General features: G+C 40.1%; 1 protein-coding gene across 2 annotated transcripts; it reads left to right on the forward strand.

Moving 5' to 3' along the window:
- The first annotated feature begins 21,646 nt into the window (after positions 1-21,646).
- Positions 21,647-33,121, forward strand: PCDH18 (protocadherin 18). 2 transcript variants are annotated; one of them, XM_006270524.4, is made up of 4 exons: positions 21,647-24,570; positions 25,499-25,587; positions 25,695-25,858; positions 32,207-33,121. In XM_006270524.4, the coding sequence occupies exons 1-4, from the start codon at positions 22,087-22,089 to the stop codon at positions 32,878-32,880; spliced, it is 3,411 nt and encodes a 1,136-aa protein (XP_006270586.3). In that variant the 5' UTR covers positions 21,647-22,086; the 3' UTR covers positions 32,881-33,121. The 2 variants fall into 2 exon arrangements, with proteins under 2 accessions (XP_006270586.3, XP_006270587.3); XM_006270525.4 differs by having other exon boundaries at positions 21,648-24,570; positions 25,502-25,587.
- The last annotated feature ends 38,968 nt before the right edge of the window (positions 33,122-72,089 follow it).

Consider the following 72,089-nt stretch of genomic DNA (forward strand, 5'->3'; position numbering starts at 1 on the left):
GAGATTCTGGGTGTTGAATTTTGGGGCATTTTCTGGGATGCATGTCCTTTCTATGAAGCATGAGCTTTCCTAGAATCCTAAGAAAAATCCTTTATGTGATTATGAAAATAATGTTAAAATAGGATAGTAATAATATAGCTTGAGCCATACTAGGTAAGAATCACAAACGACAAAAAATCCTATCCAAGATGACCATTTTTAGCAGAGGGCTTGGAAATGCAAATTGCAACATATAAAGATTAATTTGAATTGCAAGAGTGAGAATTGGTATTATTTTAGGAACTTTTTTATTGCAAGGCCGACCAAAATAAGTGCATAGTATTTTTCTGTTAGCAAGCTCAGATTATGTTTATCCCTTACAAGGCTTGATGTGAAAGTGATTTGGGACCTTTATGTGACAACTGACCTTCTTGTTATTTTTTTACTTCTAGGATAGAAGTATGATTCTTATTTTAAATATGCAGTTCATGTATTTGATTTAAACTAAGTCAACATTTAATGGTTTTACAATTTTAGGAAAAAACATGTATATCATATATCAACATCTATAAATGATAAAATTATTGCATTTCACGAATAGATTTTACAGTAGGTTGGTTGCCCTACAAAATAATAATGCTAATGATGGGATGCCAGATATATATAAAAAAAATGGAAAAACTAATAATCTCCGGGGTGCTCAGCTTCCATGAAACTAATTTCCCATCTCATCCATTATGAAAGATCTATGAAAAATTGTTCATTGCTCCTCTGATGTGATATAGGGGCACTATAGACCAGACCCAGAAACATGAAAAGCAAAAAAGATCAGAACTAGTCATTTTCAAAGGCAAACGCCTGTGAAGTCTCCTTTTCATTTCACAAATGCGTGAATTATAAAAATTCTATGGCTATATCACAGTTGAGACCAAATTCAGTCATTTTTCTGAGATTTTCATATGGATAAAGGTTTTTTTCTTCCTTTCTGAAAAATAAAACTTCTTTTGGATGGGCTGTTGCTGCATACAGAGCCTGAATCTAATTCAGGTTATGCCAGTTTAAACAGAGAGACTGTATTTTAATAAATGGAGTTACTCCAGGCTTGTAACAGTTAATGGTAACAGATAAGAATGTGTTTACATTCTATCTAACTCATAGTATAGACCACACTCTTATCTGTTACCATTGACTCTAACAATATATGTTTCATTATTTTCTTCACTTGTGGGAATATATTTCATAGTAACTCACTGGGGAGAGCAAAGCCTGGTCCATTGGCAATACATTACCAAAGATGGATGCTGCATAGAGCAACCCACACAGTTAACAATATATACATTTTATGAATCACTGAAATTCACCCACATAACTCCTTCTTCAGTGATCCTTCATGGTCCAGTTAACCATGACTGAATATAGCAGTTAGTGATAAAATACCGACCATTCACCAGTGTCAGGGGGAATATGCTAAACTACCAGGGAATGTAGAAATCTCACAGGGCTGTTTTGACAGGTAAGATGCAGCTGTACAATCAAAATACATCAGGTTTTAGAATGATGCTGCCCTGAAGTGCTAGCAATGGGGTGTAGTCATGCTAAATTCCTAACTGCCTGACTGATTAAAAATGTACTCTTCATGGCTGAGTGGCATTTAACCTGAGTCAGTGTCAAGCAGAGTTTAGGATAGAAAGGGTATATAAATCTTACCTAATTAAAATTATTTAAAAAACAGTTTTTGGTTTCAAGTTTCCTTTCTGATATGTATGTAATATGGATGTTTTCCTTAAAGATTTATCTGAACAGCCATTCAGTAATACAAACCCAGACTGTACACAGTATAGATAAGTAAAACTTCCAGATTTCTTCCTACAATTAATTTTATAAGGAACGTTGAGCTGAATCTTCCAAAACTGTAAGCATAACATAACATATGTCCTTGTAGCGTGTGCCAGCTGAATACCCCATTTTAGTGCTACAAAAAACGAGTATGTGTACCTTCATGCCATTTTTAGCAACAAAAAATGGTGGATCTACCACAAAAATGTTCTTTTTTCCAAAAGAAATGTCTCTGTAGCACTGCGTTTTATAGCATCACGTTTCATGTGTCCAGTTACATGTAGCGTTACAGGGGGCTTCCTGGGCCCCTAGCATCCCACAGCTCTGCTCTCCCTTCCCTTCTGCAGGTAGCCTTCTCTATGGCAGAGAGTGCTACAAAAATACACTGAGACATCTTATCCATAGCCAGATGCTGTTCTCTACCATGGCTTTTGAGGACAAATGGCAAATTAAATATTACTTAATAATTATAAAGCTAAAGAACAGTTTTATCCAAAGTAAGCTTAAAAGAAAACTGAAGATACCATAAAAACAAACCATCAATGCCTGACTAACTTTCATTTACTGTAACATCCTTAAGTCATTTTACAACCTGGTTTTTGCAAAGTGAATGAGAAATCCTTAGGAAATTCTGTTGCTAACAGCTGAATCGCTTTTAATTGAGATATGCAAACCAAAAGAATATTACAAAATACAATATAACTACTATACACACACCAATGCCAGAGAGAGAGAAAGAGAGAGAATATGTGTGTATAAACATACACACATGCGCACACATGCTCACACACTCTAGCATTAGTGTGTATATAACGTTTATATTGTATTTTGTAATATTCTTTTGGTTTGCATACCTCTTCAGCTGCTAGCAATAGAATTTGCTGATCATTTCTCATTCTTATGTAAGTGTGTGTATGTATATATGTATATACTTCAGCATTAGTATTTAAAAGATGAGGTGGAGCTAAGAGAACAGTTCCTAGCAATAATATTAAGCATTCCCATGGAGTTTAACTTGTGAAACACTTAATCTCAATAACTATATACCATTCAGACTTTGACATTCCTTTTTTATCAAGTTTTACTTTTATCCATATATTGAACTTCTTTAATGGAAATTACCCATATGCCATACTGTGCATGCTTGACTTATTCTGCATTGCTTAATGGCTTCATATTGTGATTCAAGAAGACTTTGTAGGGGCAAGGCAGAAGAACAATATCTTCATAGCAAGGATGGCCTTAGAAAAGGCACTTAGCAACAAAAATGATAAATATTTTAACTTTGTGAAGGGAGTTGTTAGTGATTCAGTCCAGAAGTCATGTCTACTACATTCATTTTGCTTTCATCTAAATTTTTAAAAATCAGTTTATCAAACTGGAAGTCACATGCATCTATATAGTTCACTGCGTATTTGTCACTTGTGTGTCAGTTTTCAGGATCATGCTTTAAGTACCTGTCATCATACTATTAACATTTACTATGCAACTGTATTTATAAGGGAGGTGGTGCCAACAGTCTCATTACATCATACTAAAATTGTTCCAAGAGTTGGGTTACAAACATAGCATTTGGAAACATAGCATTTTAGAAAAGATTAGGGTGTTTTCAGATTTATAAACCCTGGAGGGAGAACACATTCCATTAAGTTAATGTTATTTTGGAATAGGCTCACAGTTGACACATTTGTTTTTTAAATTCTGAATTGATAATTAACTCCAACAAATCTCCCTTTCTAATGGATGAAAAATTATCAAAACATTAGAAAAAATGACAGCAAATGTTCTCCATACTTTATCTATGTTTATATTTTTCAAATAATCATACAAATAGTGCACATTTTTGTGGTAAAGCAACAGAAGTCTTCCATGACAAAAACTGGGGCTGTAATGAACACACAATTAGGATATGCAATGAAGTAGGTAAGACATTTAGACCATGTCCAGGCAAGCGTGCCCCTGTGGTATGTGCCCATGTACTGCACATTCAGCTGTTCTTTGTGCTAAAAGGGAGCAGCATGGGGATTTTTTGACCCCTGGATATCTGGGGGTCAAAAAAACCTTTGCAAAAAAAAGCAGAGTAGTGCATGTGGGGTTAGTGTATGCTGCTCAAAACCAGAGCCTGGACAGCCAGAGTTGCTGCAGCCCCAGGAGGCTCCCAGGACCTCAGATAAGGCTGCTGGGAGGTAGGGGCCAGCACTGGCCCCAACCTCCCCTACCCCACCCAGGGTAATTTGCCATGTGCCAGAGTGTGCGTGGCACAAGCATTCTCCAGGGACAACTAGCGGCAGCACAAGGCACGCCATCACTAGTTGTCCCTGGGGAACCAAACATCCACGCTCATCTGGACACAGCCTTAGAGTGTTAAGATAATAAAACATTTAGAATTTTCCATGTTAGGTACTGCAGTGTTAATTTTAGGTCCTTGTCTATAAAATAAAAACAGAAATCTAGAGTTGATCATCCAAGCTTCCCATGCATTGGAGAAGCCAGGCACCTGAGAAGGGTAATCCAAAGGTTGGGAGGAACCCTTAAAGAAAATAAAGCCAAAAGCATGCTGATCAAGGATCTGTCAAAAGGCAGCCTGTAAAACAAATTAAGCATAGGAGTGTGTCATAACCCACAAGCTTAATCTGCACTCCGTAGAAACATAGAAATCTAGAGTTTGAAGTGAATGAGAAATCATCAGTAAATTCTGTTTTTAACAGGTGAATCGCTTTTAATTGAGATATTCAAACCAAAAGAATATTACAAAATACAATATAAACTCTACAAAAAACTAGAACTCTTGGTCCCCAAATGATACCTTTTATTAGACCAACTGGAAAATGCCAAGAAAATTGTCCTTTTCTACAAGCTTTTGGGATCAAAGTCCCTTCATCAGGCTCTGAGAAAAGTATAGATGGTACAAGATGGTAAAAAGTCTCCATAGGTAGGAAATACCTTCCATCTACACTTTTCCCAGAGCCTGACGAAGGGACTTTGATCGTGAAAGCTTGTAGAAAAGGACAATTTTCTTGCCATTTTCCAGTTGGTCTAATAAAAGGTATCATTTTGGAGCCAAGAGTTCTAATTTTTTGTATGTCTTTTTGTCTCGGAGCAACATGGCTACCAAGTACACCCCTGAAACATGGAAGATGCTGAATTTTAGCCGATTTTGGATTTTAAACTTCATTGCAGAACAACAAAGACTTTTTTTTTTTTTTTTGCCTCCCTGCCTGCCATCTGACACCTCCAGGGAAGGAATTCTACCTGATCAACACATCAAAGAGCTACTCAACACAGCTCACAAAGACACTCTCATGGACCCAGAGGGACAGCCTTCCATCTTCAGCTCCCTCTGTGCAAAAATGAAGGTTATTTCCTACCTATGGGGACTTTTTACCATCTTGTACCATCTACACTTTTCCCAGAGCCTGACGAAGGGACTTTGATCCCGAAACCTTGCAGAAAAGGACAATTTTCTTGACATTTTCCAGTTGGTCTAATAAAAGGTATCATTTTGGAACCAAGAGTTCTAGTTTTTTGTATGTCTTTTTGTCTCAGACCCACACAGCTCCCAAGTACACCCCTGAATATAAACTCCATACACACACTAATGCTGAAGTGTGCATGTGTGTTTATATAGATGCACACACACTCAAGCATTAGTGTGTATATAGAGTTTATATTGTATTTTGTACTATTCTTTTGGTTTGCATGTCTGAATTAAAAGTGACTCTGTAAGTCAGCTAGTCCAACCACCTGTCTGAGGCAGGATCATCCTTATCTAAACCATCCTATACAAATCCATAGTCTAACTTCTTAGTAAAACTACACAACCAACACTGACACACACACAAAAAAAAAAACTTAACACCCTATCCTGCTCCAGGTGAGTAAGGGGACCGTGGTGGCCAATGTCCTGCTACTGTAAAGGTTGTTAATATATTCTCAAGAGATCCCAAGAAGAGGGCCATGCTCCCCACTACAAAGGTAGGCAACCCCCCCTACCCCAAATCTGTACCAATCTTACCAGGGGGTAAGATTCTTTCCTTACTCCAAATATGGCAATTGGTCCAACCCTCTAGCTAAGGAACAGTCATTCAGTCAGGTTTAACTCCCAGTAGGAGCATTGGCACACCCCAGTCAAAATCCCCAGCTTTGTCTGCAGCCAACACCAATCCCTGACATATATAGCAGCAAGGGGAGGCAAGAGGGAAATAGATGCCTGAAACAGAGCTGTAAACTGATGCCTCCATCCTTTTGCATGAGTGGATCAATGTTTCTTTGTGCCCATGGATGAGGTGGCATGGTCTGTGCTGCACATGAGCTCTCAGCAGGGGTCTGATTAGTACCCCTGCTCTTGGGCAGCTCTGGAGCCCAGGGGATGAGTGCTGCTGCTGCCACTCATCCCCTCCTTTCTCCTGCAGCCTCATTCACCAGGCAGAAGGAGGGAGGAGGAGAAAGGGAATGAGCAAAAAACAGTAGTGCTCACACCCTGGGCTATGGAGCTGTATGAGCTAAGTACAGACAGTCAAAAAGCCTGAGGTTGAATGGATTCAATCTTTGCAGGTTAGTCTAAGCTCCACAGATTGAACGGATCTGAACGGGCCAAAGCTAGGGTGAGTTCACAAGGGAGGTGCAAAACTCCTGGGATGCTGGGGGACTGTGAGTTAACTTGAATCTGGATGGAATCTGAGACAGAAATTCAATAAACTGCTTTAACCTAAATCAGTTAAGTCTGACGCTACATGCATCCAGGTTTATTTTAAACTGGTTTCAGCCATTCTGAAAGTGGTTTATGTGCACTGAATTTGTGTTGTATTACAGATTTGAACCAGTTTCTGATTGTTTATACCAGTTTATGTGTAATTTCTGCCCCTAGCCATGGAAGCAGGGGCTCTGGCCAGACTCTGTCCAGATTATCTGGTGATCACTGCTCACCCAAAACCTGCAGTGATCAGGCAGCGAATGGCACAGCCAAAACATGGGGAACACCCTCCTTGTCCCATTCCTAGATCCAGTACTGTCCATTTGAGATCCCAAATCCAGAATACTCTTCTGACAGTAGGCCCCTAAAGTTATTCTTTCAAAGAACTAAGCTATCCTTTTTTAAAATGATGGTGTGGGTGCCATTGCCAATATTTTATATCATAGCCTCCTAATTAGAGCACTTATCCAGGAAATGGGAGACCCATGTTCAATTCCTCCTCAGCAAAAAGGGATTTGCACTCACATTGGCAACTTCCCAGGAATAGGCCAAAACAACCAGGCTATTGGCTAGCATTATAAACACCCTATACTCCTGCTGTTGAAGCTGTTAAGAAAAGAAGGTAAGATTCATGGGGCAACAAGGAGAGACCAAAAAGGAAGCATGACTTTGTAGTCTAGTGTTTAAAGCACTCAGCAGAGGGTTAGGGAGAGTCTTGGTTTAGATTCAGATCAATGTTTATGTACTTTACATTAAACAGGCCTTGGAGTTGTGGATTTGAACCCTTTCAGGCTGAGAAGGCAATTGTATCCCACTGTGTGTGGTTTAACTAACAGGTTAATATATAAGAGAGGGTGGCACCAGTACTTCCTCCACCTTTGGTGGCAAAACTAAATCTTGTGCAGATGTGCTAGCATGTATTAAGTGTGCTCTAAGACTACCTACCAGATTGGTCCAAGAGGGGAAGTAAGTGTTACTTTGCCTAGTTTCTGGGGCTGATCTAGGAGCTAGGCATTTAATGGCTCAGGCATGGCAATGGTGTCTGTGTGCAGAACTGCAAATGTAGGTACCTAGGGAACCTTCATAACAAACAGACAGGGGTCTAGTAAGTTTGTGAAATGGTATGAGGGGAAAAAGTATGGAAATACATGGCTGAAGTTCTCCTGATTCCTATTTTAGGCACTTAAGTCTTCATCTTCCTTTTTGGGAGAACTTTATTTGAAATGCATTACTTTCAAGGGGATTCAGCAAATTAATTTTGATAGGTGCCTGTGCTTCTTTTCCACTTGAATTACATTACATAAATCTCCAAGAGTTAACCTCATCTGATTTGCTCTTACTTAGGTGTAGACTAATTGCTTTACTGTGGTGTAGACACTAATAAAGTGTCACCATCTACACAGGTGCTGGTATTAGGGTGCAGTAAACTAACTAACTCCACCCTAGGATAGTACTGTCCAAGATGGTACTATCTTACGGCAGAGTATTTTTCTGTGCTAAAACCCTTGTGTAGATAGTGACTGTGGGTATAAATTGTGCTCGGTCAGCCCAGCCAGCCAGGGGCCTGCTCTGCTCCTGCTCAAATTGCTGCTGTTCTGGGTGCAAGTGTAGACGGTCCGCCTGGGAACAGTTGACTTCAGTTTGAACTGCTCTGGAGTTTATTTCATCACATTAATTGAACATATAGTTGCACCCACAGTTCACAAAGCTTAAACACTGCCATAGTGCATGACATGCTTGGCACTGAATGGTAACAATCTCCATATTTGGAAGCACAATGTGTGTGTCTAAATGCATCACAGAGATCGGAGGAGGTTCACTTTAGATTTTCTTCAAAATAGAAAGTGGCAGGTTTCAAAAGAATAAATTAGTAGTCACAATTAACAGAGAGGATAAGATCTCTAAGTTTTTAAAACTTTAGGAAGTAAATTTCATACATGTATTTCATACTTACACCTAATGCAGTTCAAATATAATAATGCTAATACTACATGGAGGTCAATATATTGAAGTAAATGCATTACTCTCTACACTGAATATTCTTCAGTAAAAGCACAAATGATCATCTGCGTAGCATTCAAAATGTGCCTGGATTATCACAACTACTGGCCTGACTACCTAATGTTTTCTTTGTTGTGCCAAATAAAGCAGCCTTTCTCATACTAGGGAAAGATTGGTTTAAATCTCTTCTTTTTCTTAACTGAATGGTTCTGCTTTTAAAAAATGTGGCTTGATGCATTTTCCATTTACTGGCAAGGGGTTTATGTTCCACGTCTTGAGAGCTCTGGCTATCACTGAAAGCACATTAGGCCGGAAAGGAAGAATCACACAACACCTTATTGTGAGTAAAAATGAAATGGGAACAACTACAGTTTTATGAACATTTGTCAGGAGTTACAACACTTAAAAGAACGTATGGCATTTATTTTAGATATTTATGTAATTCAGTACAGGCTAATATGGGTCTTTCTAAGTTTCTCTATATGCTAGGCATGCCAGAAAAATAAATCAAGTTAAACTGCTTTCTTTTAAATTATTCATAGAAACAAAACCAAACCAAACAAACCAAACAGCCCCCCCCGCCCCATAAGACCCCCAAACTCAAATAACAACAAAGACTCTACTAAATATGTGGTCCAAATTACCTTAAATATTGAAAACACACTTTTATCTTGTATACAGTGCAAAGGAGGTTATTTTGAAGCAACAGTGGAAGTGCTTGGGAGTGGGGGAGAGCAGCAGAATGCTATACCTGCAATAATATTTTTAGTCAGTGTGGATAATGTTAAAAAGATGCTTATGAAAAGCATATAATAGCTTAAAATGTAGAATGCTTTTCTTAATGTGGAGTGTTTTATGCAGTAGTGATAAAATCCATTACCATGAAGAGTGATTTTTTTTTTACTTATAGCATTGTATTTGGATACGTTGATTTTAGGCTATTAGTAACTATCATGTCAATTTACTTTTTGGTTCTGGAGCTTTTCTCTGTGTGACCTGTTTTCACATAAAACTTTGCTCTGAGTTTAAAGCAGTGGAACTCTTAAGTTCAGATGAATGATAATAAGCATTGTCAAAGAGGCAGTAAAATTGAGTCCCTGGCTCTGGCTGCTGGACCAAGAGCTGCAGGAGTTAATTGTGTGAATGGTAATGAGACTGAGCAGGCGGCAGATGCTCGCGTGCCTTTACAATCCAAATCCCACCAACAAATTCCTCCCACAGAAAGTTTGAGGGACGTCTTGGCACCCTGGAGATGGTGATAGACCCAGGCTCAGCCACATGCCACCTGCTAGATCCATTGTTTAAAAAAAGAAGAAAAAAAGCCTATTACGATAACAAAGTTGTTTGCTGTCTCTCGAAATGACTTTATGGCACCATTTTTACCATACTGCAGCTATTGAAAAAAGAAGGAACATCTGATTCTTTAAAAAGAAACATTTGTATCAAGCACTGTTAACAACTTACTCGGAAAGCCGGATGTTCAGTATATGTTACATATTCTGTTGATAAACCATCCTGCCTTTTTCCCATTACAATCTCCCACTGTGACTGCTTCCTACAGCAGGTTTACATTTCCACATGTTTTCCCATGACATTGAAACAGAGGAACACATTTCTCTCCAGAAAAATTAAGATTAAAAAAGTGCAGATGACCTAAGTATAGTGCTGTCTAAATATTCATCACTAAATAAAAAAACAACATATTTGGTCCTTGTTTGCAAAATCTGGGGTCTGATTTTTGTTTGAAGGCTTAACAATATGGAGGCCATTAATGTACTGATTCCTTCGATGGGAATCTTTTGTAAAATCAGTTTGCTAAAAGCCCCAATGATAAGATGTTCAAATATTCTGCCATCAAGACTTTACCTATGCAAATCCATTTATCAATATATAGAGAATCAACATTAAGAGTCCTTTGGATCAGATCTTTGGCTCCAGGATAGTTTTGAAGTTCTCTGATGCTAATAAAATTGTGTGTAATTTAAAAGGATCCTAAGACTGTTCAAAGTCATTCCATACAGTGGCTTGATTCCAGAGATTCAGAGGCCTTTAAGCCACCTTTCTTCCCTATTTCCCCTCAGTTATGCTGAGCAGAGTTTTGGCACCACTGAAGATATCTGAGGTCTACATTTTATCCCTAATTCTCTGAAGCTGGAGACAACCTTGTTCCAGATGCATACAAGTAAGATTGTCTAAACTTAGATTGGATGATATACTAAATGGCATATTCCATCTGGTAAGAAGAAAGCAATGTTTGTTTTCTCCCATGGCAAAATTTACAGAAGAGTATTAAAAAGGAAAACTGTCCAATTATTAAATCAGGGTATAAAGAAGCAGTTTACATTTTCCTGAAAATCTCTGTGGAGCAGATGGATCAACAATGAATGTTTCTTTTGAATGGATTCCTACTCAAAGCTCACTGGCCTGCTGATGTCTTGCTCCTCCTTTTGCACAGATTCCAGGCCTCTGGAAAGGTCTTCACTTGATGTGGGATTGGACGTATCATAAAAGCAGATGTTCTATCCTTTTGATATAGGCCAAAAGAGATTTACATTTGGATCTTGAAGAAGGTAATTATTAGCTAGTTAGTGGAAAGGAAGATTTGAAGAGAATATGTTAATGTCAAACAAAAGGTTTAGGTTCAGGTAGCCATAATTGAAGCCTAGAAGAAATAATAAATAAAATATTTCACAAATATAAATGCTGGGAAGAGACCAAATGGGAGAAAGTTGATAGCTGGTATCTACCATACAGCAATGATAATATATACTACTACTTAAAAATGTTAAGGAAATCCATCATACATGCCACAGTGTCTCAAAATTATGATTCATTTTGTACGTGGTCACATGGGCCATATGTAGACAAAATGAGAGGCATATGTACACGACACTTTAAAGTGGGCTAAATGCTTTCGCATTGCTTTAATGGTGCCGGTGTTTGTACACCTCGGTGGCGTATTGTGCATTAATTCCAGCTGCTGTAGGAAATTTGGCAATGTAATGCACCTTACATGACTTGGGGTACAACAAACTAAAACTCCTCTGAGTTTTAGTTTGCTGCCCCTACAGCCATGGAGCAAAGCAGTGAGCTCCATGCAGCTCCACATCTTTGCAGGAAGCCCTGCATTCAGCCTGGCAGCAGTCCAGGAAGGCAGGCTCCACCCAAGAAAAACGGTGAGCCTGATCTCTCTCCCCCCCCCCAAGCCTGCCTGCCTGTCTGAGCTGTTCGAGAGACCCAGTGCTTCCCTCTGTGCCTGCGGTGCCCCTCAGGACCGACCGAGCCAGGTGGCTACAGGTAGGTGCCATCTGTGTGGGGGCCATTGCTGCCACGGAGGGAAGCAGCAGCCCTACCCTGCAGCCCAGGAACCACTCTGCCTGCCAGCAGCTCGCCAGAGAGGCACGTAAGCCAGCAGGGTGTGTGTGTGACATGGAGGGTTAATCAGCCCTAAATTAAAGCGGTGTTTTTTAAAACCCACTGCTTCAATTTGGGGCCCCTGTTTCATCTACACATGCCCATAAAGACTTTAAAATTTAGATAGAAACATGCAAACTTCAGCCAGCTTTTGAATTAATGAAAATATTTATGAATATTTCATGAAAATGTTCTTTATATTCATGTTAAAAAAGCATACAATGTAAATCCGTAAACCAGTGTAGCGTACTAGAACCTGGTGTAGAGTTACTCCAACAGAAATTGAACAGTGTAGGTATAGGTATAGTATATGTGTTATGTGTGTCCACTTTTCTTGGGGTAGCTGCTTGCTGAATACAAACAGGCTATTGTATACAACTTTGCTGCCTAATGGTGAGGACTCCAGTAGCAGTTAAAGTCATAGCTCCCATGGGAGAACTGGTTTGGATTACTCTTCTGCTCTGGATCCAAGTATAATTTGTACTGGTATAAAACACCAATGAAAGTTATACAGGTGTTAATCTGTTGTATGTCTAGGCCATACAAAGTACAATATCCAGGCAAAAGAATCAACCTTTTTCATGCATGATGCAAGGTGAGGCCCTCAATATCTGAGATGCAAGGTGAGGCCCCTGAAATCTTCATCGATTTATGGGAATCCTCAGATGACATTGGGGCTATTACATCATTGTCCCTCCTGCCCTACAACACAACACAAGAAGCTTTCTCCAGAAAAAGTTATATAACTAGATGTAACTAGATGTTCTTCCACACCACTGACCTCAATCCGATTGTAACAGTCCTTTAAGACTTGAGGTCCATAGGTATAAACTAGAACAGCCCAGGGACCCCTAGTTTATAATAGGAAACCAACCCACTGTTCAGCTATCTCTTATATTAGGGAAACAGAGAGAAGGTTATGAGCCATTTTTACTCCTGGCGTTCAGTCTTTTACTGAGCGAAGGGAGGAATATTATAATAGTGTGCATTTGCAAGGATGCAAAATAGACAGAAAGGAAGGTGTTGAGAAAAAGATGATGAGGTGAGAATAGAACACACACACCTTTCCTCAGGAGGCTCTGCTTCCCTGAGAATTGTGGAATAGAAATTTGTACCAGTCTTTTATTTTAACAATTTATGCTTTGAACATTTTTTTATTATTTTTAAACTCAGAAATGTATCGTGATAAAATACATGTACTGCTCTTAAAGATGACTGTGTATAAAAAGAGTTCAAATACAGATATTGTACTCTGTATGCTTTAGAAGGAAATAAGTAAATAAAATTACAGTTGGATTAGAGTGATCAAACAGTGCAGCTCCCAGCATATTTTGTGCCAGAAGAATTATTCCTATACACAATTAAAAAGCAGTCATAGTATAGGCATTTGTTTTTAATAAAGACTTGGTAAACCACAAGATCCATGCATTTCCTTCTTCAGCAATTTCAAAGAATTCTGAGAAATAAACATTTTATTTGTCCAGAAAGGCACTCAAAATCTAGGTATAATATTTATGTCATATGAAATATATAAAAGTTAAACTTTCTGTTTATGTACATAATGCTGCCTTGCAAAACTGCCATGAAAATTTACTCACACAGCAGAAAATCTGCTCACCTGCCCTTTACCATTATGATGAATGATAATAAAAAAACTAATATTTAACTCACTTGTCAAGAAAATTTCTCACCTATAAGCAGTTGGTGGTAGGATTTTGCAAGTCTGATATAATTTAATGTTTGACTAGATCTCCTTTTTCTAAAGTGACTTTAGAGATAGTAAAATGTGTGGATTGATAGCAAGAAGGTGGGGATATGAATGACTCTGCTTATCTATAGAAATACTACCCCCTATATCTCAAATCCCATGCTTTACAGTGTCAACCTGTTGGCTGAAGAGAAAGAAATATATATTTTTCTAGGTATACAATTTGGCTCCTGTATTTTATTATTTTTCCCACTTGTCTCTGAAGCAGCAGAAAATAGGTTTTTAGAAGATACTGCAATGGATAAACTAGTGTTCTAAGGTGGCACAATTGGCTGGCTGGTATCTTGTGATTATGAGTACAGACAGACATTTAGGCTTTCCCTCTAACTCATGGAACTTTATATAAAGTGCCATGAATTAGAGCCCAACCCAACAGATGTTTGTCTGTTGGGTTAGGAGGAGAATTGAACCTGCCTTCACTAGCCCTCCTGGCTGTCATAACCCAATGATTTTTAGTGCCTCGGCACATTGGAATTTTCCCGCCACATGGAGCTTTCTTTGCACGGTGGATTTCTCAGCTGCAGGGAGAAATCCCCGGTGCAAAAGAGTTCCCGCCACACACATGCAAATTTGTGTCCCACTATTGGTCAATTCTAAATTATTCCTACGTGGCGGCTGGCAATTGGCTCGCTTGCCACATAAAAGGTTAGAGCAGTTTCCGCCCAAGTTGGAGGACCCCTCAACCATCTCGTGGGGAACTGTAAGCACGCTGTGGAGCCTAGCAAACTCTGCGTGTGTCTTAGATGAGGACTTAGGGACCTGATCAAACTCTAACCACTCCCCGTCATCGTGGAATTATTGACGTACCCCTGTATGAAGCACTCGTGGAGTCGTACATCGACGACTCATCTTGGTTCGGTTCGGGAAGAGATCTCACTTTTGTTTGTGTGCAACTGTAACTCAAGCAAGTTTCCTTCCTTCACTGTGACCATCGGCAGTGTAAGTAAAGCTTTCTTTGTACAACCAATACGCTTCCGTGCCTAACTCTACTCCATCATGGAAAAATCCCACCTGACAGTCCGGGCTACTGGCCATAGCCTTAGACCGCCCTCGGTCCCGACACTGGCCAGCAGGGGAAGCACTGCAGCAGCCTCCACAAAGGCTGCCTAACTGCCTGTGTCCACAGCCCTGCCCCCCCAGGTCCAGGGCTGTCAGCAGGGAGAGAGATGGGAAGTGGGAGAGTTTAAGCAAATAGAAGCATGCTGCTAGCTGGGCTTTTCCTGGCCTAAGATGGAGGTGGGGGAGGGGGGTGGATCTGAACCCCCCCCAACTCATGGACTTGTCCAGGACTGCTCCCCCTCACCCCCAGCTGAGATACTGGGGAGTCAGGCTGGGCCCATGTGGTGATGAAGGGGATCTGATCCACCCTTCCCTTCTCCCCCAGCTTAGGCAGGGCAAAGCAGAGAGCAGGAAAGGCGCATTGTGGGCCCCTTCCCACCAAAAAATGCAGAAATGGTAAAATCAATGCAGAAGAATGACCCCTTCACTGATGGCTCCTGCCTAATACACATCTGCTGTGTTCTAGAGTAAAACTGTATATTGTTCCATAGCGGGGAAGGGGTAATTGGATTCTCCTCTCCTTATACACACCAAAGCATTTGAGACTTCACTGATATTTCCATCCCATAGCAATTTGCAGACTGTTACGGTCCTGTGAACCTGCTGTACCAAATATTCATCCTGTTCCACCAGAACTCTTTTTATTTTAACAGTGTTATTGCAGATTTATAATAGTGAGAACAGAATGTGTATATTTGAGGCATATATGTATATGCACTTAGAAACATCATGCAATTTAACTTCTGATGTTAGCATCTTAGGACGTTAAACCCAGATCCACAAAAAGTCTTAGGCATCTACAGAAGAATGTGATCCTCAAAAGTCTTGCCTAACCTCTACAAGCCTGAAAAGCTTACCTTTTCACCAGTGATGTCACCTAGGTGCTGTTATCTATAAGTGCAAGGAGCTACCTCTCACACAGCAAGGGTGAGTAACATAGCATTTATCTCCAATGTAAATCCAGGATCCTCAGGCTGAGCCTTCCTTTGTCTTAGGATCCTAAAGGACCCAGCCCAGAAGATGTGGTGTGGCCATGCCTAACAAACCTCGGCAGCACTGAATCCAGCATAAAACAACTTTCTATCTGAGCGGGTTAGAATGTTGCCTACCTTTTATACAGTAGCCTAATGGCTAAAGCATTATCACAGGAAGGGAAAGACCCAGTTCTAAATCCCTTCCCCGCCTGATAGAATTCAAAACTACACCTCTCAAGAGAATGCCCTAAGCACCAAAATAGAGGTTGGTCTGGATGGGGATAGTTTTCATTCCAGTTGTTGAAACTGTGCCACTATACAGCAAGATTACTTGCACCAGAGAGGACGCATCTACACGTTTATTAATGTGCCTTTGCGACTGAGCATTTAGTACCTCTAATAGTACTAGATAAAGGCTCAGTAGCTGTGCTAATGTGCAGTAGCAAAGGTGAAGAGCTTTTTTGTGTCACTTAATGCTCAGTAGACTAATTCAATTGTGCACTAGAGCATTAGTATTGTTTTTGCTGTGATGTACTGCTTCCCAGTAGAACAGTCCACTGTGCCTTAAGGTTTCTCACGTAGATGCACCCAGACATACATAGTCAGATTGGGGTGAAAGGTCTAGTACGTAGCCACCACATCTATGCAAGACACTGACTGCATAAACAAATACTAAAGGACTGCACAGTAACCAGTGTTACTTCTCAGTAGCATCCCAGAATGGCAGCTTGTTACTACTGTGCAGCAGCATTGTGTCATGGTTAGTACCCAGTGATACTACAGTGCAATACTAACGAGCTACTGTGCAGTAAGCATCTCACGTAGACACGGCCAGTATTTAATACAATATTATTGTAGAAATACTTCCTTTATAATTAGTATGTGAAAAACAGGTCACAGTTCTTACATAATTATTTATACTTGTGCAAAAAGAGTTGTCACAGTAAGAAGAGCTGTGGATTAAAACAGGCATTTTCAGCTGATGTTTAAAGCTCTGGCTCCTGGTGTCATGCAATTAGATTACACCCCATCGTTTCATTTAAATACAATCAGAGGTAAATTTCTAACCTTTGTTGTAAAGAACCCTTGCAAACCGGAACCAAATATAACTGATGTCATGTCACCTCAGTCTGTGAATGACCTGAAACAATAATATCTGATAGTGTGATCTGTCTCATATCTCAAAGGCATCTTGACTCCAAGAACCATTGTACTGGGGAGACCACCAACACTGGTCAAGAAGATATCTCTGTGCCTGGCAGAGGGAAAGAGGACATGACATTTCAACCCTAAGTAGCTGCTGGAAAGAGCTAAGACGCTCTTCCCCCATCCTCTCCCCACTGTTTTCCTTACCTTTCTGAAAGGAAGAGGAGGTTTCTAGGGATTTCTCCTGCTGCTACAAGGGAAAAAGACCCAGTTCTGCTACTTGGGAGAGTTGCTGTGTGCCACTGTTGGAGGAGTATAGGAAGATCCTCTCTGCTATTGTCTCTCCAAGTAGCAGGGGAAACAGTGCTGGGCTGAAGCCCTTTGCCATGGGCTGAAGCCCTGGAGTATGTTCAGACAAGTGCACACATGCAATTTATAGCACCTCAAAGCACACACAGCACACATGCACCCATTCACCATGCTGCTAGTTTGACACCAAGAGATCCTACGAGGTCCCTTCCAGCCCTAATGGCTATTAAATCTATGAAATGTAAGAAAAAAAAAAAAACCTGCTGCTAAAAAAAGGTATGTAGCACATGCAGCAGCAGTGTGCACTGCCAGAAATGGAGCCAGGCCAGCCAGAGTCATGTTTTGGCTTCCAGCCAGGCTCTGAGTGGCTGTTTTGGCACAGCTGCTGCCCCAGGAGGCCCCCAGGATCCCAGGTAAGGCTACTGGGGCCAGCACAGGTGCTAGCCCCAGCCTCCTCTATCCCACCTGGGTCAATTTGCCGCATGCTAGAGTGCATGTGCAGGGGTATGCCCTGGGATAAAAAGCAACAGCACAAATATGTGCCGTTGGTATTTGTACCATGGGAAACGTGCAGTCCTGCAAGTTTGTGCCCATCTGGACATGTCCCTAGAGTACTTGAACCCAGACCAGAATGTAAGGAGCAAAGTCTGATTGAGAAAAATCTTCCACTTGCTTTGAAGACATGTAAATGGTAAGACATAATGCAAGGTGTGGAAGAATCAGTCCAACTTGTTGTATTCTTGGCAAGTACTGATCTGTTCTGTTTAGCAGAACAGAAGAAAAATATACCAATAGGCCAGTTCTCAATGCATACTCTATTCAGACATGCTCAAATTAATTTGGACTTTTTCTTAACTCAGCTGCATAACTTCCCTCTGCAGTTCACGCAAATCATTGCAACATGTGTCTTACTAATGTTGCACTTGCACCATTACTACATTCTGCTCTTTAAACCAATGCAGAATCACAGGTAGAATCATTTGTATCCACTTTAAATTCGCTTTTTCCAAATCTAAAAGCAGGGTACAAGACAGTGATAATACATCATTTTTGGGAAACATTTGTAAAAGATATAAAACAAAAAAGATAGAACGATACAAAGACTTCACATCCATTATGATGGAAATGATCTTTTAAAATGTACTTCTGATCTAGCAAGTTTTATCTTTCGCGTTTATTCTAAAATGTGTCAAATCACATTTTATCTTGTCAAGCCTTGTGTGCTGAAGTATACTATGTCATGATATGTAATATGGCACTATATAAGGGAAAAGATCAGGTTGAACATGATTACAACCCATTTTGGGGACAAGCATGATAATTTAATTGTTTATATATTATTGCTGCTGTTAAGGATAGGATGCTGTTTTTCTTTAAACAAAAGTTCTTCATGTCTAGTTAGGTTTAGGTGCCAAAATATGTTTTGTACCTAACGCTCAATACATTTTAAAACAGATCCTGCTTTATTGAATGCTCAACAAAACTCCTTTGAGAACTGAGACAGACTTTAAAATATATAGTCCAGAGAAACAAAGCTATATTTGGCTTAGCACAAAGTTAATTAAACCTCTAGCTAACTGTGTTTTCTGGTAATGTAGGTGATAGGAAGTCATGGTTGGAGTCAGTTTTTTTTTTCCAGCTATGATGCTTAGTTTTAAATGCACAGTCTTAATTTTTTATTGTAAATAGACATGTATGAGGGAAGAAGTAACTAAGATTACTCTCCAGGAGGTTTAGCAGCACTCCACTCACGTGCCTAACAACACACACAATACCACACTCTGTAAGACATGTCTGCTTGATGCACGTGGAAATCTCTCCCTTCTTTGTAAGAAAAGTCTGCCATGTCAAAGGTGGATTGGAGTTTAAGGGACATTCAAACAAAACTCTTTCACTGAATATGTGAAGAATAGGCCTAGAAAGAGCTGTGATTGTTCTTAACCACCTTAAAGCCAATGAAACTAAAGAAAGTATTATTCTAGAATGACTAACAGAAGTACTGTTGCATTAAATAAAATCATGTTTCCCTTCTCAGACATGGGGTCCAATGAATGTTGTTACAAAGTGTTTTTACCAGTTTATTCATCATTTTATTTCAGAATAGAAGATATAAACCAATTAGCTGCTAAGACACTTGTCTGTAATATAAACACAAATCATGAGTTGCAACACAATATGGATATTGCTGATCATTTTAGTAGTAACCCGGTTGATGAGGCCAAATTTTAAAGGAAAATCCAGCACTATTACAACTGTTGATAGGAACTTTTCTGTATAGCAGTATCTGCAGATTAATCTTTCACAGATATTGCTCTGATGAATATGGAGTGACTAATATGGGAAGCAATATAAAACAAGCGTAACTAAACTTGCCACAAAAGTACAGTATTTCTAAATTCCTTAAGCTATGGCTCATAAGCACACATTCCTATAGCTATATATTAATTTGCACCCTGTTTGAAATATTTTAATATGCACCGCTGAAAATGCATTTTACTATGAATTATTCATCTCTTGTACGCTTCTTGAAAAAGGGGCAGTGACCTTTTTTTTTTTAAAGAACAAAATACTGTTAATGGACATTAAGAAGGGAGTTTAATGGAGCCTAGTTCCCCAATTATGGCCAAAAAAGAAGTTGCACTTGGAATTTTGGAAAAATGTTTTAGAAAGATTTATCAAAGCTTCAAGAAAGCTGTCCATGAACTAAAGGAATTATATTATCTTTGAGTTCACTCCACCCCAACTTAGAATGGCCACTAATTCCTTTCTTTGCTCTTTTGGTGTTTGCAAAGGGGTTCACTAAAGCCTGAATTGATATAATTATTGGCTTGGATTGTTGGAGATTTAGGCCAGATGGCTATGGGTTTCTAAAGTCCCAGTTGCTTGTGTTAGCTTTTCTCATTTGCCTATAGGGTTTGGGGATCAGCAATTTGAAAGGGCTGCAAACTTGTAAAACAGTATTATTCATGGGGGCAGAATGTTCATCGGCGTGACCCAATACTAAATACATTCATTATAGGCATTTCTATTCTGTACAATTTGCCACACGGTCCTGGTTTCTGAAAAAAAGAGACAATGGCTTATAAAATGCTTTTGAATGCTTAAAAAGAAGGAGAGTTCACGCTGAGCCTCCTCTGCTTTCTTTTTTGACAAGAACCTTCTTAGTGACTTTGGCTGAGCTCTGTGGAGAGTAAGTAAATTGGAAAAATCAGAGATTTACTTTTTACATTTCCAGGTGGGGGGGGGGGGGGGGGAGAGGGGGCGCAGGGGAGGAGTGGAAGGAGGAGAAAAAGTACATGAGAAAGAAGTGATGGTAAGATTATGGGAAGGAGCAAATAAGCAAGTGGATAAAGTTAACAGAGGAATAATGTAAAGAAAAATGAAAGCTAAAAGATTGTGGATTGAATTATACATTTTAAAAGAAGAGCAGAGAAGGGGAGCAGAAAGTATATTCATAAATACTTGTATTTGAAATGAGAAAGAATGTATCAGTTTCTGTGACCTGGATACAGCATGAGGCTCACATAATAATCTATAGCATTTCTGATGTGCACAAAATACATCATCAACTCAGACATTGGATTTCTCTGTGCAAATGTGTTGCAGTATGTATGTGAAAACAGTTTTAGAAGAGATATGATGAAACTGTCTCTGTTTATGGGCCATTTACTCCTTCAGGTTGTCTCTCTGTTTTAGACACTTGGCATATAGATGGGGTGTGCTAGTAGAAATTGTTATGCAGAGGCATGAGCTGCTCTTTTTAACTAAAATGAAAAGGATTTTTTTAAGAACCTCAGGAACAACAAAATAAAAAGCACACACTAAAAGAACCCAGCTAAGAAAAAGACAAGTGAAGTGGCACATAGAACAAAACACTGCAATACCCTTTAACAAGGAGCCAGTTAAAGGACAAGGGTTTGCAAATATTGACTGTAAAAAAGAGAGAGAGAGGAAAATGGACTAAAAGAATGAAATAGGGGCTTGTGCTCCATTTAGCAACAAAGACATTAAGGAAAGCAGATTACACAAAAAGAAGCAGAAGTGGATAAATGTTAAAAAAAAGGAGCAAGAGGGGGTGGGGAATACTCTGGCATGTTTAGAGACATGTCACCTTACAGTCTTTTACTAAGCAAATGCCCTCCCAAAATGTGCTGTTTAGTTAAAAGGGGGACCTAAAAGTGCATAAATCAAGAGAATTATCACGTTTGGTAGAAGCAAGCCGACTAATTAAAATTACAAAAAACAATTCAATGTGTCATATAAATAAAGAGGACAAGTAGTTGATTTAAAGTTTTTCTTTAGTAATTTGTCTCCTCTTTGTTGTGGCACACTCACAGAAAGTGAATGCTGGGGGAGGAGCTGCTCCCCCCCACCTTCCTCCAGCTCTTTTTTTGTGACTTCACTGTCCTTTGATTTGGAAGCTAGCTGATTGGCTGGAAGGAATTCAACACATGCCGGGCAAAAGCTTTGTCTGAGTTGAAGTGAAGTTGCACAGATTTTAGACTGGAGTCAGCAATCAAGGGTGTTTAGTCTGCAGCTGAGCAGTGAGAGGGAAAGAGGATCTCTCAGAAAAGATACATTGCAGATTCAGCTAGCACCCTGCAGTAAATGGATTCTAACTGCAGAAGAAGAAAACACTGATGTGACAAATTTCATCCTGGAAGAGGAGCAGGCAAACAAATGAGAGAGATTGGATTGCATACAGATTGTATCTGGATGTCCTGACACGGTGTGTATACAAAAAAAAAAAAGTTTTCTGAGCTAGTAAGATATTAATACTTTACTGTATTATAAGAGACATTGTGAAGTTTAAAAGAACCAAATGTATTCTGGGTTTAACATACCAAAGGAAGTTGAAATATTTGCTTTTTAACTTGCTTGGAGAAATTAATTGCAAGAACTTACAAATGCACCAAATCATTAGTAAAATGCACTTTATATTCCTTTCTGCACTGATGATAATATCTTTCAACAAAGATGTCTTGGGCAGGAATTTGAAATACAGGATCTTTGAGGAGCAGAGAGTTGGATCAGTAATTGCAAGACTATCAGAGGATGTAGCTGATGTTTTATTTAAAATGCCAAACCCTTCTTCAGTTCGTTTTCGAGCCATGCAAAGGGGGAATTCTCCTTTACTTGTAGTCCGGGAGGATAATGGAGAGATCAGCATAGGAGCTAAAATTGACCGGGAACAACTCTGCCAAAAAAACTTAAACTGCTCCATAGAGTTTGATGTGATCACTCTGCCTACTGAACATCTGCAGCTTTTCCATGTTGAAGTTGAAGTGCTGGATATTAATGACAACTCCCCACAGTTTTCTAGAGCTCTCATACCTATTGAAATTTCAGAGAGTGCAGCTGTAGGAACCCGGATCCCTTTGGACAGTGCTTTTGATCCAGATGTTGGGGAAAATTCCCTTCACACTTACTCACTTGCTGCAAATGATTTTTTTAATATTGAAGTGCGATCAAGGACTGATGGTGCTAAGTATGCAGAGCTCATTGTGGTAAGAGAACTGGATCGGGAGTTGAAGTCAAGCTACGAACTCCAACTCACTGCTTCAGATAAGGGGGTGCCTCAGCGATCTGGATCATCCACCCTAAAAATAAGTATTTCTGACTCTAATGACAACAGTCCTGTGTTTGAACAACAGTCTTATATAATTCAACTCTTAGAAAATTCACCAGCTGGTACTTTGCTCATAGACCTCAATGCTACTGATCCAGATGAGGGCGCTAATGGTAAAGTTGTATATTCATTCAGTAGTCATGTGTCTTCCAAAATTATAGAGACTTTTAAAATAGATTCAGAAAAAGGATATCTGACCCTCCTCAAGCAAGTGGACTATGAAACCACCAAATCCTATGAAATAGATGCGCAGGCTCAAGATCTGGGTCCAAATTCTATCCCAGCTCACTGCAAAATTATAATAAAAATTGTGGATGTTAATGATAACAAACCTGAAATTAATTTAAACTTGATGTCTCCTGAGAAAGAGGAAATAGCTTACATATCAGAAGGGTCACCTCTGGATACTTTTGTTGCCCTAGTCAGGGTACAAGACAAGGACTCTGGAATGAATGGAGAGATAGTTTGCAAGCTCCATGGGCATGGCCACTTTAAACTTCAAAAGACATATGAAAATAACTATTTAATCTTGACTAATGCCACTCTAGATAGAGAAAAGAGATCTGAATACAGCTTGACTGTAATAGCAGAAGACAGGGGAATGCCAAGTCTCTCCACAGTAAAACACTTTACTGTCCAAATCAGTGATGAAAATGACAACCCACCCCGCTTCCAGACAAACAGATACGAAGTTGTTATCTTAGAAAATAATTCTCCAGGAGCATACATCACATCTGTCGTGGCCACAGATCCAGATCTAGGAGACAATGGACAGGTGACTTACACTATTTTGGAGAGCTATATTTTGGGAAGTTCCATAACCACCTATGTGACTATTGATCCATCTAATGGTGCAATTTATGCACTCAGAACTTTCGATCATGAAGAAGTAAATCAGATTGCCTTTGTGGTTCAAGCTAGAGATGGAGGAAGTCAGCAACTTGTTAGTAATACCACTGTTGTATTAACTATCATTGATGAAAATGATAATGCCCCTGAAATTGTGGGTCCTGCCTTGCGCAACAGTACTGCAGAAATCTCAATCCCTAAAGATGCTGGAAGTGGCTTCCTTGTCACCAGGATAAAGGCCATAGATAGAGACTCTGGTATGAACTCTGAACTAAGTTGTTCTATAGCAGCTGACAATGAAAATAGTATTTTTGTAATGGACCCCAAATCATGTGACATCCATATCAATGCCAGCATAGAATCTGTTCCATCTAAGGAATGGGAGTTTTCTGTGATTGTTCAGGATAAAGGCAGCCCTCAACTTAGCACCAAAGCACTTCTGAAATGTACTGTTTTTGAATATGTATATTCATTTTCAAGTACAGAAGCTCCTTTTGTTAGCCAACCTTCCCTGGATGTCTCTATGATAACAATTATATCCTTAGGATCAATATGTGCAGTGCTGTTGGTCATTATGGTTATCTTTGCTACAAGATGCAATAGAGAGAAAAAGGACACCAGATCCTACAACTGTCGTGTGGCAGAATCCACTTACCAGCACCACCCAAAAAGACCCTCAAGACAGATACACAAAGGGGACATTACCCTTGTGCCAACTGTGAATGGCACTTTACCCATCAGATCTCATCACAGAGCTTCTCCTTCATCCTCTCCAACATTAGAAAGAGGGCAACTGAGCAGTCGACAGAGCCACCATAGTCACCAATCACTAAACAGTCTGGTGACAATCTCATCAAATCATGTGCCAGAGAATTTCGCATTGGAACTCACCCATGCTACTCCTGCTGTTGAGGTAAGATTCTGTATTGTTGTGCATGCACACTCCCTTGTTCATACACACATTCTTCTATGAGTTGGCATATAGTCTATATGCTGTGTGTGAGACATGGATAGCTATATGCATCGTAAAAGTAGTATAGATTTTTCTTCAGGCATTGCAGCAGTGCAGTAACATTCCAATGTCAATTGATCTTAAAGGAATCCAATGTCACGAGGGAGAAGAGTAAACATATGATTAATTATTAATATTATTTTCCTTTCTTTTATCTTGTAGGTTGAAAGAACTGAGTGCAATATAGATACTATTGATTTAGGAAACATACGGTTTTCTCTTTTTCTCTCTCTCCTGTGCACAGACACACATAAAACACATGAAAAACTATTTACCTGTACAAAAGACAGGGAAAATCCTTAAAATATGGGATAACTCTGATACACTAACTCTTCCTATTCTACTATATGGTGTTGGGATGTGTATCATTGTAATTGGAGTGACTTTAAAACAGTCCATCTTGTTTTTTTAATCCATGGACTATAAACTGATTTCAATGCACATACCACATTTTTAATGGGATTTTCTTATAGGAAAAGATCACACAGTTCCAGGGATCACAAAACAAAAATAAAAATATAACCTGTCTGCAGCATGTATGCATTTTTATGCATATGTGTGTGTGTATAAATTAAGTATAAATTAGTATGAAAGCTAAGATTAATATGCTACACTCACTACTCTAACTGTGATATGCCTTCAGATGTTTTCTGCAGCATATATTGTGAACTGTAAATAACCAGCTGTAATGCATTATATATGCACATGAATGTGCTCTACTTAATTTTTTAAGAAAAAAAACCCCCTACAGAAAAAAGTTATTCCACCTTTTCTATACAGGCATTAGACTTTTGTTTCCGGGAATCAGGATTTTTTTTCTTTTTCTTAGCAGGTTTCTCAGCTTCTCTCAATGCTTCATCAAGGCCAGTATCAGCCAAGACCAAGTTTTAGAGGAAACAAATATTCCAGAAGCTACAGGTGAGGATTTTAACTAGATTTTGATCAACACATTTTTGTCAGAGAAAAACACAGTGAACAAGAAATAACAAAACATAATTCCATTCCCTTGTTATTTGTGTTTACAGATATGCCCTACAAGATATGGACAAATTTAGCTTAAAAGACAGTGGCCGTGGCGATAGTGAAGCAGGAGACAGTGATTATGATTTGGGAAGAGAGTCTCCAATTGACAGACTTCTTGGGGAAGGATTCAGTGACCTTTTCCTTACTGATGGGAGAATTCCTGCAGGTAAGAGCACAATGAAAGTTGAATAGTTTATTTACTGTGCTCCCTGACTGTCACATTGATATAGTTAGCATTAGAAGCAGTCATTCTTTAGCTTTCAAGGTTTTTATTTCCTTTTCTCTTCCTCTCTCTCCTCTGTTCTACAATATATTGACCCCAGCCATTACACAGCTGGTAAAAGCTTGCAAATCTGCCCAGTGGTGCCTAGCTGGTTTTTGCTATTATTTACACACCATGACCCAGCTCTACCTCCCCCTTCCCCAGAAAGCATCAACTCTTCTGTATCCCTAGCTTTTTAATGATTGGGTGGATGTTTATGTGCTGCCAGCCTTTTGTGGCATGCTAAAAATACATGGAACTGTAATTTGGCAGAAGAATTTTCCATCGTGGGATCTGATTCATAGAACCCAGGTTTTTAGAGCTTGAAATAGAATATATGATGGACTAAAAATTCTAGATAGGTAAACCTATGGCTTGCACTGAAGGTTAATTTTTATTGCTCAATTAATATAAATGGCATTGGTGCTGGAAATGAAATCCTGTAATTCTGATTGTTGGGAAAAAGTCACTCAAGGAGGAAGAAATCTTGCGGGGAGAAATCCAAAAGGGAGTTATAACATTTCTCCCTTAACATTTCTATATTCAAGTGGGGTCACAGGTAACAAAAGAAGAAAAAAAAAAAAGGGAAGAATCACTTTAGGCATGGGAGTAGGTGAGATCTTTAATAGAAGACCAATATTTATACAACCACTAGACGTACTCCGAAATTCTTAGAAACTGAATTTAAGGCCCAGTTAAAATTCAGATGTACATACCTAGATAGAAAAGTACCAGGAAAGGTTCTATTCTTGCATATCAAGACCATTTCCTACAGGGCTAGATTATTCCAGTATAGTTTAGGCACACACTGGGGTTGATGGGAAGCTCTAAATTGCAGTGTGGCTACTATGCTAGGCTGCTTCAGATGGTAGAGTAAGCTCCTTTTTATAGGCAGTTACTTTTATTGACTGGAGCTGGGTAAGCATTGGGCCATAAACTAGCCACTTCCTTTCCCCCTATAATATTACCCATGAGGGAAACAGGTGGGCCTGGCCCTTGTGCTAGGTTTAAAATGAGAAAGCTCCTAGAACTTTTTCCCTGAGCATAAACAGTGCTTATTCAAAATTTGGCTTCAGTGTCTTTTAAAAACATTAACATTTATTTTGTGAATTTTGCTAGGTTCATTTTCCCTTAGTCCATGTTGGGTACAGGAATCCCACTAGGGTGGCCATTATAAAGGACATTCCAGATTTTTGCTACTCCATCCTCTATTGATATGAAATGCGGCACCTTTATGTCCTCTATTTTCCCCTATTTTTCTCTTGAGGCGAAAAATAGAGGACAAAGGCATTGGGTTTCATATCAGTAGAGGACAGAGGACAACCAGGCTGTCTTCTATGGTGACCACCCTAAATCCCACTCACTTAGGTCCTGCTAGCTGAAGGCATGTAGGTTTCAGTGGTTACTGCACATTTCATTTAGTACTTGTATAACCAAGTACAGTAAAAGCTCAGTTATCCAGCATCCCCCGGGAATGGGGGATGCTGGATAACAAAGCATGCCAGTTAATTGAGTGGCCCGAACAGGTGTCCTTGCCTGTTTGGGCCGCCGCTTCTCCTGCTGCTTCTCCTGCCACATCCAGGGCATCACCACCCCTCCCGCGGCATTGCTGACCCTCCTGCGGGGTGTGGGCCCCGTGGGACAGGGAGGTGGGCCCTACACAGCCTGTCATGCCCCAGGCCATGTGGGCTTGGCAGTGCAGGCTGCTTTGCCCTGTGCCATGGGGGCTCGGCGCAACCGGAAATGCCACAGTGGCATGCTGGTTGCCGGTTAATAGAGTATGCCAGCTTGTAAGGTGCCGGTTAATGGAACTTTCACTTTACTAAATAAATGCACAGCAAACAATTACTGCTCAGTAGCACCAGCTAATGCCTTTTTTAGTGATGCTACTATGCCATAGCCTAATAACACTGCACAATAGCTTATTATCAGTGTCTGTGTTGTGCTACTGCACAGTGTTATTAGTCTACTGCACAGTTAGCATCTCTTGTAGATGCGCCCAGTGTCTCCGGTTGTTTTCTCCTTCAACTCTCCAACCCAGGAATATAATTGCTTCTCCCCCACTCTTTTTTTTCTTTCTGACAACTACTTCCTAAGTATATTTCAATATAATTCATTGTTAGGCACAATTCATTCAACAGTTTTTACATTGGAAGCCCTCACCATGGCTTCCAATGTAAAGGAGTAAAAGCTTACTTCCTGTTGGAATGGTTTGGGGTTGTCAGGGAAAAGGGAGTGGTTACATGCTTGATTAGCTGGAATGCCTGTTATTCATTTTGAGTTCTACAATTACATCTCCAAATATGAAACCAATGGGTGGCATTTTCAAAAGTTTTCAGCCTTAGCCTAACACTGATCTCACTGATGTGTAGTAAAACTTCCCCTGCTACAGAGATAATTGTGTGGTGACTACCAAAATACTTTTGAGAACCCTACATGATATATCCATTTGCTTATGGATGAACCACTTCAGATAAAACAAAAATCAATACAAGTTTATTCCAAAAAAAAAAAAAAAAAATTGAAAAGAAAACTCTTCAGGTTTCTAAACTTCAACTACCTCCTTTCCTGACTTCTATTTTAAAATGGATCCATATTTTTACCATCAACCACAAATCACAGAAAGAAAATATTGAGAGAGACAATTTTTGGAGTATTTACTGCCTAAATTGAACTAGAGTGTGATAAAACCATTTTCCACATGGGTTTATGGAAAAGCCCCAAGTCTGAGGGATTTTAAAGGACTTTTAACATCCCATGAAAGATTTATTTTTTTTCTCCCTTTCTCTCACTAGGTACCTGTCTCTAAATCTTCACCCATATTTTTAAGATTCTGTAAACATTTTTATATCTTTTTGTTACTAACTTAAAGACAGTCTATGGCACTAAGTGTATCTGTCTTATCTTAGAATCATAGAAAATTAGGGTTGGAAATCTTAGTGTTATAGATACGAACGTTAGAGCCAAAGATTTTTTCCAGGGGCACGTGGGGTAATAACTTTTATTGAACCAACTACATGTTTGGAATAAAGTTAGATAAGCTTTCCAGTGTAAGGCATGAGGCCATACCTGGTAAAGAATACTTTGCATTCAAAAGCTTTCCTAACTTTATGCCAGTCATATAGTTGGTCCAATAAAAGATATTGCCCAAAAAATCTTTGCCTCTTGCATAATTCCTAGACCATCATGGCTACAACATCACTCTAACATTACCATTGGTACTAATTACATTTTAAAAGAGCCTTCCGATCATTTGTTCAAAATGTCAGTATTGTTTTATACAGGCAAATCCTACTTCTACTAACATCAATGGGAAAACTACTATTAGTTTCAATGAGACAATTTTGGATGCTAGTGTTAAAGGTAATAAAGCAATGGAACCTAAAGTCCTCTAATAATTTACCCTTTTACAATACTTGGATTTTACAGGCATAATCACCTGACCAAGCATACCTGTATTACATGGTTTCCATGAACATAAGAACTAACATAGGTTGAGTTATAGATTGCAGATGGAGGTGTTTTCAAAACTTTACTAGAGCTGGTATAACCACACTGATTACTGACATTACCTGTGAGACACTAAGGACTTTCTGCATGTAGGAATTCAGCATTTTAAGGCTTTTCAGGCATCTGCACCAATATTTTTACCACCAATATTTTTTTCAATGCTCATCCTTTGGATGCTGCTCCATCAGTAATTCATTTGCAGCACCTAATGATGTATTTGACCTCCAACTATTTCTACTTCTGGTCAGCTTTATACTTGTAAAAGGCATTAAAAATAAAATTAAAAATATTAGAATCTCTATTAAACATACCAGAGAAATAAGAGTAACAGTAGTAGAGAACTGATACATATATCAGTGAAGCATTCTCACCTGGAATATTGTATTCCTCTCCAATCACCGCATTTCAGAAATGACATAGGAGAAATTGAAGGGATCCATAGGAAAATGTTTAAAGAAATGGGGAAACTTATGAGGTGAGATTGTGAAAACTGACTAGTTAGAGGCATATAAAATTGAAGGGAGATAAAACTTTATTCTTCAGGACATAAAGTATCAATTAACTGAAAAGGAATAGAGGGCACCTTCTCTTATGAACAAGAGATCATTGTGGTATCCTATGATGGTTCATTATGGAGATTTCGGGGACTGGCCTTTTTCGAGAGTGACTGTAGAACTCAATGAACTACAGTCATGATGATGACAATTCCAATATTCCTATTAGGCATTATATAGACATAGAATATGCCTATGCTGTTAGTCATTGCTGTGAGCACAGTGTAGTGCAGACATACTTTAACCATAAATTAGCTATCTGGATATCAGTAACAATTTAGTCACAGCAGTGTGGAGCTCAGAGCAGGTGTACTGCTTTAGTGTTTATCCAGATTCTGGGTAGGTTTCACAGCCCATGATGAGATTAATGCTGGCATGGTTAGACTGCTTACAGGACCCTAAGCTACCTAGTTAAAGCTGAGCTCCGTATGTCTGCACTGCTCTGTAGCTGCAGCAATGCCTGCAGTATAGTCAAAACTATAAAAGTCAAATCCTGAAAGATGTTAGCTAATTCCCATTACCTTCAAAATACTGAAAAGGACAGTTCATCTTCCTGCATTTAGAAGTGGTAGTTTGGTCTTTTTCCTGGCACCTCCTCTTTCCACAGGGCCTTATGTTCTTCTGTTACTGACTTCTAGGAAGGCCTTCACAGGCTTATACTCCCACGGGTCTTCTCTAGATTTTTTTATAGGATGGATACTGTCTGGTATAGTACCTCTTTGGGTAGGACTGCCAATTCAATCTAACTTGGCTCTAGTAGGAGTAGCTGGTCAATCATCTTTGTATGCTGCCTCTCTTTCCTACCCACCATCACAAAAATAGGGAAGGAAGAATGAGTGACAGTTCTTACTTCAGTATTCCTCACTGGTCCAGATCCATAAAATGTTGGCTACTATTATCTGTTGTCTGTAGAGGCCCTAGATGTCAACAGCTGGAGGTACTAGGCCTGTCAGCCCCACTTACTCCAGAATACCTCTGCTGAAGTTAGTAGAATTACACTAAGCATGAATTTGGCCTAAATGTCCCAAGTTGTATTAAATTCTAATTTACCCATTTGATAAAGTACTATATTACCAGCTGAGTCAAAAAGGTGTCAAAAGATGAAGAAAACTTCAACTTTCTCTATTTCCTCTTCCTCTCTCTTCTCCCTCCATTTTTTCCTTGTCACTTCCCTCTAATACTCTTGTCCCCTTTCACATTGCTTTCTTAGTAGAAATGTAACTAGGCACCAGGCATCCTTATATGAAAGGAATGAGCAGTGCCTTTTAGGGTGGAGACAGAAGTTCAGTTCCCCACTGTAACTAAGAACCCTTTGCAGGATGCCCTGGATCAAACAGCAGTTTAGTGTTGGTTCCAGGAGGGAGGGGAATATTGCTGCTGGCTTCCAACCTGCAGTGGGTTTCCCTTAGGGGCTTCTCTTCTCTCCCAGCCTGTCCCTGTTTTTGGAATGGGAGGGTGGGGAAAGGGAGTAGAGGGAGCTCTTCTAGGGGTTCCTCAACTGGTGCTGGCGGGTGAGGCAGGTGACTTGGAGTCTCGCCCCCCTCCCACCTCTGGGAGGCTCCAATACACCCACTCCACCCTGCAGCGGGGGCTGACAAAACCCCAGACGCAACTCCCTCTGCTCCCTTTCCCCCCTCTCCTTCTGAAAACAGCTCAAGGCTGGGAGGCAGTGCAGACAGAAGTTACAGAACACACTATGTTTTGAAACATCTTTATCTAATCCCTCATGCAATGAGGGTTCAGATTTTTATCCAATCAAACATTTTTTAAGTGCTCTGCATCTAAGCACTTGTGTTTGGTCACAGCTATAGACCACTTTCTGTGTCCAGATCAGGCGAAAATTGTCACTTCTGTCTGTGCCTTTAATTTATTCAGTCTGCTTTAAATTTGGGCTTCAAATGTTCATCATAAGCCCATTTTAAAAGATCACATAATTTTCATATTTATCAATTTATAAAACTGTTGCTTGTGGATTAAAAATAATATCACTAAAGACTTTGGATCTATATACATATCTGGATCCAGAATTTATAGTTGCCACTAAACTTCCTTAGTCTCTGGCAAAGTTCAGTCCCTGGATGGAACTTTGAATTTCAGCTCTTGTATTATGTACTATTACTAACCCCTGTAAATGTGAATAATATATTTGAATCTCAACATTAAACATAGAATTTGGTTTTGATTACAGCAATGAGGCTATGCACAGAGGAATGCCGAGTTCTGGGACACTCTGACCAGTGCTGGATGCCACCTTTGCCCTCTCCATCTTCTGATTACAGAAGTAACATGTTTATTCCAGGGGAGGAATTTCAATCACAGCAACAGCAGCAGCAGCAGCAGCAGCAGCAAGCACTAGAAGAAGATTCACAGGCTGCGGATGCTAGTGAGAAGAAAAAGAGCTTTTCAACCTTTGGTAAAGATTGTCAGGGTGAGGAAGATTCAGGGGACACATGTACCTCATCTCTCCTCTCTGAAATGAGCAGCGTCTTCCAGCGCTTGTTGCCTCCTTCACTGGACAACTATACAGAATGCAATGAAATGGATCGGTCAAACTCACTGGAGCGCAGGAAGGGACATTTGGCATCCAAAACTGTAAATTACCCACAAGGGGTAGCAGCATGGGCAGCCAGTACACATTTCCAAAACCCTGCAAACAACAATGGGCCTACTCTGGGGACTCACTCAAGTGCACAGCCTTCTTCTAAATGGCTTCCAGCCATGGAGGAAATTCCAGAAAACTACGAAGAAGATGATTTTGACAATGTGCTTAACCACCTCAATGATGGTAAACATGAACTAATGGATGCTAGTGAGCTGGTAGCAGAAATTAACAAGCTGCTGCAAGATGTCCGGCAGAACTAGAGGTTTTTAAAAGCATATTTTTCCATATTTATGGAAAACTGGAAAAATACCAGAATGAAAAGAACTGGCATTGCCAATTAGTTGCATTTATCATAAATGTGTCTGTGTATGTTGAATATTAAAAAAAAACCTGTATTTTCATATGTACACAATGCAAGTGTGATTATCTTTATCTGTATTTTAAAAATACATTTGTACCTTATATTTATGTGTAATTTAACAAATAAATTTTATTTTTGTACTCCCATGGCAAGCATGTTTTCCTAAGTGTATATAGCTGGCACTGTTGGTGTTTGACATTGCAGATTATTGCCACAGATGTGTGTAAACAAAATGAGGCAGGGACACTGTTTCCATAACTTTTTTAAAACACTCCAGATGTCACAATACAGGCTTGCACCCACTGACACATTATCCAGACGTTAGTATTAATAACTGATCCAACATCTTGTTGCAATGTTTCATACTTGTAATAAAGAGTTGTCTACTTCCATGAAGCCTAAAATGTTCTTTTTATTTTCATGCTTGCTCAAAGATTCATTCCCCATTTTCTTATTGCCTTAGAAGACCAATGAGGAAGGTAGGCAACATTCACCATTTTTCCAGGCAATAAGAAAATTCCCAAGTGGACAAATGATTCAACTTCCAACGTTGCCGACTAAACTGAACACAATATTGTGTTGTCATCATTATGTTATGTAGCAAGGTGAACTAGCTGTGCAGAATCTCTTCACTCATTTTAAAATAGAGGCATGAAGTTAGTTTAAGACCTTGGGTCCAATTCTGACTTCATGTGTACATATTTACCATTACGTTGCCCTAGTATAAATGACAGCAAAATTGCTCTAAGGCATTGCAGCTACATTACAGGCACCAGCTTATACCAGTTCTGTGTTAGGCCTCTATCTCAGATATGTTCAGACAGCAATGTAACTACATAGCCAGGCTAAATTAGCTCATGCTGAGCTCTATGTTGCTGTGGTTAGACTACTATCAATACCTGACCTACTTAATTTAAAACTAGCTTGGTATCACTATACTATAGTGCACGCACATCTGTCACGCTTACATTTACTTTGTTTAACCTTGCTCATGGCTCATTTTTGGCAGTCACAATAACAATGGGAGTACTTCAGAAGCAAATGAGTCCCCAGGAAGGATAGTACCCCTTGTGTTGTACTGCTACAACCTTCTTTAGTTGTGTAAAGGCAGTTTACACAAAGCAGTTACCATGAGGTACAGGTGGGAGGATCTAAAGTGAATCAGATGTTTTGTGATTACTGTCCACTTGCACATTCTTACCCAGTGTAAAAGAAAACTAATCCATTGTTAGCTGCTGTGGCACTGAAAGTTTCTGTCAGCAGTTTTCTCTCAGCTGGAATGCTGGAATAGTCAGGTTTAGGAAGTTTGCAGTGATGGTCATAGAAGAGTAAATGGGAGGGATCCTTCAAAAATAAGATTTACCTCTATGGTATTCAAATTACTACTCCTCTTATTTTCTGCTAAGTTCAAGCAACATTCCAGCATGCTCCACAGTGTTGGGCTTCAAAGCTCACTCCCTTATGTCCAAGGCCCTAAGACTATAAGAACAGATATGATACTAGGACTGAACATCACTCCATCTAGCCCCATATTCTATATCTCACATCCTCCAAATATTCCCCTTATCCTTATTCAACATACTTCATTGTATATTGAATTGTTATTCAATATCCTCTTCAACATGCTATGATTTTCAACAGTTCCTGGGTATATTACAGCAAAAAAGACCTATAGTCTACATTGTCTGTGAGGGCAAGGTAATTAAACTGCTCGTGCTCTTTAATATCTGTCCCATATGTGGAGGTACTCCCCAGGTTCCAGACTTCCAAGTTTAGCACAGGAGACGGAATGCACGGATACTGTAAATGGTACTAAAAGGAGTAGGGCTATTCAAAGAGTCAATGAAACCAAAACTAGAATTAAGAGCTCACAAACTGTTAAATCACGTCATACCACATTGATATGACAAGTCAAAGCCTTAGGTCACTAAAATAATTGTAGTTTCCCTCCAGCTTTTTTGAAACCTGCACTTTTCAATGAAAAACCCATCAATCTTCAAGGCAGCAATATCACACTATAATATCCTCAATAAGGGAAAAGAAGGGATACTCAGAATGTTGTCCCTCTATTTCAGCCTCTTTACACAGCATTACCTAAACCTAGTACCCAGCAATCTTCATGCAGTGCTTTATGTTCTTCTCATTATTCCAGTTCTGTCTGTCTCTTTGCTATTCTCATAGGAATATGGGAGCAATACACTTGGAAACTCCAAGATGTATAGTTCTGGCAACCACTTACTGACAGCAGTGTGCCCACATTATACACTACTAACTCATAGATGCTTTCACGTGTCTTCCTTTCTCTCACTCTCTACTGCACTTACCAAACAGAAAGAGCTATTGTTAAGCTGTTTCAGCTCTATATAATGGAAAACCCAAGAGCTTGAAATCTAAACTCTTTTCTGTTATTTTCACATGGTAAACAACTGAAAAACTATAATAAAAGTTCCTAATCAAGATCCCCACCCCACCCCCAATTAAGGACAAACTTCCTTCATATGAAGATTTATATAAAATTATTTTCTACATTTGGAGATGAGCCAATTTCACACTCAAGGAACAGAGCAGAGTTATAAGGTCTATCCCATGCCTGCCTCCTCAGAAGTCTTCCAGGAGCTGGGACAGAACACTGGTGTTTGAGACCCCTTTTCAGCCCTTTACAAGCATCTCCAATGTAAACCCATAGTAGCTAATTTTTGAAAAACTAAGCAAGTAAATAAACTGGAGCTCAGGGCCTAGTAAATGCATTTATTTTGGGGAATTGAACACATAGCCTAAAGAATTTCAAGGATTTCTTAGGGTAATATCTTTTATTGGACCACCTATGTAGTTGGGATAGAGCAGGGCCAGGCAAAATACAGCCCACAGGCTAGATCCAGCCCACCAGGCACTTTCATCTGGCTTGTGGGCACCAACCAATGAATTGTACCCTGCTCAGCCCTTCTGCCCATGAGGGTGGGAGTGAGATGCCCTCATATACATACACCCCCCAATATAGCTATTGTGCCTTGCTCCCACCCTCATAGGCAGAAGGGCCCAGCCTAGCCAGCAGCATCTTCCAGGTGGGAATGCTGCTGCCATTGCTATGGACACCCCAGGTGACCTGCTTGGCTTCCCCAGTGTCCTGCCTACTCTGGGCAACACATAGAAGCAGTGGGAGTTGTGGAGGGGGGCGCAGAGGCAGGGGGGGAGCTGCAGCTGGGTGGGGGTAGGGAGCATGGGGTTGGGGTTGGTGGCAGCATGGAGCCCGCACCCAGGGAAGCAGCGGAAGTGTGGCACTCGGTTGGGCAGGGTGTGGGTGTAAGGGAGGGTGGAGGGGTGTGGGGACCCTCCACACATAGTTCCACATGGCCTGCAGCCCCCATTGCCAGCAGCAGCAGCAGGCAATAGTGCCTAGTGGCACATGGCTGCAGCCAGTGCTGCACATGGGAGTGAGGAGTGCAGCCTTCTTGGCCCGCCTCTATTGTGGTGTTCTGCGTGGCACGTGTGCAGCTCCCATACTCACATGGCACTTGGGAAAGCCCTGTGCTAGAGCTGGCTGCCTTCCCCAGCTCTGCAATGCAGGTCCCAAGACTCCATGGGGAAGCACAGGGTAGGGCTCCCTCCACTCCCGATGGAGTCCCAGGACCTGTGTGGCAGGGAGCGACAAAGACATCTGGTTCCATTGTGGGACTTCCCCCACTGCCATGCAAGTGTGGGAGCTGCATGCCTGCCATGCCGAGCCCCTGCAATAGAGGTGGGCTAGATAGACTGTGCTTTTCACCCGCACATGCAGTACTGGCCAGAGCTGCACATGGCCAAGCACAAATGTCTACAAGGGTCCTGAGCACTCTGAGTGCCCCCACCTGCTGCTGGCAGTGGGGGCTGTGTAATGTCAGGGAGTATGTGGGGGGTCCCCACACCCCTTCATTCTCCCTCCACCCTCCCTCAATATTTTGTTTTCTCCTAATTATTTGATGGGTGGTTCCAGTCATATGTCACTCTAACAGTATAATAATTCATTTCCTCATGGTTTTTTCTAGGATGCTAATTACTATAGCATATGAGTATGTCAGAGATGTCAATGAATCCATTTTCAGGATACCTGTGTAAACTGTCAAGCTATTATCATCACCTTTTTACAGATGGGCAACTGAGAAACAGAAAAATTAAGATAGGTGAATTACAGCAGCAGTTTGCAGTCTTCTAGGTGGACTAGCACTAGAGAAAGGTGAAACATCATGGGTACTGATGACACTTGAGAAATAGATATGTCTACATTTGAAAACATGCATGGATATAGCTTGTGTTGGTTAGAATTGTGAAAAAAAATGTACCTCTATTCAGCATAGCCATGATGGCAAACTTAATGTTGATATAGTCCTACTGGTGCAAAAAAAAAAAAAAAAAAAAAAAAAAAAATCTTTACACCAGTATAGCTAATTCCCTCCAGGGAACTGGTTTAAGCTATACCAGAAAGAACACTTTTGCTTGTATAAGCTGTAACAACATTAGAAGGGGTCTATTAGTATCGCTTAGATAAAAACTCAAATATCTTGCATTCTGTTCTAGGTTTTAGAGGTCACAAACTCTTCTGCTCACACTCCTCCCCTTAATTTGACCTGTTTTGTCCTATCTCTCCATTCTCAGATTTCCCTTTCCCTCTCCCAGCCTCAGTCTTTCCTCCTTAGATTCTCATTTGATCTTTCTCACTCCCTACATTCAAGCCTCTAGGCATAGCCACTAAATTTCCTGCCCTGACTACAGCTCTGTTCTTGAGTGGAGAGCATCCAGTGATCTGCTAAGTCTTCAGGAAAAGAAGGGTCATTGTTCATTCTAGTGTCTATAGAGAAGATCTCTTCCTCTCTCTCCTCCTGCAAGACAGGAATGAGAGTTCTCCCCTGGATGCCTCTCTGATAACGGGGCTCTAAATTCTCCCCTTTCTGTATTTTCCACGAAAGGAAAGCATCTCATCCTTTTATCTCTTTTCTCTTTATCTTTCTTTCACCCTGCATTCCCTTTGTCCTCATTTGAACATTTTATGACCTTTTCATTTCTATCTATTGTTAATATTTATATAGAAGAAATCAGTCTATCATATCTAGGTGATACTCCTGATTTCTCCTGTTTCATTTCAGTACAGTTGGCCTGAATTCTGTAGGGTCCCACACTCTCCCTTTGCCTTCATCTGTCTAAGCTCCTATGTTCCCTTAATCTTTCATTTCAGTGCTTCATTCTGCATTCCACAGTCTCTCTGTCCTTTTTGTTTTTCCTATTGTGTCCCTTCTGGCTACCAAAAGCTTAGACTGGGAAGAGGTAAAGCTATTTCTGCTTGTTCTATGCCACTAAAATACCAGAAGTGGAACTAAGGAGAAAATGAAGCAGTCTCACTAGTCAACAGGCCATCTACTGCTGTTCAGAGCCATAGTCTCCAAAAACAAGAGATTAACATTGTGCCAATGTAGCAAGTATCTAATCAGGAGCTACCCATTGCCTAATAGTTTCATGGATTGTTCTAAAAATGCAGGAGGGGGTTATAAAATGTGGACGAGTGTCAGTCGAATTAGAAAGTATGGGAGAAATTCATCACACACCAGCTCTTGACAATAGTTAGTAGCTTTTTAAATTTGTAATATTCAGGTCAGTGAAAAAAACCTAAATTCCTCCCTGTCTGCCATGAAATAAGTGCCAGCAATACTAAACTAAATTTCAGGTTAAACTGTGTGGAAAGTATTCCCCCTTCATAAATAAATGTAGACACAGATAACTCCCTGTTTCTAGAGGAGGCAATATCAGGTCTTCAGGCTCAGACCTTACAAAGACACCATATACAACCTTCCAGGGCAGCTGGATAAACTCTTTTTTACTCACATTTCTGATCCTTTGGGGATTACCAGCCTATTTTAAATTTAAAATCCTTAAATCAGTTTATGCCCCTTAGCCATTTCACATGGGTAGTCTCAATGATTTAAAACTTGTAGTTTGCAAAGGGAGCTTTGAAGCAAAAATAGAACCAAGCAAATTTTCTTCAGCATTACTATGCATCCAAATGTCATAAAATACCTGAACTTGTCCTGGAAGGAAGGGTTGTACCAACAAAGGGTAATGATATTTGGTCTGTGCTTCAGCTCAAGACTCTTATCAAGTAATGAGACCAGTTATGTGACTTGTAAAGTCTCTAGGAGCAGAAATGTTTGTTTACTCAGATTATATCTGAATTGCAGTAAGGTCAGAACAGCTCCTCAAACTGCATTTCTTAGCCACAGAGTGCTTACTAAAAATACTTGGGTTCGTGGTAAACAGAAAAAAAATCTCTTTTAACCCCTGCCCAGCTTAGACTTCTTGGTGTTTATGATCTCTAGAAGGGAACACGGCCCTTTGGTACTAGGTAGATAAAAATCTAAATTTGACAAACCAGTGCTGTAACTCCTTTCCCCACAAATATTTTTCTAGCAGATTTGTCAACAATGGAACCAATTTAAACTTTTGATTCACATACTTGTATTGAACAATCCTGGTGTTTGGTAGCTAAAAAGCTGGTGTCATAAACATCCATTCTGTGCTAATGGCCATTGCTACTAGGGGCAGCATTAGTTGCAATTTTTTAATACAGAAGTTTTAGAGGAAATAGTCATTTCCTCAGGTCCTAGTTAGACTTCTAGGGCATTTTTACATGTGCTTTGGAACGCAGCCTCAGGCACTTTAATTAGCAGTCACGCTAACTAAAAGTGCCCATGCATTACGTGTATCAGTGGCCCCACACCACATGTATCGGTGTCCCCACATATTCCTGCACTGAAAAAATGGTGGCGGGGCACTTTGCACTAAAGCTCATTGAATGTGTTTTATTTCAAAGCACCCTACCACCATTTTTTCAGTGCAGGGACGCTGATACAAATGACGCAGAAGGCTGAGGGAGCACTTCAATTTCCATGCTGTGCTCCAACATGCTGGATTTCCAATGGGTCACAGCAGGCTGCCCACATGTACATAGGAGCCCCTATCACTTCTGGGAGGCATGCACTCAAACCAAAGTGCATACCATAAAGTGAGATCCAAGGGTAGCAGTGGTTTGAGTTGTATTATTGAACAGAGCTTATTTCTTTTTATTTAAATATTTTAGTTTTCACTGTAAAAAGTGTTACTCTTCAATGTAGGCATTAGCATAAACAAGTTTGGAAGATGCAGAGGATGTGGCTGTGAATAATGTTGTTCTAACCCGCAGCGTGCCTATATTTACAATACTGAGTTAGGAATAAAACCTACAAAAATAACAGGAACAAAACAAAATCCATCCTCAGAAGATTTACCCTTGTCGAAAATTCTCCAGGTTTTTATGAAAAGTTCAAAATCCACAGAAAATCACATTTCTTTCCCAGTGCTCAGAGAACCCTAGTTTTTTTTCAAATGTTTGAATGCTTGAAACCTTATGCTTTTCTCAATTATCTCAGCAGGACAAGTTCTGCTATGGGACATAATATGGAAAAAATATCTAAATTTTTTACTCAAGACTGTATTAAGGTTGGATTTGTGAAGAGAGGCTTGGATTTAAGCTTTGGCAATAATGATGAAATCTAAAGATTAAATAGAAGATCACTAAACAAAATGCATGCACACACCTCAGGAATGCAAGAGAAAAACCCCATACTGTATTTCATGGTTTAATTAAATTGAGTTAAAAGTTTAACAGATGGAGGGGTCACTATGGAAAGCATGGTGTCATGCCTTAGTGGGGCTGTAATATAATATGTACTCTTTCCCAGCACTGCAGGCTAACTAGAAAAGGCTTGGATTGTGCATTTAACTGTGTTCTTGGTGCAGGGCTCTGCCTTCATCTAAAATCTGATTCCCCTAAATTTTCTTCAAGTAGTCATGTAAATAAAAGAGGAAGTAAAAGTGTAGAAAACATGTTAGTATGGTAACTCCAATTAATAGTGAATAACAATAATGCATTTATGAATCCTTCAATAAATACAGGTATCTTTGGGATGAAACAGAAACAGTCTACAAAAACACAGGACTAGAGGATGCACAATAAAGAATACCTTATTTAACTGAAACTCAAAATAAAACCAAACCAAGGCATACTCCCTTCTTTAACCCACTTTTCAGATTAATTTAGCCTTGTTGCCAGCATAAGCCAGTGGTTGGGAGGTCCAACAATACAAATATTCAAATGAAAAGATGATTCCCTTCTGCTTCAGAAGTTTATACTGCACATTATTTCACTAGTATTTTACTGGAAGAGTTTAAGATTTTCAGCCAATCATAGGTTTTAAAAAGTTTTCTGCCAAATGTAATGTGCAAGTGGTACTCTATAATCATAACATTTACCTACTTTGCTGAGTTTATTTCAAGCATAGTAAGGGAATTATCTTAACCCTCAATCAGAGCACAGGAAAATCATGAGTTACCCTTGAACCAAGGAAGTTTTTTTTCTTGTGAAAAGTGAATATGGAACACAGCCTCCCAAAGGTGCTTTCATAATAACATGACAGAAACAGCAATATTCATACCCTACATCAAATCAAAGACTATTGCATTTAGTTGTCTGAAAGGAAATCCATGGCATTTTGTGACTATGGGTATAAAAGCCATTTAATATTTCTGGACCTGAACTTATTTTAGATTAGTGCAGACATCTTCAGAACAGGCAAACAGCAAGGTCTCCATGAAAAATTGCTCACTTTCCTCTTCACAAACAGAAGCATCTCCTGAAATAAACTGGTTGCCACTAGCACACATGTTTCAGCTTTGAAAAATAATACCCATAAAATAAAGGTGTCATAGACTTCATAGTAATACTAAAGGGAAAGAGTCATGCTTCTTGAACCAGTTAATCTATGTTTTACTTCAAGGCTACATGTTAGACCAAAACTATCAAAATCCCAGATGGAGAACTAAGAGGAAATGACTGCTGATGCAGTGGAAGGAGTTAGATTTAAGAATACCATCTTCTAGTTGGCTGAAGATAGTCTGCATGAAAAAAAAGAGAATATCAAACCACCAATCTTCAACTCAACCTAACACCATGAAGGACAGAAATGAACATGTATAATGTTCCTATGTTCCTCTTAAAACAGGTCCATGCTGCTTTAAATAATGTTATGGCATTTAAAATTCATAATCTCTGAAAACTGTCAGATATTCTAATTTATATTATCATATAAACGATGATAAATGGCCACAAGAGTTTAGCACGCCTCTAACAAACCCTGGTAGACACGTTTTACCTGTATAACATCAGAACATAAGCATGGAAATTGGTAGGATTAGGACTACCTGGGTTTATTCTGACCCATCAAGCTCACTTAAATTCCTAGATTAATTAGATTACATATCTCAGGAGCATCCTGTTAATACTTAGACTGGAGGGATAAAGGGACAGTTATGTCTACACGGTTCATTTATCATTTTTTTCACTGTATTCATGGGATGATAGTAAAACAAATATAATGCTTAACATTTGTCAGGTTAAGATTCCTAGCATTCATTCTGGGAACCTGAGATGAACCTCTGGTGGAGGTCCTCAATGGGTAAGCTTCCATGTATTGGTCTGAGCAGGAGGTCAGAGTAGATAGCTAGAATAGTGCCTTCTGGTCTTAAAATCTATTAATTTGTGAATATCTTGTAGAATAAAAAAAAATAGGAACAGATTGTGAGGCCTACTTGCTCAAATGGGAAGAGGACACAAGGAGTATTTGTGCCCATGTACAAATCAGGCACAATTTGTAAGACATGGAATTTAATGCAACAAAATCACTAGTCTGTCCAATGGATCTGACTATTATATCACTCTGTATGGAAAACATTATGTATCAATGTCATTGTGACAGGGGGAAGTCACAAGGCTGGTCCCAACATCTTCCTGCTCACCTGTCTAGGGCAGTATGCCACATATTGATGTATAAATAATTGATGTACAATACGGGAGGCTACCCATTTTATGCCCTGATATAATGCCTAGGGGGTTATATATAGCTATAACCTCCCCTATACCATGTCCCATGCCCTGTAGATGGCATCCAAAGTATATACTCTGCCTCAGGCTTACTCTATCATGCCTGGGCCTTCTGCCTTCTCACTAGGGCCTCCACTCCAGCTACTGTGGTCAGCCCATAAGCAGCCCTTCAGGCCCCATAAGGCCTTACTCTACATGGCTGCCAGATCCTATACTACCGTCTTGCTGGGGCTATGGGGCCTTACACCCCATGTGTCTCATTTGTCTACAGATGTGTCTAGCCCCCATGGCCAGTGGCCCACTCAGATCTCAGGTGCCTGCAGACAACCTGCACCCTTGGCCAGACCCCATACTATAGGCCTGGGCCCTGCCTCAAGCCCCACTCAGTGGGCCTTGTCCCATGTGGTTTTCTCTCAGGCTGTGCTCCCCTAGTCTTTCCCCTCCACGGGGTAACCTACAAGGCAGCAGGGGCTGAATATTTCTGGCAACCCATCCTCACCATTTATTGGCACAGTTGTGGCATTTCCTGGAAGCTGCCTTGCCAAAAGCAGCCCCACCACATCATCCAGCCCCAGCAAACTGTAGTTTTAGGTCATGCCACAGGACCAGAAACCTCCACGATCCCCATAGTTCTTGCTCTGTACCTTCAAAAGGTATTATGTGAGCAGCAGCTCCAGCCAGGCTATGTTGCTTCTCCAGCTGCTTGCAGGAAACTGCTGGCCCTACTACTCAGGGCCTGCTCGTATATCCTTATATCAGGGAGCTGGTTCCACTTCCCAATTAGTCAGCCTCCTGCTGGTCATGTGACTCCTGATTGGGAGTGAATCCACCTAAAGGCTGCTGTGCTGCCTGTTCTGGCCCTTAAAGTGGCAGGAACCAAAGGTGCCCTGCCACATTCATACATTACACTTTCAGTTGTCATTGAAATATCAGTAGTTGTCATGGGAATCTGACACTACTGAAAATTAGTGTGTAGAGTACTGAGAAACCATTACATTATTTTTGCTCAGTGTAGATACGTCACATGTTCCTGTTTTGTATATTATTCTCTGAATATCTTAGAAAGTCATTTGTAAAATACACAATAAACTAGTCTTAGAGAACATGCTGCAAATTATGTTTAAGAGCACAATGCAGTAGTGAAAAATTATCATCCTACTCAGGTCATCTCCATTTTCAGTTGTTAGCTTCTTTGTTAATTCTGTCATTCCCTGATTTATATCACAGGAAAACTATGCTGATTGTTTAAAAGAATATGTTCATAGCAAATATTCTCAACTAAGTTGTTAAAATATATGCTTAGAAGGAGAAAGTGTATATAAAACAAAGACATAATGGATCATTATGACAATTCGACTACTGTACATGTACAAGAATTAAAATATAAAGCTCTCTATGAACAATAAATATATATATAAGTATGTAGAATATGCTGTGTTCTAAAGAGATAACATATGGATAGGATTAGCTACACACATGCATAAGAGGTTTATATTTTTCAAGCAATCTTAATCTTAGTTAATTTAGCTTTTTTATGGAATATACCCAGAGGTTAAGTAGATGTAAATCAACATTGAAAGAGAGAGTATGAATACATATGTAAATCTTAGTGATACTATTCTTTCTGAATTCTGGAATGCTTTTATGACAGCTTTAATAAAAGCCTAAATGCTATTGATATTCACCAGCAGATTTTAAAATTTGTATATTGACTCTAATCAAACTCAACTTGGACATTTATCATGTACATTGGATGTTTATCTTGCTGGGATCCTTTGGCCCCAGCTGACTTCCTGCCCCTGAGGCAGGGGGCTGGACTTGATGAGCTTCCAAGGTCCATTCCAGCCCTAATGTCTATAATGTCAACCAGGCCCTTAAATATTTCTCCCACAGTAGGGAAACCTCTGTAAAAGAGGACAGTATTTCAAAACGAAACAACAAGTAAATTTTTCATGATAGCATTTTCAGTCAGGCTTACAAGGAAATGAAATAGGATGTCAAACCATGTAACACATATTTTAATTAGAATATTAAAACGTTGTATGGGAATGTTTTATATCATCAACATTCAGAGGAAAACTTCAAAGAAGAATTGCTGTTATTTCTACTTCAGTCAAAAAATAGGAACTAGATAAGCAAGTCTTTTAATTTGGGCATGATCCTGCTCAAATTTAGGCACTTCCTTTTCACTTCAGGAACAAGAATATACAAGTCAGATCTTGGAGGAAAAAGCAAGATCAAATATTTAATAATATCATGCTGTAACTGTGCACTGACATTAAATGCTTCAGAGGACATATGGTATTCAGCTGGAAGAATGTAGCTCTATAGGCATCCCCACCAGCCACAGCCCTAACAGAGTCATTATCTGATCAGCTAATCAATGCATTTTATGCAATTACAGTAGCATTAGAGCAATAATGTAGCCGTGAAGGTCCAGAAATTATGTGAAAGACAAGGATTTCTATGGTGATATCTTTTATTCAACCAACTGTGTTGTTGGTATAATAAAATATATCACAATAAGAATGCATTACCTCCCTTTTATCCAATTGTGATTGGTATGCTTTTGCTCCATCTTTGTATATATTTCTATTTATGGGGTATCACATGATCTTAGCCTATAAAAGGCCGAGAAGCAATTTGTTTAGAACCTGATTCATTCCATTTCCAGCTTTGTCTATTTAAAGCTTGGCAAACAATTGAAAATACTTGATGTTTGTAAGCTCTTGAGAGAGAAATCTGTTTGATTTCAGTATATTATTCCAAAGACTGTCTGCTGCATGATCAGGAGCCAAACATATGGTGACTACACTGTGGGCAAGAATCCTCCAGCTGACAGGATGAACGGTAGACTGTGCCAGCTCATTGGCCCATGTCTTGGTAGAGTTCTAGGGAGGAATCATACTCACTTCCTCATCATCTCCCTATTCTTTGGGCTGATGCCTAATAATATACTGGCTTCTTTTTGGGCCCAAGACTCCCAGACTGTAATGCTGGACAGGTAGCAGACAAAGTGCTTCTGGAGAGCTCCCAGCTTGTAAGAGGACAGTGGTCTGGGGAAGAGAAGGTCTGGCATACATTTATTGAATGCATTGTTCTCAGTAATGGTGCTTTTTCACTGAAAGCAGCAACGTTGTTATTATCTCTCTACAGAGTCAATACACTTTAAATGAAAGCCTGCCTGACTTCAGAAATGAAAATTGATTCTGTCAATTTTGAGACTGGTTCATTTACTTGTGCTATGGGGATCCCACATGACACTTGGTCACACAGAAACCCCTGCCAACATTAAGACAGTGCTGCAAGTTTCTCAGGAACAGCTCATACAAATATCAACAGGAGGCAAATGCAAACAAATTTGAGTGCAAATGGGTCACATCTACTAGGTCATGCTGGGTGCAAATCTGGAATGGTATAGGAATGTTTCCTCATTGAACTGCTCATGAGAAAATTGGTTAACCAGTGTTTCTCTTGAGAATTTCTGTACAATATGTTCTCATGTGATTTAAAGAACTACTTGCTGTGCGCATAATAGGCTGTGTTATATAAAAATGGAAGGGTATCAGCAGGAATTTATTTAAATTTTTATTCACTAGATTCATTTGGTAAGACATGTAAAATACAAAAGGTAAAATATAGCACTGCATGGTGCCTTCTCAAACAGCATAGGTGCTGCTAGGTATTTAATGGAATTCTTCCACATACCACTTTGCAAAAATGAGGACTGGAAGCAGAAATGAGAGAGAAAGAATATTGTAAAATACTTTTTCCTAAAATGTTTTAAATTGGGGTTGGGAGAAGTGGTTGAGGTTGCATATATATTTTTCCTACCTCACAAATAAGACTCTTAAAGATTGACTTAGTGCTCTCTCTCTCTTGCGATTAAAAATGTGTGATTAAATACTCCCGTGTTCTTTTCTCAATGACTCCTCATTTCTTTGCGACTCCACACTACAACCTTCTTCCTCCCCTAAAAATGCTTACTTCCTACCTTTTTTCAAATGATGTTGGGGCCTATATGATTTTTAATCACATTGGAAGTCTCTTACCTGTGTCACAATTGCTACTTAGTAAGTTAAATAAAGTCACATTGGGCACATCTACACAAGATGTTTACTTCTGAGTTGCCCAATTAGCTCCACAGTAAACATCTTGGTGTTTAAACGTGCAGCTCTATTAGAGTGCACAAAACTAAGAAACTCCTGCTGTGGAGTTTTTTTTGCGTGCAGCAATGCACGTGTAGACATTGGCTCAGCTGGCTGGGGCATAAGGGTGCTTCAATGCGGTCGCTGCCTGCTGGTTAGCCCCACACTGAAGCACCCTTGTGCCTCATCTAGAGCCTCTGGAACACATTGAGCTGAGCTGGAGCAGCTTTGGGCTTGAACCACTGGACCAGCCATTGCAGGTTGATCCACTGGACCTTCTACCAGTCAGGGCTGCTCTGACCTGCTGCGGTCCCGGGTGCAACCCAAAGCATGATATGTGCTAGAGTTTATTGCTGAGAATTAATTGCACATGTTGATGCATCCATTGAGTAGTAGATTTGAATTTGAAGGAGTTGGGCCTCTTATATCTCATAGATTTCATAGACATTAGGGCTGGAAGGGACCTCAGAAGATCATCAAGTCCAGCCCCCCACCTGAAGGGCAGGAAGTCAGCTGGGGTCATAGGATCCCAGCAAGATAAGCATCCAATTTGCTCTTGAAGGTGTTCAATGTAGGTGCTTGAACCACCTCTGATGGCAGGCTGTTCCAGACCTTGGGGGCTCGGACAGTAAAGAAATTCTTCCTTATGTCCAGCCTGCAACGGTCTTGCAGTAGTTTATAACCGTTCGACCTCATCATCCCTTGGGGCACTCTGGTGAACAAATCTGATACAAGTTTGTTAGAATTGAGGAAGGAGATCATCTACATACCTTGTCAAACACAGGAATACAGAAGGATGGTGGTGGGTCCAGCAGGAGAAGGAGGCTGCATATTTAAGAAAGGAGAGGTTTAGACTGTTTTGATTACCTGGTTGTGTTTTTAGCCTAGCCTTGGTGCAAAAGTGGGTATTTTCATTTACTTCCAGCAGATTTAAACCACTGTAGAGAGTTATATATGGTAGCCACAGTAGAAACAAGAGTGTACCTTCTACCGTGTTCTAAATACTGGGTGCACACATTATGGAGAAACCAGTCTTTTCATAGTTAAGGATGTAAGGCAATTTTCACTGAAAAACTTGCTTTTTTGAGTTGCTCATAGTTTTTGGTGCTCCTATGAGGTGGTGCACCCCAAACTTCTCAGCTAACATTTAGGGCATGCTTGACTCCTTCTGCCTCATTATATGACAAATATATGTATTGTTTTATCTAAGGGACACACATAATTTAGACTATGATATGCCATGATATTGCTGGAATTAAATGTAATGTATAACACAACCTGCAAATTAGCATAATGGGATGGTTCAAGCTGTCTCTTAGGAGACTGTTATTTTCTAAATGATTTTAAATGAGTTCTCATAGATTTAGAAATGGGGAGTGAGGCTTTGGTTTGTTCGTACTTAATTTAGTTTCATTTGAAGACACTTCTACGAAGTAGGTCAAGTACCAAAAATGAAACCATACAGATTAAGCTCAGGGGGGAAATGAGTTGGCTTAGGGACAAACAGATCTTGGCTGGGTACGAAAGCATTTTTCAAAGGTTGTAGTAAAATGAGCATTATTGCTCTGATGATCACTTGATATGTTCTCATCATATTCCAATATAGAACCCAAATAATGATTATTACATGTACTTTACATTAAAAGCAGCTTCCTTAAGAACTACTAAATATTTAAATGAGTGGAAAAAAGTATGTCAAGTGATTAAAAAATAGAGTATGGACAAAAGCTCCTTTATAACGAGACATCTGTAATCAACCATAGCCAAGTACGTAGGAAAGTACAGCAGGTGCTTAGATTGCCATGATGGACTGTCATAGTAAAATAAATAAGGTTCTTGTAAACCCTTCTGAAAAGAGAGATACAAGGATTTTAATGACTTGAACCATAGCCCATATGAAAAGCACTGACTGCCCAAGCAATACAGAAGACATTAAGAAAGCTGTGTAAACTTGAAATGTACCAAACAATATCCTTCAATGCCTTTCATTTCTGAATTTCAAAATACCTTACAAACTCTAAGCCCAGGAGGTGGCCAAGACTCAAAATTTTGGTTTTACAAATGGGGAAATTCAAGACACAGCCTGGTCAAGTGCTCAGGGTCAAAACAAATAATAAATGAAACAAGAATTAGAATTCAATTCAGACTGCAGGTCTTCTGCTAGAAGCTATACATAATACTTGCTCTAAACCCTAAAATCAAACCTCCTTTGCAAAGGTTAGACTTCCTAAACATAAGGCATTGGTCACAATGAGGGATTTAGTCCATGAACGGAGGTGAACCATTGCAGCTGTAATGACGCAAATCCTCAGTGGATTGTTAAACTGGTCCTAGCCTACATTCAAACCAAGATAAGCTGCACTCACGTTAATTGTATTTATGGTTTGCACAAGGGCTTGCTGGAAAGCAACAATAATGGTTCAGGAAAATTTTAATTGTTTAGCATTTGTTTAAATTCTAAAGAGCAATGAGCTCAAGCAATAGCATAACTAAGGGTACATATAACCATTGCATTTCTAGTGGTGGAATTGTATTTCCACTAATAAAAATCCTAAGTGTAGAAATGTTCAAAGAGTTTTTATCAGACCAAAATGGTGGGTTTAGTAGAAACTTCTATCTTGTTGAACAAGACAGAATTCTCCTCTGATAGAGTTTCTTACCTCATAGATAGAAGGTCCTGCACTGTTTTTGAGCGTTGCAGAGTACCTTGCTCCACCCACTGCTTCCAGGGGGACAGTATGTGACTTGGGCTGTAATGTAATACACAGAAAACCTCTGACAACAGAGGGTCAGGGAAAACCCCAGGGCTGGGCAGCTGTTAGCCCTGGTACCCTGAGCAGACAGGGAAAATAACCAACTAGAACTGGCCCCTGACCTGCTCTTGCCCCATTGTTTTCAGACCCCCCTGCTCCTCCCCTTCCCCAGACACTGACTGGCCCTTGTTGGGACTGAAGACCCCAGACCTTACATATGTATGTGAGGGGTGCGGGAGTTATGAGGTCTTCAATCCCAGCAGAGAAAGGTACTTTGGGTATGGGAGCAGGTGGGTCCAGCAGTTCCAAGTCCTGCTTGTTTGGACCTGGATGTGTCTCCACCCATACCCAAAGTGCATGGGCCCTGCCTACACTGGGACTAAAGACACCAGACCCTCCCCTTCTCCCAGTAGAACTGGGGTAGCCAGTGTCCATTCCTAGGCACCTTTGAATCTTGTACAAGGTTCTACCAGTATGGTTTCCAACTGCTCAAAGTAAACTGCTAAACTTATTTGGGTTCATTTGTACATTTACACAGACCCTGTTATGGCACGCTGGGATGTCCAGCCTAGTAGGTAGAGGCAGGAGTGGAACCAGGGATTGCAGGGGTGAGGGTCAGAAGCTGAGAGTCAGGAACCAACTACCAACTAGAATCAGGGATCAGAAAACAAGCTGAGATCAAGCCAAGTCCAAAATCCGAGGGACTGGATGCACAATCAGGGATACTGGGGCAGAAAGCAGAGGAGTTACCAGGAGAGGAGGTGCTCAAGGTCTGAAGACCAGTAAGTTGTGCAGCAAGGTTCAGGTGCTAGAGAATTTCCTCAAAGATACACCCATCAGCAGGAATGGACCAGGGCTCAGCTGGCCCTCATTTAGGTTCAGCTAGCCCAGCTAATCATGATGTGGGGCAGAAGCCTCACTCAGCTTTATCCTTACACACCCTAACACAGGGGCCAACTAAGGCAGCAGAGACGAACACCGTCTTGGGAGGTCAAGGGTCTAAAAATAGCCATTGCTACAGCTGCCCGTTGGCTGTACTGCAACAGCCAGGAGTCCAGCAGCATGTTACAGATCCAAGTTTGAGGCCTTTCTTGAGGTGTATATGATCCAAAAAAGACAGTTTTCTGAGGGCTAGGGTACTATCTGGATATGGGAGACCCAGACTAGACCCAGTTCTACTCAGCCCAAGTTGGAACAGAGACTTGAACTTGTCTCTCTTACATCCTAGAAAAAAGCTCTAACTGTCAAGGTATAGGGTGGATGCTTTAACTTGCTCTCTCCTCTTGATGCTGTCCCAATTGGTATAAAATATTAAATATTCATTGGTCAGAGAAAGAACAAGATTAAGACTATCTAATATGTATGTAATATATGCAAGACCTGTTTAATTCTCTGTTCTAAAAATCAGGCCAAGTCTGGAGTTCCTTGTCCTATATTTTATACAAAATGGAATCACTGTAAACTCCATCCTATATCCAAGATATGCATATTTTGTCATAATTTATACCCTTTGATGATAATGCAGTAGTTTGAATTGGTGCAGATACCAATGCAAGGATCAATTTAACTAGTTATGCAGATAAAATTGAGTGAGGAGAATGTAAATAAATGATTCACATCTAATTTTCTATATTGAAGTTGGAGATATCACATTAAAAATAAGAAAAACTCATATGAAGGTTCTTGTTTACCATAAAACAGGGGAGTGGCTTTTACATAGTTTGTCTCTGGAACCTGGGAAGGCATTTCCTCCTAATATGTGTTGCATAGTTGCAAGGTTTAATAATACAAGACCGGCATATTTCAATTTTTAAATATTCAGTTATATCTTAATAATGTAGTAGTCCTTGGCTCAGTAAAGGATGGCCTATCATGGCTATTTACTTGAGTTGCAAAATCTGGATTCAGACCCAAAAAAATCAAACTGTCCCAAAACTCATTTTGGTTCAGGCTCATCTATAATTGATATTAATATCAGCTCTCAGTTGAGAAGAGAGACAGAATATGAGACTATGACCAGCTAATGGATATAGATATATTAGCAGCTATCCATAATTTAGGCAAGTTGGAATATAAGAACATGTACCATCTATAATAATGAAAGAGTATGTGCAGAGATCTTGGGCAAGGACTTCAAGGAAGTTCTTGTTGAAGACTTCAAAGAAAATAGTGTCTAAAGTGCTGAAGCTGCACTGACAGTTCACCTACAAAACATTACAGTTAAAAACTACAGATGACTCAGGGCAGGGCTACCAAATACATCCCTGAAGCAAGCAGGGGTGACACTCAAGAAGCATCTCAGGTCATTATAAAAGGTCCCTGGAAACAGATGACAACAATGAAGTGGAAAAGAACAATGAAGTCATGGCAGCTTTCATCCTGGTACCAGAGCAGGGATAGTATTTAGTTTAAAGAATGAATCCTTCACAGAAATAAATTGCTGACATAGATGATAATCAGAATATCAGGGCTCAATTAAGTTAGGTGGCTAAAATGGATGTTTTTGGGCTAAGGATCAACTCCGATTCAGATCTTTAAGTTTGAAATTAGGGCTTAGCTATTTTCATACCAGCCAACTAGAGACTAATGACTTTCAAGAATCAATAACGATTCTAAGCAATATTCACACGACTGACCTAAACATGAACAGCTGCATATAGCACTCTTTTATTCAGCCTTCAGCTCTCATTTGTTTTCATAATTCCCAGTGCAGTTTTTATCAGCTATTCTAATATGCCACAATGCTTACAATGTAATATACCTCTTACCTTTTCTCACAACTGTTGTTACATTCTTTTTTGCACTGCATTAAACCAGTACCATCTTCTCACTGGGAGCAGTATATTTTTTTAAAATCTGGAGACTACAAGATCCTTTGTTATTACCACGATGAGCAATACAGAGATGCCTGCAAAAATACATTTAAAAATGTAGTGGATTGTCAATTAAGCTAATTTTAGAATTCCAGAAATTCCAAATAGTTTTGTAATTGTGAAATCATTACACAAATCAAGTTGATAAATTATAATGTAGGAAAGCCAAAGTAATGTAATTTAAAAATGGAGCAATTTGGAGATCCAAATGGGCTATCTGATCTCTTTATTCATGGTCTAGTAGAGAGGTTTGCAGAGGCATACTATAATGACATAAAAATGAGAGAAAGAAAATAATCTTCTTAGATTGGCTAGTCTATTTTTTTGTACTATCAGAGGGAGAAAGCAACAGAAAGTACATCTCATGCTGCTCCATCACATCCCCTCTGGCTGAATCCAAAAGTAACCACACCCAAACTCTTTCAGCCCTAATGTGGATAAGCAGAGACTAAAGAAAGAAAGAAGAAAATCCATAGGACTTTGACAGAGGCATGAAAAATACCTATTCTGTAGCTTGAAGAACACCCCCTTTCCCTCCACCCCTTTACTTGCTGTCTAAAGAACCTTCCTTTATCACTGACTCGTGGAGCAGCACTTTTACAAGACACAACAATTGGCTGGGCCAGATGAGAGATCAGTTCACTTGCAACGTGGAAAAAACAAAGTGCCAACGCTCAGGACACTTGATAGTAATTTGTAAATTTTGCAAATATAGCACTAACAGTATGTGAGCACTTTTGATCCTGTTGTCAGAAAACTGTACAAGCTAGATTGAAGTTTAATGGGAAGAGAAAAAAAAGTCTCTTAAAGAGCTAGAAGCTAGCTAAAAATAGCAGACTCTAAAACTAAATGCCATTTTCCCTCTTTCTACTCTGTAGTCATTCTTTCTGTTTTTGAAGTCAAATTCCTGTAAACCACCAGCACCAAAGCCAGGTCATGTGGGGTAGCAATTCAGGGCTTGGTAATTTTCTGAGCCTTTTTTAAATTATCCAACTGAAAGCAGAATTACAACCGCAAGAAATGAACCAAGTTTGGTCTTTTTTTCTTTGTTGTTGTTGCTATTTCCTCCCCACCCTACTCCCCTCTACCATTCTTTGGCAAACTGTTTAGAAACCATCTGTTTTGTTTTGTATTTTTCTTTAAAGCATAGACTCTTTTAGTTACAGTCCTCCTCCTCTCTTTGTTGAGACTGTTTGCCAGGATTCCATTTTAAAATGCTCAGTCTCAAGCATCTGGAGTCACACAATCATAGTAAATAAAATGTGCTGTGCACATTTGGACAGTATCAAGGGGCTGACATATAAAGTACAAAAAATGTGAACTATTCCGGCTGTATAAAAGATCTGAACCCTGAATCCTGTTAGATACAGAGTCTCAAGTGATGGATAAAAACATTTTTTTTCCATAGTAAAGCAGTCAGTCTGACATTTTGAAATGTGACATTGGGGTGTGGGGGGGAGGAGGAATGGGAGGCAAATACATATGTGTCATTTATGCATAGAGTTTCAACCCTTTTCTCGACCTCTTCAGTTTAGCCATAGGCTCTGGAAAACAAATGTTTTTGCAATCATTACCATCCAGTTACTAAAGGCTATGAGCTGCATCAGTTTTTGATCAGATTCTTAGCTGTATAAATCATAAATGTCCTTTGAAGTAAATAAAGCAAAGCAGATTTACATCAGCTACAGGATCTGGGCTAGTGAATATAATGTGGCTTTCAAAAAGACTTGTCTTTGATCAATGATCCTTTAGATAGGAAAGATAACCCAGTGGATAGGCTACAACTTCTACCAAAATCCTTGCCAATGTCCCTACCAAAGACTTCTTGTGTGAACTTCGACAAGTTACTCCAGGCTAGATCCAGTAAAGAGATAAGTTACTAGTGCCCCAGAATGAAATCCAGGAATCTGAGGGAAAGGCATCAGCTTTCAATACAATATATATGAATAGTAGATGCCTCAGAATGGGCTCATATCTACCAAACTGATCCAGGAGCCATCTAAACTATCCAGCAGGAAACGACAGACATATGTCTAAAATCTAGTCTTTCCCTGAGACTGCTTTCAGACCCAATGCCTGTTTAATGTGTTTAACACAAACACTCCTAGAGCAGTGACTGGAAACCAGGATTCTTCCCTTTCAGCTGAATACCCTGCGAGGCTGCATAACCGTGATCCCTCTCTCTCTCTCCCTCTAGTTCATCCAACAAATCTTGAATTCTTTTCTTCCCAGTTGCACAGCTTCAACAGCAGGTTGTTTGTTGCATCCTCAAACAGGCTCTACTTGCTGGTCAGTGAACTCTCTGGGAGGTGATAGATCTCATCCAAAATTTTAATCCTTCCAGGCTGAGGAAGAAATTGAATCTTCCCAATCCCAGCATCACAGCCTATCAAATACTGTTGGGAGCTGAATATTACTGGTCATATCAGGATCCGTTAGTATGAGGTGGTCCAATAGAAGCTCTGTCAGGATGGCATATGTGATCCCATTTTACTATTCCCAATGAGCTCATCGTTATAGTAAAGTGTCTATAGACTGTGGTTTCTAGTAAGAAAAACTCAGTCAAGTTTTTAATGTCTACAAATAAGCTTTGGCACTAGAATCCATGACCATTTGGTTCACAATGCTAGCGAGGTTAGTTGTGTACATTGTACCATATTAAAATATACCCCCTAGCTCAGTAAAAATTATTCACGGTTCCCAGACCCCTCGTTATATCCCAGTGAAAACAACTTTACATTATAGTATACACAGCATAGTCATCACCAATCACTAAACATCTTTAGGTGACATCATTAACATTCAACTCACACAAGATATTGACACCTCCTACCAGACAGGGGAACCTGTTTTGGGGTCCTGTACCAATCTTTGCAGCCACTTCTCTGTGCCTTGGCCTTCTAGGCTATGGAGAGAAATTACACATAAACCAATATAATTGATTGGAATCAGGTTCAAAGCTGCAACACAACATAAGTTAAGTGCAGTTCAAAATGGCCAAAAGTGGTTTAAGATAAAGCTGGATGCATGTAGCATCAGACTTCACTGATTTAGGTTAAAATGGTTTACTGAACTTCTGTCCCAAATCCCCTGCAGATTCAAGTTAACTCATAATCCCCCAGCATCCCAGGATGTTTTGCCCCTCCCCTGTACACTCCCAAATCCACCCCCTTGCAGGGTGCGTGGATTAGTCTTGGCCCAAGCTGTCTGCACTAGGTAAGTAGGGAGGCATGCTCTAGCATCTCTTAGCTTCTGGCCTGGGCTATGGCAGGCTTGTGGCTGTATTTCTGGAATCAAAAGTGAATGTCTGTTCACTTGCTTATTGGTTCAATCTATGCAGTTTAGACTAACCTATGAAGACTGAATCAATTCAGCCTTAAACCCTAAGGTGCCAACCTAACTTTCCCAGCACATCTGGTCAGCAAAGCCTGTTCATGCCGTTACTGCTCATACTGTTACTAGAGCCTCTGTTTGGCTTCTGTATACATTTCTATACACTAGGGCCTCCATGGGTATTTGCACATGTTCACAATAACCAGTCTATAATCATAGATCAGGTTTGGCTTGTGCTGATGCCAGTGCTGGGAGCTGCTCTAGGAATCTGATCTAAGTAATTTGGGGTGGGGAGGAGCAGGATTGGGGTGGGGACTAGTGGATCTGCAGAGGGGGCTGGCAGGTCCAAGGAGGGGTTGGCAGGATTGGGGTACAGATGGATCTGCAGGGGGTTTGTCATCTGGGGGTGGGAGGGCCAGGTGGCTAAAAATAGCCCAGTCAGAGCAGAAAGGGAAAGTGCAGCCCTGTGGCTGGGGCAAGCAGCTGGGATTTCCCAGCTCTGGGGCTGAGCTCCAGATGTGTTAGATCAGGCCAACCCGTTTCTTACCGAACTTAGTTCATCACCTCAGGTAAAGTAAGTTAGATGGGGCCAGCCATTTTGGGTGTGATCTAACCTCCCTGAATGTCTGTACAGATCAGCACTTAGATCAACCTAATTCCAGTTAGGTCAATCTAAGTGTAAAATCTGCATGTACCCTTAAGATCCTCTAAGATGTGAAGCTAACTTTCCCAGCACTTCCAGTCAACAAAGATTACTCTTCATTCAGTTACTAGGACCTCTGTATGACTAAAATGGTTGTGATAATCTGTGCTCCAGTAAGGCTTAAACATGGGTAAATGCTCTAAATATGAGGCTATTATATAAAAGGTACTCATCAGCATTTTAAAACAAAGTTGTGGCCGTCAGTGTGCTTTGTATGGGGTCTGATCCTGTTAGTGTATGGTAGGTATGCTCCGAGATGCTTTTCAAATGCTGTAAGGTACTTGGGTAAAGGAGTGCCTCACTTCTGGAAGATCATTAAACATAAGGGTGAGCCAGGTACCAAATGACAAAAACTGGGATAGTTTTAAACATTCCCAAGAGCTGAACTTTCAGCACTTATCAAATATTAAGGAAAAAAGGTGACCCAAGATTTTAGGCATCTCCAGGATTAGGTATTAATTGAATGGGCATTTTTCTTACTTCAGTTTTGGACTTAGTTGCCTAAATTCCATTTCAGGTTTGGTTGGGCTCCCAAATATTTAATTGGATCACTACTTAGCTTCTCTTGTGCCTCAGTTCTCCTATGTGAACTGGGGAAAAGTAGGACTGCCTTATCTTTTAGGAGTGACTCAAGGATAAATATATTGCGAGGTGTTCAGTAATAGGGGGTTTATATGCACCAGGTATACATTTCACCACTTCTTCAATCACAACCCTATACTTGTCTAAGTTATTTGTATTGTTGATGTCTAAATTAAATGGTTGTTCACTGTATTTGAGACACTACACCACGGTCACTTAAGGAGTTAAGTGGCTGGGGGGGGGGGCATAAGATTTATTTTCTTGGGATCTGAGGACTTACTGTTGATCAGTTGCTCCTTAACTTCCTATGTTTCTCTGTGATAACAATAAAGAGGGATAGGAAGCAATATATACTGTAAGCACCCCATGTGTCTTGCTAAAGAGTTCCTGCCTTTAGAGACTTCCCAGCGTCCATACCCTCTGTCCTCTCCTCCCATTCAGTGTTCTCACCTGCTATGTCTTGATGTAAACTCAGTAGGAGAGGCTGCCTGGAAGGTAAGGCATGCTTAAAGGAATGGGCCCATGTCTGGGCCAGAGCTCCTCAGCCACATCCCATTTTTTCTTTACTGGAGACTTCTAGCTTGGGGCCCACTATTCAGGACCACCGGCTCCTGGCTTCAGCTTTGGTCAGGTTTCATTACTCCTGGGGTCCAAAACTCATGATATTCACCACGTTGAACACTAGTAGTCCCAAATCATACCTCAGGCTTTATGCTTTACCTGCTCGGCTAAGCTTTGATTTTGGGGTGTCCCCAGGCACCCTCTTTCCATAGCCTATGCCTCCCCTTCAGCCAGAACCAAGCCCTCCAGGAACAAAAAATGAAAATGATCCAAAATGCCAATGCCTGTCTCTGGGTACAGCAATAACTCGCAGGGGTTCACTTCACCCCTGTGTGGAACACTGCACATAGAAAACAAAACAGAAAAGTGAGTACTTAGCTTGCTTTCCTTGCAAGTCTGTAGGCTCTCTTCATTCAGGCTTCCTTCTAAGTTCCCCCTGCCACAGCCAATGCTTCTGTCCTTGTGCCTCCCAAGGCAGGTTATGTCCTCAGCAACTCCTCCAGGCAGACTTCCCCTTTTGGCCTAATGCTTGGTTTTATGCAGCAGACTCCCCTTCACAACTGTGTCCTGGGTTATCAGGTCATCTGGACTCAGCGGCCATCTTGTTTCACATCCTCAGACTGTGTACAAACTGTAGCAGCACACAGATATGCACCAACTCAGACCACATGGTAAGCTAAAGGGAAAGAGTGTATGTGTGTACAAGGAGAGAGATGGAAGTAAAAATGAGAAGAAAGGTGGACGGGGAAGGTAGCAGTGAGAGCAAACCCTAAGCCACCAAGTCTACCTAGTAATGGGGTAGGAACCCCGTTAGATACCTCTGTCATACTTAACAAAGTGGGTGGATTTAATTTCTTTTGTCTCTATTAGCTATGCTTAGCTCAGAAAGAGCTAATGGAATCCACTGGCTTCCAAGCGTTTACACTCTGCTTCCTGTGCAACCCCATCTAGGGCCAATTCATCCATACGTCCCACCATTTTTAAAAATACTTATGAATTATCAGAGTGTTCTCATTTTACTTGTACATAATGGATACATTTTAGATCTTGATTTACAGTTTGGAACGAAAAGAGGAAATGCTCTGAGAGTCATAAAATACAAAATTGAAATTGTAAGCTGTTAAGGTGGCACAGAAATGCAGTTAAACAGGAACTATAATTCTCACACTATTAAATATCATCTTAGTAAAACACTCCAAAAATATTCACTTGGAAATGGCCAAACACTAATTTAATTATTTATGAATAAATCATAAGAAGCTGGATGCTAGTAGATTTTTCAGAATTCATCAGAAGATTTATTACACAAAAAGAGATGAAACAATGAAGAGAATATAAGACCAACTTGTATTATGAGAAGAGAGATGTCTAGGTTTGATGCAAATTGCATATTTATTGCTATTAGTTGGGTAATACATGGAATTTATATAATTGAGAAGAAACCAACAATCACTATCTAATATTTGGATGGCTATTTTCATAAATATTGCCATGCTACATCGAAACAGTAGTCCTTGTAACCAGAATTCTGTTACTGAGAGTAGACAGTCTGATTACCATGTTTACTTGAAGCTAAGACGACCCTGAATTAAAGACGGTGCCCCAATAATTAGATTTTATATATGGTAAAATTATAAATGTGTTATAATTTTCTAGGTATAGTATCAAATTATTGGAGGGTTGTCTTGAATTCATCCCAGCCCATCACCACTGCTACATTAGGGAAAGCAGTGGCTGGAGGGGTAGGATGGCTGGGGAGGGTATCAGGCAGTCCCTTTGCCCTCAACCCCCCCACTTCTTCCCACTGCGGTCTTTCCTGCCCCTTGGTACTAATATAACTCAATACATTTTACAGTGTATTCTATATCATAATTTGAAATATAACTACAGCCCCTCACCCCCACTTCCGCATGGTCTCTGCCTCTTTTTCTTCCCCACTTCCCAATCATTGACCCTTTTACCGCCACTCCCCCATCTCTGCCTCTTGCCCTCCACACTGCTAGTCTCTGACTCCTCCCCCCAGTCTCCAGTCTTAGCTTCTTTCCTCCCCCCCAAACTCCACACTCTCTGCCTCTCCCTGTCCCCCCTTACTATCAGATGCTGATCGGCTCTTCCCTACCCAGAAAATAACATGTGGAAGAGCAGCCCCTGCTGGCAACAGAGGCAATGCAACAGCATTAGTACTGCTGATTGGCTGGACATGGGATGGAGTTTCCATGTGCTGAATGCCCAGGAGGAAACCCAGCCTTAGCCAGAACAGAGCTGCATCTAACAGTAAGGGAGGAGGAAGGGAGGTGGGGTGAGCTGCATAGGGTAAGTGGAGGGGGAGTGGGGAAGGGAGATGTATGAGTTCGACTCTGGCCCTAACATGGGCTCAAGACCAGAGCAAGAGCTGCAGCAGCCACCTGCCTGCCCCCTCCCCCTCCCCCACTTTTCTTCCAAAACCAAGATGAGGAGCTTTCCCCACAGTGCTGATTGGGAAAAAAACTTCATCCTAGTTTCAAGTAAATATAGTAGCTCACCTCCAGCACAGTACTAGATTAGCTACACTACGTCCAGTTTGGAAGTTAGGGCAGACAGAGTAGTGTGTTGTGTTTCAGCTGTAAGATGTCTGGTGCAATAAATTAGTATTATAGGCATGCTCACAGCCCCATGCTTTTCAACCATAAAGAACATTTATAAGAATGGCATATTGGCAATTAATTTCTACCAGAGTTAAGCAGCACACCATGCATAGAACATAAAGTTTACAAATATTTGAAAAAGCAGCTTTTGAACCAGGTTACAAAAATGTTGTTAACATGTTACCCAGACAGACTTTACATTTCAAAACAATTTGAACAATTTAGACACAAAACAAAAATAACTCTGTATTGGTAAGGTGTTACAAAAGTTGAATCTAAGATCAAAATTAGGCTGGGACATCGCTTGGGTAGGATACCTTCAGAAAATAAATAAAACAAAACAACAAGGGTCCAGGGGAAGTGGTGCTGGTGATAGGTTTCCTTCATTTGGGGTAAGTAATGAAATTGTTTCCAAGCACGATGGAGGGGCACTGCTACTGAAGTTACTGACACTTGGACAAGATGTGCAGCTTAAGTTCCAACCATTTGTTGCTGCTAAACAGCCAACAGCATTTTTAATAAAAGTATAATTCATTCATTCATCTGTTCATTCACTCAAAACTTTACCAAACTGAAATCAAGTTACCTTTTTAATGCTCTGGATACAAGGGACAATCCTTTAAAATGCATAGATGGGTAAACAGACCTATTAATTACCCCAGATCAAGCCAAGTATCCAAGAAAAGCTAAACAAGAATAACATTTGCCTCACATGCAATCCCTGTTAGATTCATGTCCTTGCTAACTTGTTCTACTCAATACCTGTCTCTATCTCTGGGCAAGCAGGAAAAGTCAGGTCTTACAATCCATCCGCACTCTAAACCTTCAGAACAAATATGTTCCAGAGGCTGGAGAATGTAAAAGAGAGTACCTCACCAGACACTAACTCTCCCTTTTATATTTCTGAGTCATAAGCAGGGATCCTGGCTTTTTCTGATTTAAAAACAAATACCCAATTTTCAGATTTAAAAAAGTCACCCAAAATCCACATTTTTCTGTGATTAAAATGAAACTCCACTAACACACACACACACACACACACACACACACACACACACACACACATGTGATTAGGGCTATGCGAAGCTTCAGCAGAGATTTGGACTGATTTGATGGCCGAATCTCTGAATCCAAATCAAACCAGGGAAACCTTTAATCTCTCTAAATTGAATCAGAACCCTCCAAATTGATTTGGGGAGAGTCAGAAAGATTTAGCGATTTGGATATAGACACAGACTTAAATGTTTTTTCTAAATACCTCAAGATACCAGGCAGCTCATGAATCCTGTGATGCTGGGGTGGATGGAGTGTCCCACAGGAGTGCGGGGGGCTCCCCAGCGCACTCAGCAGCAGACCTGGAAGTGGACCAGAAGCACTTCTGGTCCACTTCTGGGTCTGTTGGGGAGTGCGCTGGGCCCCCCACCCCGTGCCCCCCTGGCTTGGTGGCTGATGCCTCCTGGGTATGGGGGGACACCTGGGGTCCCCCCATGACTGATTGCTGAGATGAGGGACACAGGGGCCCCCCAGGTGCTCCCTGACAGACCCGGAAGTGGAACAAAAGTACTTCTGGTCCACTTTGGGGTTTGCTGCCGAGCACATGTGCTCCTATGGGATGCTCCATCTGCCCCAGCATCGCAGTATTCATGAGCCATGCCTGGTACCTTGAGCTATGTAGAAAAAACATTTCAAGCTGTGCCTATGGCTGAATTGCTGATTCTCCAAATCAGCATGGAATCTTCAGATTTGGATTCAGCTGAATAAAATCAGGGACAGTGATCCAAATCAATCACTTGAACCACTGTCTCTGATTTGGGCTGAATCCAAATCAATTTAGCCTGTTTCGCACACCCCTTATATATATATAATGGGAAAATGTGAATTTTGGGTTACTTTTTTTAATCTACTTTTTGGGAATTTAATCTACTTTTTGGGGACTTTTTTTCATCTGAGAAAACCAGGATCTCATTTCACACGCAGCAAATAACCATGAATGTGCCACTGTACCACGGAGAGAAAGGTGGTTATTTACCAAGTTATTAAGGGACCATCAAGCAGCCAGTAGAAGTGCTTGACTTTGACTACTATTCCACAGTATTATTTCATTGCTATTTATGAATGTGCCTATTCTATGCAACATGTTTTAACAATTCTGATGGTTTCAAATAGGAGTTAAGTCTTGAGTCTTAACTCATATAAAATACGGTGTTGATTTCAGGGGGAATACTTAAGGATCTCTCTACACATTACGTGTACTATGGAATTACCTGGATAATTGTGCAATTAATTTGAAATAGCTACATGTGCAAATTAACTATGGTGCCTTAAAAAGGTCCAATCAGCTGTAATGTTATTGCTGGAAAATGAGTAATAACTTTATAGCTGGTTTTAATCCAGTTTTAATTTGCACATGTAGCCTGTGCCCTATAACTGTAACAATCACTTTAAATAATTGCCTACACTAATAAAAGTGGCTAAAGAGCTGCTCAGAAAAAAATACAAAATATTGTTGCTTTTGTTTTTTCTGAAAATGTCATCCTTTCAATTTCTTCCCACACTAAGATACAGGTTAAAAAATCATGCAATTCTTTAGGCAGACTCATATTAATTTAATCAGAAAATAGTTCCAAATATAAGGAATACACTCACAAGTAAATGTTATTGTATGTGTCTAATATCTCCAACAATCTAACAAATGCTGGATTCATAATATATTAAATAGCTTATCAGAAATTTGGCAATAATGGGTTAGCAGCAGAGGTGTAACTGGGCACTTACCATTATTGTGCCAACTCATTATTACCCTCCAACAGCTTTACTGATGTGCACTTCTCTGGCACCACTGCTGTTGCTGCCAGACCTGGAACTAAGGGGAAGGAGGGAATTGAAGAGTGAGATGCTTCCACTCCATTCTGGCATGGCTCCCATACCATCTTTAGGAAGCTCTGAGAGCTTGTGCCCTTCTCACCCACTTATCCTTATACATATGCTTGGCAGTATGTAAATTAGATCCTTCTTTCAACAGAACACTTGAAGACATTTGGGCCTGTGGGCTCAATGCTATCTATGTTGTATGTGAGTAACTTGACTGATCTGAGTAATCCTAGTGCAACTGAGTTTAGTGTAAGGACAATATCAATACATTACCCCTGAGATCTCTGAGCATCATGCATATATATGATTTCAGTCAATATCTAGATGCTTAATTTACTTACATAAATAATTCCATTAATTTAAATGGAATTACTCAGGTGAGGAAAGTTAAGCATTTATGTAAAAATTTAGAGAAGCAGGGCCTAAATTACTCACAGGGACCTATATACTGTAACACTTACTCCCAAAAGTAAATCTGTGCTCGCGAGTGTACTGGGCAGTCTTTAAGACAGTGCTAGTATGTGGAAAGACACAAATGTAAGTAAGTATTTGAAGAATCAGAGCTTGAGAGCAACAACCACAAAAAGGCAACTTGATCTCATTTCCTGTGCAATTAAGCAGTTAAATGTTTCCATGTTTTCTCTAACTTGGATGCAAAGTTTTCTGTCTAGATGCAGCATTACAGAGAATCACAATTGTCCTCTAGTGTATTGTATCTGTCTTTTATACTACAAGTAGTTCATTAAAAATTTAAATAAAATGGTCCCAAGGCTGTCGTCTGCAGGAAAATGCCAGCTGGGCATTATTTTGTATATTTTAATTAAATAAAAGGAAAAATAATCAATTCCTTAATAAGATTGGGGAAAACTGTCACCCGTGAATAGTGAGCTACAAGACATGAGTAACTCAATATCTTGAAACTCGAGTAGTTACAGAACTTTTTTTATTTGCCTGCTTTATGGTTTGTGAATGATAAATGAAATTTACTAGGAATGCCCTGCAGTAATATTTCAAATTATGATATAGAATACACTGTAAAAAGTATTGAGTTACATTAGTACCACGAAAAAAGGCGCTCATTTTTCTCTTTTGGAAAAGCACATTCCATTAGGACATTCGTCAAAAGACATTTTTAAAAATTCAGGATGCTACAGTGATTCAAATACCAGTATTTTAAACCATTTAATTTAAATATTGTAAGCAATTGCAGTGGGAATTTATATTAATACTTAGAAGAGAAATGAAGTGAAAAAATAGATAAATCTCAATAAGCTGTGGGTGCCAATTTTTAGCCCACCAAGTGAGAGTGAATTTAATAATCAGCCTAGCTCTTTCCTTGTGTTTGAACTGCCCAGTATACCAATGCAGTTTCAAATTAACGCTAACATAAGCCTCTTTTTGAGTGGTGCTGTTTTTTTTTCAATCCTGGCAAATTTGCATTGACACATTTTTATGATGTTCCTGGGGCTGTTCAGACTATGAAAACCAAGAAAAAGACGTTATCCTGAAATGGGGTTGTAGATAGTGTCTACAGTGTCCTTTAAACCCTTTAAAACAGAATCCTTTTGTCAACTCGTGTGAGCTATGGCTCTTTAACATTCTAAACCTGCTATGGCTGCTGGGGCAGTTTATCACGAAAGAATAGAAAAGAGCCCCTGGCATATCAAGGGGAAAAAAAGGAAGGAAAGAAAGAAAGAAAAAAAAAAACCCCCGGCTCACAGACAGTGTATTGTGTAACCAGGGCTTAAAGAGGCTGCCGTTAGGTATATTTCATAATATGAAAAGACAGGCCAATTTTGGCCCCCTCGCCTGGCCAGATCAGTGCTGTCAGTCCCATTTATTTGCAATCCCCCGTGATTTCTGTATCCCCACAACCCTTTTGCATAAAAATGAACCATAAAGGCAGTCAAAACACCTGCTTTACTGACAGGCCTGATTAAAGCTTTGATTTATCCCTCAAAGTACGAGCTGGTCTGCTGTTATTGGAGCCTTGGGTTGGCGTATAATTCATCTGAGTTTGAAGGTCTTCTTTCTCTATGCCTGAGTTTCAGCTGTGGGTGTCTTTTGTACCTGCTTGAAAGTTCTGTTAACCCCAAGAGCACCCAACCCAGCTGGAATCCAGAGTTTTTAATCAATATTGGTTCAAGTTTCTCAGCTCAAGTTATTAAGTGACAGTAAATTACTAGACTAATTTGGGTCCCACAGTTCACTCAGCCTTCCATTTCATAGGACTTGGCTTAGCATTATAGACCCTGGGGAGCAGCTTTACCAGGTGGGATGGAATAGTGTAGCTTATTAAAAATGTACCCTTCCCATAGCTCAAAAGAGTTGACAATTGACACCTAGGTTTCATGCTATGTGAAGACAACCTTTCATTCCTTTATAGTAAAGTTTGTTTTAAATTCTGAAACTTCACTTTCAAGCAATTGTATTGTAAGTTGAGTTATACATAACATTCACTCTAGGCTCACATTTAGCATAGAGGACTGTGAGCAGACGTTACAGAATTGAGGGAAAATGGGTTTGTAATCTTTAATACTGTATCAGTGAAAAAAAATAATAGAGCTCTAGTAACTCTGCTGGAAGGCAAAAACTGGTTCTGCGTTCTCAAAGGAAATTGTTCAGACTATTAGTCAGTGGTTTGTTAGTATTTTGGAAGAAGTGAACGAACTTAGTTTTTAAATGAACACACTTCTTTTTCTCCCCTCCCAACTGAAACAAAAAATCTATTAACCATTTTGGGGAAAAGATATGCGAATACTTTTGGCTCCAGCTCTGTCAAAGAAGGATTAAATTTTGTTGAGCTAAAGCTCTGAAAATTTTGCCTAACTGGATTTACCAGGTTATAAAGTAGAGCTTTCCTTTATGACTAGCTCTTGTCAAAAAGTTTCTGATAGAATATTGGACAATGCCATTTTGCTGAAATGGACACTTTTTACTTGTCAATTTTGATTTTTTTATAGAAACATCTAAATAAACAGAGACAGTAAATTTTGAAGCAGCTGTTCATTGTGAAAAGTATTTCATTTCTATTATTATATCATTTAGAATAGAAAAATAAAATAGAAATTGGAAAGAAATCTTTCAATGTTATCAAAGTGGGCTTTTTCAATTGACCTGAACCAATTTTTCTCTCAATAATCCAAAGTATGAGATTTTTGTTTACTTGTTTTTACATCTATTATAAGGAAAACAAAATTTAGTCACCGAATTTCTCATGACAAGAAATTCCAGTTCATTTTTTCTCCTTCCAAAACCTGCTGTGACTCCTTTCTCTTCCCAAAATCTGTTTCTGCATTTGCAAAACTTAAAAATAATGACAAAATTCTTGATGTGTGATCAAGCTACCGTTTTTGATAAATCTAAATTATTAAGATTAGTCAGCAGTAAAAATGCCCCAAACAGCAAACAGATCTCAGCTGTCAAAGTTAATTACTCTCATGGTTTGCAAATCTTGTAGCATGATGATCAAATGTTAGGCTATACTAAAACATAACTCCTATCAGGGATGGAGAATTGGTCTTTAATGAGCCATTTTGAATAAAGCTGATATGACAGATCCAGTTAAAGCTGGGTTAAATTGTCAGAGTATTTCATAACTTTTGGCAGCTGCCACGTTTCACTTTGTTGGATTTGGTATGGAAGATGCATCTGACCCAGATCCTCCACTGGTGTGAATTAATACAGCTCAGTATGCCTCAAAGGAGCAATTCCTATTTATATCAATGGATGGTCTGGTACTAGCACAGTGTGCATGAAGAAAGCTTTTGTCAATCCAGTTGTTTAATCTTAAGCAGGCACTTTATTAACTTTGCATTATCTGTTTGTTTGATCATTAGCTGTTTTAGCAGTTGCTGGACAGTGTGTTCTTAGGAAAAATAAAAATACTAGGTTTTAAATTGGAAGAGCAGACAGCTACATGTATTATACTGACCTATTCAGGGTATAGCTACGCTGCTCAATACAGTGCTGTGTAGTGATATGCATGAAGTAGCCCAGGTTCTGGAAGCAGAATAGTCACAGCAGCACAAAGCTCTCCAAGCATTGATTTACCCTTCTCAGCAGGATAAATGTTTACTATTACCGGCACTATTTTATTTTATAGTTTTTATGGCACTTATCTTATGTTACTTATATTAGCATAATGAAATAAATGTGTAACAATAAATTTGCTTCTTGTACGTCTGATCCCAAATCTGCATATCAGATCCAAACCTTCTAATACAAATCCATTGTCTAAATTTTTAAGTTTAGACAATAGATTAAGATTCAGAGATTCAGTCACTGAATTGGGCCAAATCTACTCCAAATCGAATCAGCTCTATATCAAAACTTCATGCAGCCCTACTAACCAGTTACAGCTGCTACTTTAAGTCTTCAGGAATCAATCAGCATGTTTTCATAGGATTTGTCTACAAGTGCATTTTATACATGAGCAATTTCCTCATGAGTAAACTACTCATGAGTAAATGCTCCCTGGCAGGCATCTACATGTACAGGGAAGCCTGAGCTGGACCTGCGCCCGCATGGAGTGCATCTTCTGCAGGTTGAAGGGACACTGGTGCACCCTCACCACCTGCCTTGGATTTACCAAGACCAACATCCCCATGGTTATCATCATAGCTTGCATGCTGCATAACATCTGGGAGGCCAGGGAGGAGCTGTTTTGTGAGGCCTGGGTAGAGAGGAGCTGTAGCAAAACCCTGTTGGGTTTTTTGTTTTTTTTTAATTGCATTCCCTCCCCTTTCCAAACCATTTCTGACTTTTTCTCTCTCTCCCTCTCTATTCCCTATAGATAAGTATAAGTGAGCTCAGACTTAGGATAAGCTTTAAACATTTTTATTTTAGTAGCAAGTTTTTGGTTTTGGATATCCACTGTTGTATATTGTATTATTATTAGGTTTGTATTGATTCTTACTGTTGTATATTGTATTATTATCATTTTTGTATTGATTTTTATTGTTTCATATGGATATTGTACGGTTAGGCCTGTGTTTGTAAGTGAACCAAAGTCATGTCAAGTTTCCATTTTATATGTCAAGCCTCCATCTTCTGTCCTCTACCTGGGCATCCCATGTTGCAACTGTATGAGTCATGGACCCCTCCCATGTAAATTGGTTCCCAGATGAATGAGAATGATTGGGAATCATTGAAATACAATGGTAGCAGGCCTCTACTGAATGGCCTGTAATGACTGGGCCATCACCTTGCATTGATTCACCCAGGAACCACGGACCTCACCCAGGAACAGATACAAGAACCCAGCATTTGAAAGACAAAAGACCCTGCAGAACCAGCAACTCTCACCATTACAGACACCCGAAACTGCACATCTCTGCATGGAGCACACATGCTCAGTACACCAGGGGCTGACCCTTGCCTGGGAATGCCTCCTGTCACTAGGGTCACACAAGGTCTGCCCATATAAAAAGGGGCAGTGAAGACAGACCCAGTGGGATGCCCTCTCCATCTGGACCAGCACCATGCCACACCACCTATCCACCCAGAGGCCCTGCCAGCAACCCCCCTCTGGACAACACCTTCTGGACAAGGACCCCTTTCCAGCCTGGATAGGTAGATATTAGCTGCACACCTCCTCCTACAATTTGGACATTCTCTCTCTGTCTCTCTCTCTCCTCCTGGACTTCAGTGGACTTCAGCCCCTGCACCAAGCCTCTCTAATGCCTGCTTCCGTTGTGTGTGTGTGGGGGGGGGTGGGTGGGTGGGTGCAAGGGAACCAATAAGACATTGTGTCACCATCTCCCCTGTTCAATAAAACCACTGTCATTTGCAACCCCGAGTTGGGTCATGTTTTACTGAATCCCAGTCCCTTCCTTATCTTAAATTCCAGCCTCATTCTCTCTCTTTCAGCTCCAGCCCCTGCCCCACTCCACAGGTTTCCAGATCTCCTCTCAATTCCTACTGCCTTTTCACTGTGACTTTCTGCTGCCTTTCTCTGCTTTCCTGCTGCCCCTCAGTCTCTCCTGCTGCTTTTCCTGTGATTTTCTGCTGTCCGTCTCTCTGTTTTCAGGCTTCCCCCACACCTTCTGTAGTCATTCCTCCTCCCCCACCTACAATTTCCCAGCTCCTCCTGGATGTCCTGCAGTTTTCTCCTGCTCCCAGCACCTACTGCCACTCCCTGCAACTTCCTTAGCTGCCCTGGAGCCTTCCTCTGGCTCCCCACACCCAGAGCCCCTCTTTAACACCCACACTTTCCCTTAGTCCCATTTTCCCTCTCCCCACCTACCTTTTCAGCTTCCCCGTAGCTCTGGCTCCAGTCCCAGCCTCTGTGCTGGCATCGCTCCCCTGTTATGTAGGCTTTGGGCATTGTCTTCAATCAATTAAGATCAATTAACCTAAAGTTACCCCCGAGCCTCAGTTCTTCAGCCCAGACCCCTGTCGTCTACCGGTTCTAATCCTGGTCCTGGTAACTTTCACTCCCTACACTTCTACTTTCTTACCTTAACCTTTCCCCAGGTGTCCCAAGTACACCAAGCACATACATACATGCCTACATACATACATATCACAACACCCAACTTAGGAACTCACCTGTGTGTATGTGCAGGTAGGTGGTAAGTGTGTGAATTAATGAATACATGTATATATACATATATAGATATCATTGTGTGTGTGTGATATATGAATTAGTAATCCACGTATGTGTATTGGATGTGCAGGTGTTGGTAACTGGTAACTCATTCCGTCTAAATTTGGTGTGTGTAGCATGTATGGGCTTAAACTGGTGATAGGTGTGCATGAACCTAAGCTAGTTATTTTGAACGTGTGTGTATCTGAGTTTCTAGTGCAAGTGTGTGTGTGTGTGTGTCTGTATATATATATATGTATGGCATTGTGTGCATGATATATGAATTAGTGATCTGTGTCTAACTTTTGGGGTGTATAATGTATGTGCTTGAATTGGTGATAGGTATGCATGTGCCTAGGCTGGTTTGAATGTGTATGTGCCTGAGCTGGTAGTGTGCGTGTGTATGTACCTAACTGATTTGTGTGTTTGTACATGTGCACTTGTCTCACACCCTCCTGTCTGAAAGAGCAATATTGACATCCTGAGAGTTGGCCTGACCCTACAGGGCAACAGAGCCACAGTGGGCAGAGTACACTGGGCAGTGGGAGTACTAGCTGTGGTGGCAGTGATAGTGGCAGGCCCACCTCCCTGCCTCCCATGAGATTTGCTCCCAGTCAGTGTCTATACATTCACTACTGCACGGTAGCTATTTGCGGTTAATCTAGTACCTATATCTATAGGTACTAACTAACTGCACAGTAAACTAATTTAAAATAAATGTCACACAAGTGTAGATGATGACACTTGACTGCACATTGGATTAGTCTAATGTGCAGTGAAGTATCTTGTGTAGATGCACCCAGGGTATATCATTAGAAGATCTAGTCACCCTGTGAGAGATGCTTAGCTGAAAAATGCTCATTCTATTTATACAGTGCTGAATACAAAGGAGCATTGTGGGTACTCAATGAAAACAGGACAGATGGTTTAGAATCTTTCTCTCACCATCCCTAAGTTGTGTTACACTAAGCTTTCAAATAATGTTTTGCGCCCCATACACTGTATCTTACAAGTGCTCAAAATAGCAGTGCAGGCAGACAAGAGAGTGTGCATCCACATTTGTGACTATCTAACTTTTAAAACCCGGAGATTGTAAATCATGGTAAAGTCTTAAAGAACCTTAGATGCAAGTCTCTTAGAAAAATCTTGGCAAACATGAAACACATTACATCCAAATCTCTTTAGCCAGAAGTAAGCATAGAAGAAGGATGTGTGAAATTCTGGCACTCCTTCTCTGCTTAACACTGACATATTAAAAAAGAAAATACAAAAGTAACTAAGAGAGAATGCCTTAGCTGTTATTACACACAATATATCAGTTTTAGGGTCTTTTTTTGCCAAAATGCTTAGTTTTAGTTTTCATTGTAAGTTCCCCTGTATAAAGCAAGATTGCTTTCTTATACACTCCAGAGCTTCTTTATGAATTTTAAATCACTTTCCCATAGCACATAAGCTTTGGATGTTAGACACAACTGGTTTGAATAAAAAGATTGCTTCTCTTCTCAGTTTTAAAATATTGCTTAATCTCAAAGATATTTTAACAAGTGCATAAAACACATTCATCAAAATGTAATATTAATAACATGCTTTATTTCTTTCCATATTTTTGTAGCTGATTTTGCCTAAGGTAATTCAGTTCTAATGTAACATCTGCTTGTCCATTGAGGACAGTTCCTAACATTTCGTACAATGCAAAATGTCTCTAATTTATTCATATATGATATTTTACATGCTATGAAGATTTAATTTTAGCTTTATAATATAATACGCACTATAACAGTGTATGCAGTAAAGACTGTGGCCACATAAAAATGTTTATTTCCACTGCTATAAATTTATTTCAAGAGTGGGAGCAGTACAAACACTGAGTTTGCAACTGCACCCTCTCCTCTGCTCTTCATACCTTCCTGAAACCAAGGCAATCCCAGTTTGGGGAAAACCTGGGCTGCTCCATTCCCCCCATTCCCAGGGGGACTGGAGGAGCATGGGAGAACCCCCTGCTTGCTTCTCATTCCAGGGTGCCCAGTGGTTCTGCTTCTGCTTGGGTCCTGGGCACCAGGAACCAAGTGGAGAGAGCAACAGAGCAAAGCCAAGGGACTCTGAAGTGAGAAGCAACTTTCTTCCCATCCTG

Source organism: Alligator mississippiensis, chromosome 2 (assembly GCF_030867095.1).
Source record: "Alligator mississippiensis isolate rAllMis1 chromosome 2, rAllMis1, whole genome shotgun sequence".
Taxonomy (NCBI): Eukaryota; Metazoa; Chordata; order Crocodylia; family Alligatoridae; genus Alligator; species Alligator mississippiensis.

Excerpts from the sequence above, each read along its gene's own strand:
- PCDH18 (XM_006270524.4), top strand. The coding sequence starts at position 22,087 with ATGCACCAAATCATTAGTAAAATGCACTTTATATTCCTTTCTGCACTG. Across the intron at positions 25,588-25,694 it reads AAATATTCCAGAAGCTACAG|ATATGCCCTACAAGATATGG; the intron begins GTGAGGATTTTA and ends TTGTGTTTACAG. Across the intron at positions 25,859-32,206 it reads TGATGGGAGAATTCCTGCAG|CAATGAGGCTATGCACAGAG; the intron begins GTAAGAGCACAA and ends TTTTGATTACAG.